Below are 72,089 nucleotides of genomic sequence, written 5' to 3'. Positions count from 1 at the left end.
TTCACACATTCAATTCCATAGTCAGTATCCATACGGTCCAGCAAACATCCTGTCACTCCCTTTGCACTCCTCTAGTGACCCATTCAGTACCAAGTACTAATCCATTCACTGTGCCAAAAGCCAACCACTTATAAATTCACTCAGGCACTCTCCTTGCTGTACTCTAATCATTCAGTCAGTATCCAAGTAGTCATGCAGCGACACAGGCCTTAGCACATAGACTGCTTCAAACGCCTATTCACTATGCATGCAGTCCTCTAACCACCTACACAGTTGTTTTTCACACCTTCAGTTCCCCAGTCAGTATTCATTCACTTCCAGCAAACACCCTGTCACTCCTTTTGTACTCCTCTAGTGACCCATTCAGCACCATGTACTAATCCATTCACTGTGCCAAAACCCAAACACTTATAAATTCACCAAGGCACTCTCCTTGCAGTACTCTAATCATTCAGTCAGTGCCCAAGTATTCATGCACTGAGTAGGCCTGGGCGAAAATTTTGTTCCGTTCGCGGAAATTGCGATAATTTGACATTTTCGTGTTCTGCGGAAAGCGTGAAAATGTCAAAATTTCCGCATTCCGCAGCTTAGCGATAATTTGGTTCTTGCTCGCGCTGTAAAATAATACATTCTCGCGCGCGCGCGATCGCCTTACCTGAATCCCTGCGTTCGCCGACAAGTTTTCTTGATCCGGTCGCGTTCTCCATGAGATGTTGTATTGTTTTTAGCCATTTGCGCTGTCTCGCGACAGTTCGCGCCCACAGTGACGTCATGCGTCGCACGATCACATCTTTCTTCTCGCGATCATGCACCGCTAGACAACTGAAAACAAGATGGCCGCGCCCGCGTGCAACCACATGGGTAAGTTGGCGAGCCGCAACCATGCAGAAAATCTCGCGAACATGCGGGAAAAAAACTTCTGCATCTTCGCGATATTTCCGCGTGTTTGCGATAATTTTTAACATTTTCGCGATAATTTGCTAAAGTGGATTTCGCAAATTCCGCCCACCCCTAGCACTGAGCCAGGTCTTAGCACATGGACTGCTTCAAATGCCTATCCAGCATGCATGCAGTCTTCTAACCACTTACATACTTGTCTTTCACACCTTCAATTTCCCAGTCAGTATATATACACTCCAGCAAACACCCTGTCACTCCCCTTGCACTTCTCTACTGACCCATTCAGTACCATGTACTAATCCATTCACTGCACCAAAACCCAAACACTTATAAATTCACCCATGCACTCTCCTTGCACCGAAGTACTCATTCAGCGACTCAGGCCTTAGCACATGGACTGCTTCAAACCCCTATCCACTATGCATGCAGTCCTCTAACCACCTACACACTTGTCTTTCACACCTTCAATTCCCTAGTCAGTATCCTTACAGTCCAGCAAACATCCTGTCACTCCCTTTGCACTCCTCTAGTGACCCATTCAGTACCAAGTACTAATCCATTTACTGCGCCAAAAGCCAACCACTTATAAATTCACCTAGGCACTCTCCTTGCTGTACTCTAATCATTCAGTCAGTACCCAAGTACTCATGCATTGAGCCAGGCCTTAGCACATGGACTGCTTCAAACGCCTATCCACTATGCATGCAATCCTCTAACCACCTGCACACTTGTGTTTCACACCTTCAATTCCCCAGTCAGTATTTATACACTTCTAGCAAACACCCTGTCACTCACCCAGTGTGTCTCCTTATAGTACTGTAATTATTCAGTCAGTTAGCATGTAGTCTTTTAGTGAGGTAGGCTTTAGGGCATGAACTGCTTCAAAGTAGTATGCACTATGCATGTAGTGTTTTAACCATTGTCACACTTGTGCTTCAGGGCTATAGTTTCTTAGTCAGTTTTTATATAAAATGTGCTTCTACAGTAATAGAATAGTATAAATTTGAAAGTTTATTAATATACATTGATTTGTGATTCTTTTTTACAGATACTGTTTTTCAACGTTAAAATAGAGAAATCATGCCAGAAATAAAAGAAAAAGAAAAGAACAGAGGCAGGAGGATTACTTGAAGAAATATCAACCACAAGTATTGCATGTACAAGATAATGTGGCTAAAAGGAAAAAAATCTTCTGGTAAGATTACAAAGCAATTTATTAAAAAAGTTTGTAGGACCAAACAGAATGTACATAATGTTGGAACTACTGAGAATTTTTCAAGTAAGAAAGAAATTCAAAATAAGAGGAAAAGCAAAAAGGCAAATGGTCAGTCAAAGGAGATAAAGTATGGTAAAAGAAGGCAAAATCAGTATAAGGAATTACGCAAAAAAATATTTTACAAGAGAGTAGTGCATAATTTGCTGAAAGATGTGAAGAAATATAAAAAGAGAGCTTTATTTTATAAAAAAGAAGAAGCATATTGAAAACATTGTGGAAAAGGCTTTTGAAGTAAAAAGGAAACTATTCATTTTAGTATTAAACAGAATTCGATCACTAGATAAACCAATCCATGTAATGAAGGCCAAAAGTAGGAGGAAAAGAGTTATTAATACAAAAAAATGTTGTGATGTTTTTTTGGGAGAATGTAAACACAGTTCCAGTTCAGAGCCTTTTTTTAACGAAGAGAGTTATTCACTGAGCGAAAAATTATTGTATGCAGTTGACACCAGTGGTAGAGGTTATGAGGTTAGCGAAGGTTGTCCAATTGAGAAAGAGAAAATGGCTGAAAGAAATGCAGAAGAAGTGATAGCTGATGAAGTTTTAGGGAGACGTGCTAAAAACCCTGTGTACACTTGGGATTGCAGTAGTATTTGCAGTGTACGACAGGAATCTATTGGAAAATTATGTAGTTTTTTATGAGTCTATACTAAAAAAAGTGTAAAACTAAAGAATAAGCTGTTGCAAGGACTAGACCCTTGCAGAGTGAGAAAACATACTGGTTTGCAAGGTCATTCTCTGGCTTGTCTTTCTAGGAAAGTTTGTCAAAGTGTTTTTCACCATTTCAGAATGCTGGCAGTACATCATACTCAAATGCGGAAGTTAGTGAGAAGGTTGTATTATGCAAAAAGTCCAGCACTAAAGTTAAGTGAGTTGAAAAGTGCTCTTTTGTGTGGGTCAGTATCAGATGTGAAGCAGGTCTGTGATGATATTGAGTTTTGTTACTTTGGTCCTCAGCAAGAGAGTGAAGAAACTGACACATTAGTAGAACAAAATGTTGAAGACAATGTACAACCCGTAATTACAGAAAAATTTGAGGATGAAATTACAAAGTTTAAGGTAATTTCAGGTGAAAGACCAAATGTTTCTTGTAATTGTTGTTGGCGAAGTCACTATAAAAATCAGACTAGGGGTGTCAATCTGTATTTAAAAAGTGAAATAGAAGATAATGATAAGTGGATGGAATTTGCAACTTATTTGTTTGTAGAGGATTGTTTTGATTTGGTATCTGAGCAGCGTATTTGCAAATATTGTTATAACAAATTAGATGAGAATAAAATGCCTGCTAGAGCTGTTCATAATAATCTAGAGTTGGTTGCTATTCCACCAGAGCTGATAGATTTAAATACGTATGAGTCTATTCTCATACAATGTGTTCACCCGTTTCAGGATATTTTTCGTATGGAGCCCAAAACAGGTAAATTACCTCCATCAGAGTTGCAAAGAGGATTGAAAGGAAGAGTTGTGTATTTACCGTTAGATTTAAGGAAAAATATTGAAACTATTGGTGTAGACCATGCAGAAAATGAGCCACTAGTCATTCTAGTTAATGGTGTTCCTACTAAGAATAAGAAAATTTGGCAAGAGTTAGTGGATGTTAGAAAAGTGAAAAAAGCATCATTGTATCTGTTAAAAAATAATGAGTACTATAGAAATGTGTTTGTAGGAGAAGAAGAAATAGATTTAGCAGAAGATACTGAAACATTAAGTGGACAAATAGAAAAAGTGGACATGTCCAGATGTGAAGAAATCTATTACCATTACAGTGTACATCCACTTCATTCCAAAGAGATGATGGGGAATACAATTGAGTTGTTTCAAATGAAAAAAGCAACAGGGAGTCCCATGAGTGTGTGGGAAGAGAGCTTGGAAGCTCGTTGTTTCCCGCAGTTGTTTCCAACAGGAAAAGGTGGACGATATGATGAACGTCCTATGCAGATTCCTGCATCTGAATATCGGACAACAAGATTATATGCAGAAGATCCAAGATTTTGACAATGTATCCCTTATATGTTTCATCTTCTGCTTGAAAGTGACTTGTCTGGACTTTCATATGCAGTAAATCACATTTTAAAAACTGGAATGCATCTTCAAAATGTAACTGCAAAGGATTTTATGGATAAAGTGCATCAGAGAGATGATCATTTAGAATCTCAGTTGATTAATCTGATGGCATGTCAGCGTGGGACTAATGGATATTGGTACCGTCGACATGGAGAACTGAAATGTATGCTACGGAACTTGGGAACTCCTACATCGTTTGTTACACTAAGCTGTGCTGAGTATGCTTGGGATGATTTACTTGAATTTCTTCGAGAGGCAAATTCCAATATAAAAAATATTGAAGACAAGACACCTGGAGAATTGTGCTCTTTGGATCCTGTCAATGTATGCAGATATTTCAATCATAGATTTGAAGTTATGATGTATTTCATCTGCAATAAAAAGAATCCTCCTCTTGGAGAAGTTGTGGATTTCTTTTGGAGAAAGGAGTATCAAGCAAGAGGTGCTCCTCACATACATATGTTGTTATGGATCAAGGACGCCCCCAAATTTGGAACAGATTCAGATGAAACTGTTTTGTCTTTCATTGAAGATTATGCTACATGTGCTCTTCCCAATAGCAGAGAAGATAAAAACTTAAAACAACAAGTCTTACGATTTCAAAGCCACAGGTGTGGAAAATACTGTCGACGAAAGTACTAGTCAAAGGATAAGTTGTATACCAAATGTCGTTTTGGATTTCCACATCCTGTATTATCCAAAGGAAGAGTGGACAGTTTTATGTTGGCTATGCGACATACCATCACAAGAAAGTCTCCAAAAAACACCTACAACTTAAGAAGAAGCGAAGAATCAAAATACATAAATGACTACAATCCAGTTATTTTATCCATGTGGAACGCTAACATGGATATTCAGTATGTTGCGGACAATTCCATTGCTGTTGCTCGATATGTAACGGCTTACATTACTAAATCAGAAAAGACTGAATTGAAAGAAATGTGGGAAGAGATTTCTCACGAGAAGACTCTAAGTAAGAAATTATACAGTTTCAGTTTGAAGATGTTATCGCATCGTGAAATTGGAGCATATGAATGTTCAGATCGGTTATCATCTGCAAGTCTATATTACAAAAGTAGAAGAATCATTTGGGTGAGTCTAGGTCTTGCAGGAATGCGAAATCGGGTGCTGAAATCTGTTCAAGAAATTGAATATTTAGCAGAAAATGAACCAGTAAGTACAGATAGTTTGAAAACGAATATTTTGGACACATACTACCCAAATAGAAGTCATTATCTTGAGAACATGTGTCTCTATGAAGTGCTGCAAAACTACACTATTAAACGGAATACTACAGAGAACATCAACGATGGAAAATATGCAGTGATTGGTTCCGAAGGATGTCTGGTGAAACAAAGGAAAGGAAATTTAATTAATCACAGAAAACTGAGTTGCGATACTGCTGACAAAAGGGAATTTTACTATTTTGCCCTTTTGCAAATGTTCAAACCATAGCGTTCAGAACTGGAATTACTTGGAGATTTTCCCAGCTATGAAGATTCATTTAATGCTTCTAAAGATAGCATACAATGCAGTGCTTTTGCAAATTATGTCAAAATGTTGAATGATGAAATTGATCAAAAAGCTACAATTGCAGCTGAGATTACTAGAGACAGTTCTCAAGACAGTCAAAGTTCTGCTGCACTGAGTCAAGATCCACTAGGACAAGCAATTGTTGAAAATGAAGCAGCGATTGCAATGAATGAGGTGGAAACAGCAATGTATCAAGCTCAAGAAGATGCAATACAGTTAGGAAACTTGGAAGAACAACTAAGGTGCTGATTAGGATCCTGGAAAAACCGGGTACGAACCGTCGGTTGGAGCGTTTTCTCTGTCCGACACTTACCCGGGACAAAAACATTACAAACATGGAAGTACGATTCGCACGGAAACACCATTTCCGTACGAGTCGTACAAAACACCGACCGCCGAAAATATACATACGAATGTGATCCGGGAATGCTCCGACGTGACGTCGGGACGCTTTCAGGCAGCGTTTCACGACCCAGGAAGTACGAATCGAACCGACAGCAGTCCGGACGGCAATATTACGCCACGAAACGACCAGATTAGGGGGCCCGGTACGCGCCGTACCCCCCCCAGCCCCCGTGAGTACGCGCCGAACCCCCCGTGCATTGTACACCCGTGTACGTATGAGTCGAACCCCCACCCGTGTATGTACATATGCGCTGGGGGTACGCACCGTACATACACGGGTTGGGGTACGACTCGTACGTACACGGGTGTACATACACGGGTGGGAGTACGACTCGTACGTACACGGGTGTACATACACGGGTGGGGGTACGACTCGTACGTACACGGGTGTACATACACGGGTGGGGGTACGACTCGTACGTACACGGGTGTACATACACGGGTGGGTGTTCGACTCTTACATACACGGGTGTACATACACGGGTGGGGGTACGACTCGTACGTACACGGGTGTACATACACGGGGGGTTCAACTCATACGTACACGGGTGTACATACACGGGGTTCGACTCGTACGTACACGGGTGTACATACATGGGGGGGTTCGACTCGTACTCACGGGGGCTGGGGGGGTGTTCGGCGCGTATGCAGGCACATGTCTCCATGGTTGCTATGGGAGTTCGGTCCGTACGGTGCATTTTCCATACGGTTGTGACATCGGACGCACGGGATGGATCGTACTTTCGCGGTCGGACTTCACTTTTCACATTTGTATGGTAAATCGTCCGGGGACGTGTCGGACACATTTTCCAACCCGAGGACATGTGGGGAATTATTCCCAATGCGATTCGTATGGACTTTTTCCCATGCGAATCGTACTTGGCAGTTTGTACGGCACTTGTACGATTCGTACGGTAAAAAGACCGGATACGAGTCGTACGGGGACATTTTTTCCAGGATCCTAATCGGCACCTATATGTTGAACAGAAACAAATATGTCAGCAAGTGACAGAGCAGATTGACCATGGATTACTTCATGAAAAGAGAGGGTGCTCATGTACATCATTTCAACCTATCCGAATGTATGTGAGTGGTCAAGCTGGAACAGGAAAAAGTCTTCAGTAAAGTAATTACAAGTTATCTGCAGAAAACAACTGATTCGCATTTGTCTTGTGTTGTCACTGCTCCAACTGGGTTGGCAGCACATAACATTAAAGGAATTACTTTACATCTTTTACTAATGCTGCCAGTAGAGCATGAGAACAAATTGGAATACCACAAGCTATCTGGAGAAGCTTGTTGTGAAGTTTCAAGAGTCCTGAAGAAAATGAAGCTTCTCATTATTGATGAGGTGAGCATGGTCTCAAACTTGATGCTTGCCTTTGTGCATTTAAGAATGCAGCAAATTCTTAAAACAGAGTATGACATGTTATTTGGAGGAAAACACGTCATATTTTTTGGAGATCTACTGCAAATGACTCCGGTAAAAGGACAACCGGTATTTAAAACACTAGCCCATGAAGATACCAGAAAGTCTCTTGGCAGTGTTGGTAATGTGAACATTTGGACTCATTTTGAATACAAAGAACTGACAATAAATATGCGACAGGCAAATGATGCTGAATATGGAAGTATTCTTCAAGATATAAGAATTGGAATTCTTTCAAAACAAGGCAAACAAGCTTTGGAGAGTCGATTACTTTGCAATGTCTTTCCAAATGAAAATGCAGTTCCTGCAAAAGTGTACGTGGAAATTGCTAAAAATAAATCAGTGATTTGTTTAATGCCAACACTGCGCGAGTGTTCCATATTCAACGAAGAACTATTGAAACTGGAAAATGAAGAAATTGTAAAAATGGAAGCCATCGATAAAATACAGAATGAAGGAATCACTATTATTTTGACGGGAAAGTTGAGATCAAAACTGGAGTGTTTAGAAAAAAAATATCTAAAACTGCTGGTTTAGAAAAGACACTATGGCGTTGATTCCGATCCTGGAGAAACCGGGTGCAAACCGTCGGACGGAGCATTTTCTCCGTCCGACTCGTACCCGGTCAAGAAACATTACAAAAATGCAAGTACGATTCGTATGGAAACACTATTTCCGTACGAATCGTACAAAACACCGACCGACGAAAATATACATACAAATGTGATCCGGGAAAGCGCCGACGTGACATCGGGACGCATTCAGGCTTCGTTTCACGAACCAGGAAGTACGATCCGTACCGATGTCACCCCGCACGGATTATATTCTCCGGCTGCCAAAAACTGCCGGGAAATCAGGACGACGTGCACAAGGAGCACCTGTACGCGACGGACAGCCATGGACCCGAACCTATATGTCATCCCAGCCCTCATAGCAGTCCACAACACCCAGGGGCAAAGGGGGGGTCAGGGGCAGGACACATAACCCCCACCCAAGTCACAAATCAGACATGCCCTGGACATACCTGACCTGCAGGACCTGGTCACTTCGAGGGGGTGGGGGCGTATCCAGCAACGCAAGCGTCCGCAACAACGGAAGTGGATGTTGACGCGAACCGGCAACACAACAATTCCGGTACGTACCGTACCCACGCCTTAAGAGCGTGGGTACGGGTCGTACGATGCCCACTCCTATGTCACCCCAACAATGGCGGTACGGCCCGTACCCACGTTCTAAAGGCCTGGGTACGGGCCGTACCAGCATTGTTGGGGTGATGTAGGGGTAGGCGTGGTACGACCCGTACCCACGCTCTGAAGGCCTGGGTACGGTGCGTACCCCTACGGCACCCCATTGGGGGTCCGCACCGTACCCAGGCCTTAAGAGCGTGGGTACGGGTCGTACCACGCGTACCCCTACGTCACTCCAACAATGGCGGTACGGCCCGTACCCACCTCAAGGAACGGGGCGCCCTCTGACCCTAAGTCCCAACCATGAGTCCATTAGAGAACCATATGCCTAGGGCACATTACCATGAGCCGGTGCTCTGCTGGGTTCCTATAACGTAGGAAACTCAGCCGTCGTCAGCGAGATGTATGCAGCTAACCAACCATCAACATTGGTGGGTCTTACCTTAATAGAAGCATCAAGAGTATTCTTAGGGTCAATACTCACAACAACTCGCGCCCACTCAGCGGAGGACCTAACCTGCGGTGCCAGTTCCGGGAAGGTGATTGCAAGCACGGTTCCGGCAGCTTATGTCCCAGTAGAACTGGCGTGCAATTAGGAATGTCAGCATCCGAGCTTGAGAGCTAGAGTGCTAACCCGTGCATATCCTATGCGGTTAGCATGGCGGCCATGTTTGGGGGGGTGGGTTTGGAAAAAAGAGAGCAGAAGGGTTTGCAGTCGCAGGCGTCATCTAAGCGTGTTTAAGCTTGCATGACTAGGTCAGAGCGAGAACTGAAATGACGACCTGCCGTATGCAGGCGGTAACATATCTTGCCCTCAATTGATGTGTGATCAGCTCATGGTGACTAGCAACTAATGATGCGGGTAGGTGGCTCATGTGGATGTCAGCGCCATCTGTGAATGTCAGTCAATATGGCTGTGTCAGAACACGTAATGCCTAAGGGTGGGCATCAAATTCCGTTCCGCTCGTGGAATTTGCGATATTTTGACATTTTCCTGTTCAATGGAGAGCGTGTGAAAATGCCAAAATTTCCGCGATTCGCAGCGTTGCGGAGATTTTTTTCATGTTCGTGCTTTGAAAATGCGTTCTCAAGCGTGTGATCACCTTACCGGGATCCCCGTATTCGCCGACGAGTTTTCCGATCCATTCGCGTGCTCCACGAGATGTTGATAGCCGATCGTGCTATCCCGCGAGAGTTCGCGATCGCAATCACATCATTCGCCTCGCCATCAGACACCGCGAGAGTCTGAGATCGCGAACACGTCATTTTCCTCCGCGACAGAGAGCATGAGATCGAGAACACGTCATTTTTGACGTGCCATCGACATCTGGCGGAAGTGTGGTGAAGCTCGCGATCGCGAACACGCCAAATTTTCAATCTGGAGAAGAATATTATCTCTAGCAGCATCAAACCTTCTGTAAATGATGGTTTGGATGAAAAAAACTCCTCAAATTGACATTTGGCTGTCCTTTTTTGTGCAAGGAGTCCTTTTAAAAAAAGGGGAGAGGGAGGAAGTGCCACAGAGTCTCCAACTTCCTGTTCCTGTCCAGCAGGCTCCTCCCAGTGCTTTGTTCATCTCCTGTTCATTCTGCCTTTGGATTTTGAGCTGGAAGGATCACTCTTTGTGTCTGCTGCATCATTATCATTGGATTTGAGGACTTTTGAATTTGATATTTTACAAGTAAGTTGGTGTTGTGTCTGTTTGATTGAGGGCATTGCAGTTGCTGCAACTACAATTTTGGTACTTATCATTCTTTTTTTTTATTTAATTGTTGTGGGTAGCCAGTAGGCCCAGAGCTAGTCATGGGTGGGTGCATGATGAAGCAACTGTTCCTTTGGTGTGTGTTGAATGTTTTTCAAACATCATTTAGGGCATGGATGGCATTGGATTGAGTTGGAAAATGTGTTTTTGGGGGTATTTCTGTTTTTGGGTGTGTGTTAAAGAAATGCCATTGTTGTGTGTGCCTGGTGTGTTGGTGTGCACCCTGCAGACCTTGTTTTGCCCTGTGGATTTCGTTTTTGCATTTTATTGCATTAGAAAGGCAAAGCAGTGTGGTCTAGTATGCATCCTTTGCCTGGCTTCTTTTATAGGCCTTTTGTCAGTTCATTGTTTCCCAGGCCTCCTGCTTGTTGCTTGTGATTTGTGAGTGTCCATGTGGCTGGTGGCTTTTTCTGGTGGGAGTTATTAGTGTGCTGCTTTTGCCATATAGGCCTGCATGGTATTCCTTTGTGGCCTAGGCTTCACCTTCTTGTTATGGGCCTGGCCATGAGGCTGGTGGCCATTTTGAAGGCAGGCAGTGTGCTTTTTGCAATAGGCCTGCATTGTCTGTCTTCTGTTTCTTGTAGTTGGGTGGGACTGGCCATGTGGCTGGTGGCCATTGTGAAGCCTAGGCCTGCAAGCTTGTGTGGCCTTGTCTACCCACGGGCCTGCTTTCATCCAGTAGGCTCAGAGCAGATAGCCATAGGTGCATTAAACAAGGGTTTCTGTGTGTTCTGTTGAATTTAAACATCTTTTAGGGCATGGATGGCATTGTATTGAGTTGGAAAATGTGTTTTTGGGGGGTATTTCTGTTGTTGGGTGTGTGTTAAACAAATGCCTTTGTTGTGTGTGCCTGGTGTGTTGGTGTGCACCCTGCAGACCTTGTTTTGCCCTGTGGATTTTCGTTTTTGAATTTTATTGCATTAAAAAGTCAAAGCAGTGTGGTTTAGCATGCATCCTTTGCCTAGCTTCTTTTAAAGGCCTTTTGTCAGTTAATTGTTTCCCAGGCCTCCTGTTTGTTGCTTGTGATTTGTTTGTGAGTGTCCATGTGGCTGGTGGCCTTTTCTGGTGGGAGTTATTAGTGTGCTGCTTTTGCAAAATAGGCCTGCATGGTTTTCATATTGGCTTACTGCTTCCATCCATCCCCTTTGCCTGCAGCAGCTCCCTTCCACTACATTTGTATTTTGGTGGTTGTTCTTATTCTTTCCTATCCTTCCTGAGAGTGTAGTGTGTACACTGTACACAGTAGGTAGTATACCATAGCCCTTGTTGCCAAACTCTCACAAATGGCTACACTATATCTTTTTGTTTGTTTGTTGTACTAGTAGTAATTGAACCACAACAACAAATGCAACATTTCACTGATGTTCTTCTCCTGGCTTATTTGCCTTTAGGTGCACAAAAAGACAGAGGAGGAGGTATCAACATCATCCATTGTACTGCCAGACAGAAGTCCTGCTGCGCACCACATCACGTCCACATGTGACCACAGACATCTCTGCAACTTGTGCACCTGCGTCCTGCCTGACATCTGAAGAAGATGTCCCCAAAGAAAGGTACCAGGTCCTCCAGTACCAAGAAAGTTGCCGGTGAGAAGAAGGAACAGAAAAGGAAGTGGCACTAACCACGACTGGTGTGCCGGGCAAAGTGCTTTTTGGGACCAAAAAAATTACGCCTGCAGCTGCGTTGTCCGGGAACCAAGCTGGGAGCAGCACCTCCGCACCAGCGGGCCAACCCCACCAGCCTGGGCCAAAGCCCATGAGTGTCGCAGAGGTAGCCAGTCTACTAATGAGCAGCGATGTTGAAATGTCATTATCGCAAAGTAGTACACAATCAACGCAGGCGGAAACTCAGCAGATAAGTGTGCAGCAGCAAGCGCAGCCACAAGAACAGCAGCAGCCACAAGAACAGCAGCAGCCACAAGAACAGCCCACAATAGTAGTTCTTCCTCCTGAAGTAAGGGCATTTCAGGAAATTGAGCTTCCTGCAGACAAAGTGGAGCAAACCACTTTTTCAGAAGATCCATTGTCTTCCAGACCCCCAGCAAGGAAAAGGAGGGTTAGTCCATCATCTTCTTCTTCAAGCCCCGCTTCTGATGATCTAGATGCCACTTGGAAGCCACCAGCTCAGTCTGAGAGTGATGCATGCCCCAAGACAAGGCTAGTGAAAAGGAAGGTTCCAGAAAGCCTTAGAGTTATGGAGGTAGATGCACAAGAAGGGGATGATGATGATGACGAGCCAGTCATCGGGGACATCACTCCTGGCCCAAAGGAGATGGAGACCAACATTATTACCCCATCCAAAATGGCTGCAAGGGATGTAGCATGGATACCTCCAACACAGGTAACACCACCACGACCTCCAGCTTCCATATTTGTATTTGCAAAGTAAAGGCAGGGACCTACATCCAGCTCAACCACCACCTCAGTAGGTAGTGGTAGAAGTCACAGTGTAGCTTCACATAGTCACATTCCAAGCACACCCTCCAGTTCATCTGGTATTGAAAGTGGCACATCCAGCAGCACCAGAAAGTTCTCCTCCCCAGTTTGGGACTTCTTTTCGGTTAGCAGTAAGGAGGAGAACATTGCTATATGCTCAATTTGTCGACATGCTGTTAGGCGGGGTAAGCTTGGTACAAACTATGGTACCGAAGGCCAAACAAGTCATCTCAAAATACACCACACTATCGATGAGCCAGTCATCGGGGACATCACTCCTGGCCCAAAGGAGATGGAGACCAACATTATTACCCTATCCAAAATGGCTGCAAGGGATGTAGCATGGATACCACCAACACAGGTAACACTACCACGACCTCCAGCTTCCATATTTGCATTTGCAAAGGAAAGGCAAGGACCTACATCCAGCTCAACCACCACCTCCGTAGGTAGTGGTAGAAGTCATAGTGTAGCTGCACATAGTCACATTCCAAGCACACCCTCCAGTTCATCTGGTATTGAAAGTGGCACATCCAGCAGCACCAGAAAGTTCTCCTCCCCAGTTTGGGACTTCTTTTCGGTTAGCAGTAAGGAGGAGAACATTGCTATATGCTCAAATTGTCGACAGGCTGTTAGGCGGGGTAAGCCTGGTACAAACTATGGTACCGAAGGCCAAACAAGTCATCTCAAAATATACCACACTATCGTGTGGGAGGCTCACCTACTTTGCTTAGAACAAAGTAAAACTCAACCCATTGTTGTTGGGCATGAAGAATCAGGGGACGATATTATCGCGGTGGAAGGTGAACAAGAGGGAGACATTTCTAGCCCTGTCCCCAGAAGTGTAGTGGTACCGCCCACATCCTCAGCAACATCTCAGTGGCACCGCAGTAAGAGTCAGAGTCAGGCTGAGACACCAAGGTGACCGAGTAGTACTGCAATGAAACAAAGTGCGTCGTTTAGCCTAACTGGGTTAAAGAAAACAACTGTACCACAAAGGAAAATAATCCAGACTACCATTGACAGCATGCTTAGGTTGTAGGGGCAGTACCAACGCAACCACCAAACGGCATGGTTGTACAATGCGAAGCTGGCTAAAATGTTACCGCTGGACCTTCTCCTTTTTTCATTTGTGGAAAGGGTGGGTTTCCTTGAATTTGTGTCAACCATCTGCCCTAAATTGAAGGTTCCCAGCCAGTCCTATTTCGCTAGAGTTGCTGTTCCAGCACTACATCATGATGTGCTGGAATTGGTTGGATAAGCTTTGCAGCAGAGTGCTGTTCCCAATATCCACCTGACAACAGACATGTGGACCAGTTGCCAAGCCACTGATTACATGTGCATCACTGCACACTGGGTCTATTTTGTGGGGGTTAGAGATAAGCTATCTGAAGTAGGTGCTGTTGACACAGCTGAGATTTTTAAAGCCACTCGGAAACATGCAACTGTATCCATGTTCGCCATGGAGAAATATCATACTGCTGTAAACATATTGGAAGAGTTTTACAGCAAGGTTTTTGAATGGCTGCGCCCAAGAGTGCTTAAGATTGGTTTTGTTTCCACAGATAATGGCAGTAATGTACTTAAGGCCAAGGAGCTTGGGGGCATATGTATCAAACGATTTTTTAATCGCAAACGCTGCGATTCGCAAAATAACAGCGTTTGCAATTAAAAAATCGGTAATCGGGATGTATGAGCCAAATCCCATCGCTAAATTAAGGAATTGCTAATTTAGCGATTTCTTAATTTTGCGTAAGCATTTAAGAAATCGCAAATTGCGATTTCTTAAATGATATGTAAAAAGCACCCAAGTTGTGTGAATTATCCTTAAGAAATCGCAAATTACCACCAACTTCCAGTTGGTGGTAATTTGCGATTTCCTTTCAAAATGCACTTTTTTGAATTTTACAAACTGCCACGTGGCGCTCATACATGCCCTTAGGGCATGTATGTGTGCCATATGCACACACACGCTCATTTCAGGGGTGCATCAGGGTGTCATCATGACACCCTTGCACCTTTGAAATTATTCTCAAATTGCGATTAGCAAATTGCGATTCGCTATTTGAGAATTACTTCCCATTCATTCCTATGGGTCTCCTGGCCCATAGAAATGAATGGGCAGGTATTCCTTAATTGCGATTTCGCAATTTGCTAATCGCAAATAAGGAATTTTAAGAAATCGCAAAAAGTTTGCAATTTTTTAAATACATCCCGTTTTGCAATTCTCAAATAGCGATTCTTTAAAAATCACTATTTGAGAATCGCAAATGGTGATGTTGATACATATGCCCCTAGGTTCCTATTTCAGGGTTCCGTGTTTGGTGCACTGCATTAACATTATAGTTCAAGACTTTCTGAAATAAGAAGCCATAGTCAGCAACTTACTGACCACATGCCAAAGAATATGCACTAATTTCAGCCATTTTTTTAAAGCTCGGAAGCAGCTGAGGATCATTCAACGTGACTAGAGAATGCCAGTCAAAGCACTCATCCAGGAGGTGGCAACACGTTGGAACTCAACTTATTACATGCTTGACCGTCTGTTTGAGCAGTACAGGCCAATCAATGAATATGTCATGCAAAGAGGGGATGCTACTGTGAAAGCCATGACCCTTCAGATGGACCAATGGTGCCTAGTTAAATGCCTGACTGAGATGCTTCTTCCTTTCGAGGTCTTCACACGTGAAGTCAGCAAGGAGGACTGTACTATGGGCCAAGCTATCCCATTGTTGCAAATGCTAGAGCATCAGCTGAAGGAGGTGTCTGAAGCATACAAAGGTGTAGAGGAAAAAAAGAAGCATATGAGTTGGTGGAGAGCTTAGCCCGTCATTTAGCTGACAATACAAGGGTGCAAAATAAGATTTTGTCACAAAAACATTAAATTTGTGCCACAGTTCTGGATCCACGGACAAAATGGGCACTGAAGACATGAATTCCTTTTTCAGAAATGGATGTTGCCCGGTACAAAACTTGGATAGCTGAGTCAGCGAGTAAGTTGGAAAATGAACGGCTGCTAATTAAAAGCCTGCTAGATAAACCCACAACAAGTACTGCAGCAGAGCATCCGGCATCAAGTGCAACTTCGGAGCCTGAGGGCAGTGCGTTTGGCTCAGAACACTCACCAACACTATCGACAACAGCAAGAACTAGATCATTAGGCCCAGTAAAATCATTAAAAGATTGGTATTTACAGCAAGGCATTGGTAAGTCCAGCGCAGATGCAACGATAAAAAAGTTTAGCCACCCTGAACATTCAACGGATGGTCCAGGCCTATCTGGACGACCCAACAGAGGTGTACATTGATCAAAACTCATTGCTGTATTGGTATGGGGAAAGGGGCCAATGGCCACTGCTCAGCAGGCTGGTGATAAAATATCTGGCTTGCCCTGTTGCAAGTGTCTCTTCAGAACGTGTTTTCAGTGCTGCTGGTTTCATTGTAACAGTGAGAAGGACCAGTCTCTCGGCCAAAAACGTGGAGAGGTTAACCATGATCAAAATGAATCAGCACTTTATACCATTGAATTACACAATACATGAATCAAGGGAGGAAGATGAGGACAGCGGCTCAGGTGATGGAAGTGGTGTGTTAGATGATGATTACCTTCTTCTGGTTGAACCCCCAGAGTTTGAGGACGAGCTATACTTCCCTGACAATTAGGCTTGCACTTCTTACTGTCTTCCTCCTTTATTTTCTTTTATTTGAGTGTCTGTCTTTCTGGTTAGAAACTTCGAATCACAACAAATCCATCAACACCGTCTTCTACTCGTTTTATTGCCATATACGAGTTTCAGCTGTCTGAATTTCACAGTACACTCCTCCGAATCTTGCTCCTCCATCCTCCTGAATCTTCCTAAATCCATTGCCCTCAAGAAGACAGGTGATGATTGGATGATGCAAAATAGAAGAAAAAAGAACATCTTTCCTAGTCCCTCCAAAAGAAGTGGAACATGATGATGACTACTATAGCTATCCTCCTTTCTGATCCGAGAGAGACTGCCCATTAACTGAAGATGAGAATGAACAGGTAATGAATGATGCCATGCATTGGACGCTGACTGAGTGATTTTGTTGTTGTTTGTTGTGTATGAAGGTACTTCTTTGTGTACTATATGTAATAGTCTACACACTAAAAGTAACTCAAGGCACTTTTTCCCTTCTTGTATTTTTAATAACAAATTTGTACTTCTACTGCAGGCTGATACATTGCATTTTGAATATAGGAAGGGGACTCAATCTGTACACTGCACACTGAGTAGGCCAACGCCATGATGATGATGGCGAGAGAGACGGCCCCTTCACTTAAGATGAGCAGGAACAGGTAATGAATGGCATGCATTGGACACCGACTCTGAGTGATTGGTGTTTGTGTTTTTGTTGTTTGTTGTGCATGAAGTGAAGTCAAAGTGTACTAATATTTACTCTACACACTAACAGTGACTCAAGTCAATATTTCCACTCTTGTTGTTTAATAACAAAATTGTACTTCTACTGCAGGCCGATCCATTTCATTTTTGAATATGGAATCTGGACTCACTCGGTACACAGCAGACTGAGTTGAACAACACCATCATGATGACCACAGTGACATAGTATCTTCACAGTCACTCAGTACAAGGATCGGAGATGATTGATGGAATAAGTCAGGGCGTTTCATGAGTGACATAAAAGGTAAACAAGTAAACAACAACCACAGCAGACCTAAATGTCTGTGTAGCGGTGGAGTCGAGTTTAGCGGTGGTATGACTGTGGTGCATTGATTTAGTCACTTAAATTGTAAAATGCTATGTTGCTGGATATGTGCTTTGTCCAACTCTTTCAAAAAATGTACGCTAAATGGAGGATGTGCAAAGGGTGCCGTCACCGTTGTCCTGCTCTGTCCTCTTGGTGTTGTAGGTTAATGCTGGAAACAGACTAGAGTACAGATGATGCATCCATGCCGCCTTGGAAAGTGTTCTTGTTGCACTACAATATAACTTGTGCATTTTTTTCAACTTGGTTTCTCAATATCCGTTTTGTTTATCCAATAGCCGTTTCTCATCGCCACATCGCGCTGTGCCTCACCTGCGCCTGGAAAACGCCGAACTGTTGCTGCCTGGACGGGGTGCCCACGCTGTGTGTCTCCCCCGCCGCCTCCACGACATCGTAGGCCGCTGTTGGGGGAGACTACAGCTCCCGTGAATCACCGCTGCCCCGCCCACTTCCTGGTGTTAGCGCGCCCGGAGGCGCTTCAAAAGCCGCGGCTCCCTCGGTGGAGCGGGGGGTGCCGTTTCTCATCGCCACATCGCGCTGTGCCTCACCTGCGCCTGGAAAATGCCGAACTGTTGCTGCCTGGACGGGGTGCCCATGCTGTGTGTCTCCCCCGCCGCCTCCACGACATCGTAGGCCGCTGTTGGGGGAGACTACAGCTCCCGTGAATCACCGCTGCCCCGCCCACTTCCTGGTGTTAGCGCGCCCGGAGGCGCTTCAAAAGCCGCGGCTACCTCGGTGGAGCGGGGGGTGCCGTTTCTCATCGCCACATCGCGCTGTGCCTCACCTGCGCCTGGAAAACGCCGAACTGTTGCTGCCTGGACGGGGTGGCCACGCTGTGTGTCTCCCCCGCCGCCTCCACGACATCGTAGGCCGCTGTTGGGGGAGACTACAGCTCCCGTGAATCACCGCTGCCCCGCCCACTTCCTGGTGTTAGCGCGCCCGGAGGCGCTTCAAAAGCCGCGGCTCCCTCGGTGGAGCGGGGGGTGCCGTTTCTCATCGCCACATCGCGCTGTGCCTCACCTGCGCCTGGAAAACGCCGAACTGTTGCTGCCTGGACGGGGTGCCCACGCTGTGTGTCTCCCCCGCCGCCTCCACGACATCGTAGGCCGCTGTTGGGGGAGACTACAGCTCCCGTGAATCACCGCTGCCCCGCCCACTTCCTGGTGTTAGCGCGCCCGGAGGCGCTTCAAAAGCCGCGGCTCCCTCCGCGTCGCGGGACGCGCGCGGGCGGCGCCGGGCTGAGCCCGGGCAGAGGGCGGGAGCCCGGGCAGAGGGCGGGCCGTCTGTGGCCGTCCGGGGCCGGAGGAGGCCGGGCTGGGCATACCCTCTGCGATCTACACACAGATAAGAAACCGTGAGTAGTGGTGTTTGAAAATCGTGATTATGGTGAAAAAGAAGCCTTCAGGCATCAAACCAAATGGGATGGGAGGAGCTACCCTGGACTCATATTTGGTTAGAGCTGCCAATGTTTTAACGGAGGAAATAGAAAGAACGGAAAGGCGCCTGTCAATGGGGATAGGGAACAAGACATCAGCCCTCATTCACGAGAATCCTGATACCTCAGTGCCAAACATATCACAGCTATCACCTGGCATTCCTAGGGATCTAGTAGACCAGCTAGATCATACGCCATCTCCACTATATATTACCGAACAGGGTGTGTCCATTACCTCAACACCTACGCAAGTGCCCCCGGTAGTAGAGGTCTCCCCCTCCCCCCCAATCCAAATTCAGACCAGACGTACGAGAGCAGGGGGTTTGGCTCCAGTTGGACGACCAAAGAAACTGCCTGTGGGTCGATCAGCTAAAACAGGTTTGGGTCATCTGCCCCAGGTGGAGGTTCTACCTAATAAACTTTGGGCAGCAATTAAGAGGAAACTGGACGTCATACTGGCCCCTATTAATAAAAGACTGATATCTATTGAGGATCGATTCTCGTCATTGGAAGCGAAGCTCAATGCTATGTCTACAACTGTGCAACCGTCTATTGTGGAGTTGCCAGGATCAAGTTTTCAGGATCATACCCAGTGTTTGGTGCCAATATCAACGAAGGAAGCCCCCTCGAATGTTGATATTCTGATTCCATCAGTGGTGGCAGGCCCTTCTTCGCGTATTTTGATTCCAACACCAACCTTGCCTGCCCAAACCCCACAGACTGACAACGCTAATCACAATACACTCCCTATCACGGACTCTACCAACACCATGGACCTTAATAAAACTTATTCAGGGAAAGGACTCCCATTTGTTAGAGAGGCTATCCCTTTGGCTCTTGTCCTTGCCAATGTTCCCCACCTAAGACCAGGTCAAGCAGAATCCACAACAGCACTAATGGACAAAGCCTTATATTGGCTTAGTAGGAATATGTATTTTGGAGGAATGGGTGGTCAACAACAATTGGCAAGAGAAATTATAATGGCCAGACGGGTTCCTTGGCTTGGATATAACACTAAAAAGTTTGGGGGAGATTGTGTTGTCATTAATTTCGCTACCACTCATGTACTACCTAATGTTCTTGTTAACTTACTACCACCTCAGAAAAGGGACTCTGATATAATTCCTCTCACATTGGATTTCTTTATTGGTAATCCTAGGCCTCTGAGACGGAATATGATGCCATTATTATCAAACGTCCCAAATGTAGTTACAGGGAGGAGGGCACTTTTAAGTTTCTCTACTGACCTTAGGCTAGAAAATAGATATAATGCCTTGTCCAATTTAGAGGAATGCGATTGACATAGGGAAAGTGATATCTACCCTGTCTACAAGCTCCCTCATGACAATAAGTTGATTGGAAACAAAACCCAGGCTGAAACCACCCCCTGTATTAGTACACTAACATCATCCGACACCCCTAAGAGTAACCATCAAACAGTGGTATCTGCTTGCGCCAACCCACCTGAACAAATGATTGAGCCCGGTTATATTGCAAATAACCCTTTGACGAGCGATAGGTGTAGCTCACTACATAAAATCCCTATTGGTGGTAGTAAAATATCTCTGGTATCATGGAATATTGCAGGTATTGCCCAGAAATTGTTGTCTCCTGAATGGGGCAACTTTATTGATAAATATGATATCTGCCTATTCCAGGAGTCCTGGGCTGTTGATCCTGTTTTTAGGGCTGGATATCTTAATTTTTACACCCCTGCAAAAAAAAATCCTAAAGGGCGCCCTGTAGGAGGCCTTGTGGCCTGGGTTCATCAAAAACTAGATTATAATGTGGAATTGTTGAAATCCTCTGACATAGATATCCTAGCGTTTAAACTTAGTAGGGTTAACGAGAGTACCCTTGTCATTTTCAACGTGTATGCTAGGGGGTTGAGGGGAGGTCTCAGCTCTGAGACCATATCGTCCTTGGACTTACAGTTAGAAAATCTTCCCATTTATACCACCCCTATTGTATCAGGGGATTTCAATACTACATTCGAACCATTGGGTAATGAGGTACAAGAGCTATCATTAGAACAAGACCTTAGATGGGGAATCCCTAGGCTTGACCTACCGCCTGTTAAAAAATGGTCTAACGCTGCAATTCAGCTTAAGGCGTTGTGTTTGGAAAGAGGCCTTAGGGCTGCAAATGGGCGCACAAGATCTGATCTAAAAGGGGAATTCACTTTTGATAATGGGCGCTCCACCAGCCGTATCGACTATATACTGATTGATCTCAGGATATGGCATAGACTTGATGACATGAAGGTAATATGGCGGCTTGAAAGCGATCACAACCCTCTATGTATGGATTTTTGGGCCACTACTAGAGAGGGTGACGCGACCCATGTTGAGGGAACTGTTACCTCGGATGTAGTGATCTCAAATGACAAACGCCGTGTAAAATGGAACAAACTAATCGAACATCCTGAGAAGTTGGAAGCTCTTAAAGCTGAAGTAACTAAGAGTACCAAATACCTTATGTCAATAATCTCGAGGGAAGATTTCCCACATATTGTAATAGAAGCCCATACTAGCTTATTTGGTAGCCTGAAATCCTACTTCCTAAAGGATGTGAAGCCAGGGAGACAGGTTCCGAAAATCAATGATGCTAGCTGGTTTGATAATTCATGTAGAATCGCTCGACAAAGGCTTAGTGAAGCCCTAAGGCTAAGAGATCACATGGGGGTTAGGGATGCAAGGGATCACTATAGGGAGGTGCAGAAAAAAGCCAAAAAAGATTGGGATCAACAATGGTGGCAGGATTTAAGAAGTGCCTGTGCTGCGAAGGACTCGAGAACCTTTTGGAGCATTGTCAACTGGGATAGGGGAGGGTGTCCAGAGCCCCCACAGAATAATGTTCCCCAGGTAAAATGGATTGAATTCTTTGGTCCCCAGTACGCTTGTAGCGCAATTAACGAACAGACCCCACCACCCCTCCCTGAAAGATTTTATTCTGGTCCAGTGTTTTTTATTAAGGATGTCGAGGCAGCACTAGACTGTGTGGCAAAGGGAAGAGCTCCAGGTATGGATGGAATCCCGGCCGATATATTCTTAAGTGACAAGCCAACTTGGTGTCAGTACATAGCTCTCCTTGCTAACGCAGTGGCTAACGGAGCTTTAGTACCCCCATCATGGTTAGGTGCTGAGATAATCCCTGTTTTTAAAAAAGGTGACAAATCCCTCCCCAGTAACTACAGGCCCATAAGTCTTATTGATTCAATTCAAAAGGTTATGGGCCGTTTAGTGCCAAGTAAAGTACAGACTTGGGTAGAGGATGCTAATATTTTGTCCCCACTTCAAGCGGGATTTCGTTCTTGTACCAGCACCATAGACCAAATTTTTCGGTTTATAACTATCTACTGGAGGAACGTGCTCCTGAACGAGGGGTCGTTATACGCTGTCTTTGTAGATCTCAAATCAGCGTTTGATTTGGTCCCCCGGAGGAAATTATGGGGTGTCCTCGGTGATATGGGGATGGCTCCAGAGTTATTAACACTTCTCGTCCGCTTACATGAGGGCAATTTTGCAAAAGTCAGATGGGGGGCACAGGGAGAGGTTACCGACTCTTTCCCTGTTGGGCGGGGCGTCCGACAGGGGTGTGTGTTGGCTCCTACCCTGTTTTCTTTGTATATCAACGGGGTAGTTGAGTATCTTTCAGTGGTCCCCACCGATGCTCCCCTTCTGGCTGGCAACCATGTCCCTGTCCTCATGTTTGCGGACGATACTTTGCTCATCTCCAGGACCCGGAGTGGCCTCCAGAAGGCCATTAATGCATTTGTGGATTTTTGTTCCCTAAGAGGGCTAGAAATAAACATCTCAAAAACCAAGTTTATGGCTTTTAATCAGCACAAATCGTTTAGAGGCAGAATTTTATTAAATAATGAGCCCCTAGAACAGGTGAGTGCGCTCACGTACCTTGGTATCTCTCTCCAAAAGGATTTGGGTTGGAAACACCACTTGGACATAACAGCTCTAAAACTACATCAACACATAGGGTGTCTGACCAAGAAATATAAATCCTCCTTTACCAAACCGGTTACACCTGCCCTAGAAATCTATAACGCCAAAGCAGTGAGCTCGGCCCTCTATGGAGCTGAGCTCTGGGGATTTAACGACTTAAAACAACTAGCAAGACTAGAAAATAAATTTCTACGTAACCTTGCAAGTGTCCCGCAAAGCACTCCCATGCTCCCGCTCCATCTAGACTTAGGGAGGAAGAACATTGTGGACACAGCAAAGCTGCGGCCAATCCTTTATTGGAGGCGTCTTTGGGTCACCCCAGAACTTGAGCAGTACGCTATGGGTTTCAAGGATGTGATCTTGCGGGACTGTTTCCACAGAGTAGGTTGGCTAAAGGAGGTTAGGTCCCTACTTATTAAACTGGATCTAGAGATACTCTGGAAAAATCCTGAGACGGCAGTCTTTCCGTCAAAGGTACAATTGAAACAGAAATATTGGGAAATGGTTTATACATCTATAGGTCACTCCAGTACTGCAACTAGCCTAACAGGTCGTTTTTTGGATTTTAAGTCATGGCCTGTATGTGAGGCTTACTGGGATTTGATCGAGAGGCCCTTTGATCGAAAACTTTATTTTCAGTTTAGGGCAGGTAGTTTGCCTATAAAGTCCTTTACGTGCAAATGGGCCTCTAGAACTGATGATAAATGCCATTATTGTGTGACAATGGCAGAGACCATTCCCCATATTTTCTTTGTTTGTCCATTATATGCTGCCCCACGGAGGAGATGGTTGAGGCCGATTTGTAACCTGTTGGGTGTTCGGAGATGTGCCGTTGCGTTGAGAATTTTAGGGTCTGATTGTAGCCCTAGTACAGCTATAGCAATGGCCAAATTTCTGGGCTGGACCTGGGTTATTCGCACTCGCACTTTAAACAAAAATGTTGCTGCTATCCTATGATAAGATGTATCTTTTAAATAGGACATGTTTATGCTGCTGCCTCTTCTCCTTCTCCTTATTTTTTAAATGTTCTTAAAGTTTTTAGATATCAGACAGTACATGGAATTTAATAGGTTTTTTAATCTGTAACTGTAATGTATTATGTGTTATTTATATATGTGTTATGTGTTGTATGGTTGTGCTTTTATGACAAACTGTCGAAATAAAGCTATTTGAATTGAATTGTTGTTTGTTGTGTATGAAGGTACTTCTTTGTGTACTATATGTAATAGTCTACACACTAAAAGTAACTCAAGGCACTTTTTCCCTTCTTGTATTTTTAATAACAAATTTGTACTTCTACTGCAGGCTGATACATTGCATTTTGAATATAGGAAGGGGACTCAATCTGTACACTGCACACTGAGTAGGCCAACGCCATGATGATGATGGCGAGAGAGACGGCCCCTTCACTTAAGATGAGCAGGAACAGGTAATGAATGGCATGCATTGGACACCGACTCTGAGTGATTGGTGTTTGTGTTTTTGTTGTTTGTTGTGCATGAAGTGAAGTCAAAGTGTACTAATATTTACTCTACACACTAACAGTGACTCAAGTCAATATTTCCACTCTTGTTGTTTAATAACAAAATTGTACTTCTACTGCAGGCCGATCCATTTCATTTTTGAATATGGAATCTGGACTCACTCGGTACACAGCAGACTGAGTTGAACAACACCATCATGATGACCACAGTGACATAGTATCTTCACAGTCACTCAGTACAAGGATCGGAGATGATTGATGGAATAAGTCAGGGCGTTTCATGAGTGACATAAAAGGTAAACAAGTAAACAACAACCACAGCAGACCTAAATGTCTGTGTAGCGGTGGAGTCGAGTTTAGCGGTGGTATGACTGTGGTGCATTGATTTAGTCACTTAAATTGTAAAATGCTATGTTGCTGGATATGTGCTTTGTCCAACTCTTTCAAAAAATGTACGCTAAATGGAGGATGTGCAAAGGGTGCCGTCACCGTGGGCCTGCTCTGTCCTCTTGGTGTTGTAGGTTAATGCTGGAAACAGACTAGAGTACAGATGATGCATCCATGCCGCCTTGGAAAGTGTTCTTGTTGCACTACAATATAACTTGTGCATTTTTTTCAACTTGGTTTCTCAATATCCGTTTTGTTTATCCATCTACAATTACAGGCCTGGCCTTACCCTGTGCTATACTTGGGAAAACAATGCACACTTACCTTACCAATGAATCTACATCTGTCAGGCAGGCAGTGGCGTCACCCAAGATTGATGGACGGAGCATCCATGGAAGGGAGGACCAAGAGGAATGCCAAGATTCAACTCCCCATTTGACCAGGATAACACAGTAACAGTATCAACTTTCATCATCTTTTAAATAACTCGATTCATTTTTTTGTCTACAATCATTACAACAGTGTGTTCTTGTTGTTATTATTATCATTAGGTTTGCTCTCTGTTTATAATTCATCCCTACAGATACTTTAACATTTTCTTTGCTATCTGTAAAAGTAAGCCCGGTACAACTGAACACAAACTGTATATAATCCGGGTCTCCTTATCATCATCATGCATGCATTTCCTTTTTCTCCCTTAACATATTGATATGGATATGGTAGTCTACAAAGATTGTGTCGTTTGTTGTTTGTCCATGCGTACTGTTTTTCTTTCTCAAACCTTTCCGCAAACCCCCCTTCCCAACCATTCAACAAACCCTAACCCTCTTCCCCCGGGCTGTGTGACTTATTGAGGATTGACTAAATTAAATGTACACCAATAATTTATCACACGCTTGCTGGGGCGGATGTGGCAAAAGCAACAGTACTTCAATTTCAAGGCAGGGCGGCGATCTTCTTCTGCTTGCCCACCCATGAGCAGTATAATTAAGAGGTAATTTCTTTACCAAAGGAACCTAAACATCAGCATTAATTGCCGGCATCAATTGGATTAATGGATTTGTTGTCATCTTCCTACACAGCACTAACAGTTACGCTTGTGTCCAGTGTACTGTAGGCCTAGTCAAGTGACTTGACACAGCTAGAGTTTATAACTCTGTGTACTAGGCTATCCCCACCACCATTATGTTTTGTTGTATTTTTGCATATTATTGTTTGGCAGTAAGTTCTGTACTGTACTTCATTCTACTACTCCTCGAAGAGTCTCTCTCAGTCTACTGACTGTCTCATTTTCTTTTTTTGCAAATGCTGCTGCCAGTGTCTACTACTACTACTAACAACACAACCATGGCATGTTAGGAACGAAAACCATCATCACCATGCAGCCATCGCTGTGCCTAAGGTAAACATCAAGCAAAGGTAAGAGAGGTTTGGGGAGGCATAATTAATAATGGACATGCTTTCATTAATTCAATTTCACACACCCCTTTGAGTCCAGTTGCAGAAGGCATAGAGTAGAAGAGACTGACAGTACTAGTAGGACAAGTCACTCAGTGAGGGGTGGCGCATCTATCTGTTTGTGTCTTACAAAGTCAGTCAATTATTTAAATCAAACACCGCTGTGGGTGGCCCTGCACCAGCAAGGAAACAGTGTGATGTAAAACAGTAACCCCACCCAGAAAACATTAACAGCATTGTATGTAAAGTAGAAATATATTATTTAATCCCCAAACAAAAATAAACTATGTAAAGAAATCCCACAACACCTGACCCACCCCTCTCCCTAACCCCAACCAATGTCCGTAAAGAAAAAGTCCAACATAATGTCCAATTGTCCAAAGAAAAGAGATAACCCAAAGCCTGATTCCCACCCACCAAAAGAATAAATAAAAAGGGGCAATGAACAGGGTCTTATGCTCAGCAGGCTCGACTCTGGAGGACACGTACTTGCTCCTCTAGGCGGGCAACATGGCGCTTCAATGCGCGGCAGTTGCATCCACGGGGGGCAGCAGTGATGTTAAAGGAGGGGCGGCAGCGCGTGGCTGCCAGATGGTGGCGCTGTAACACTGGAGGGCGGTGGCTAGGGCCCGGGGCATTGGAGGTGGCTGCAGCTGCTGCCGCCTCCTCCTCCTCCTCTGTCAGAACCACTAGCCGACGGTATTCACGCTGCATGGCCTCCAGCTTCCGGCGCCGGGCCTTGGCTGCCAACTCCTTCCTGTAAGGTTTCCCCTTGGAAGGAGTAGCTATATATCAAGAAGAAAAAACAAGACTGTTGTAAAATATACTCTTAGCAAAGCAGTAAGACAAATTAATTCTACACATAGTGGCACGGTAGCACTAGCAAGCACAATACATAACATTTGTGGTATGTATCTATCCTCTCACTTTCTTGGACTTTAACATTTGTGGGAGTTTCAGGCATTCAACCAACCATGCATCTGATTCCTATCAGCCACCTATGCATGCATGCATCCCACGTATCCTTCTCTGCCAGTCATAAATATTAAATCTCTTCCATCATTCTTCCTTCCACTCTTCTTTCCCTTTTCGTTCCACCCATCCATCAAGGTCATCTGATCTGACTTTTAGTCTTTTCCATAAAACTTTCACAGCTGAGTTGAAATCAGATAGAAGAGGCCATTGGTTACTCAACACTCCCGCTGCTAATGCTTTTACTAATGCTAAGTAAAGGGTGTCTTCAACCGTTCACAACAACTACTTACTTAGTAAGTCTCAACTGTACAGTATACAGTACACCCTTGCAGTGAGTGTAATGTCAATAAGTAAGGATTTGGAATCTAATTTACCACCACCCACCACTGCTGCTGGCTCACCCCCTGCAGCTCCGCCTGCAACTGCCGCATCCTCTCCTCCGTCACCAGCCGCATCACCTTCGCCGCTGGCACTGGTGGTTTGTAGTGCACCTTGAACAAACATTACACATTTTTTAGGTGTCATATACACCTCCCCCTCTTTTTCACTAGCAAGATTGAAAAATGATTTTATAGTAATACATACATATACAACATACATCACTAGTACACATCAGGTAGTAGTAGAGTAGCCACTAGTAGTTATATGGTCCCTAGGGTCATTCTAGTCTTTGCTTAGTTAGCCCGAGCCATGCAACCATTTTACCTTTGTGTCTTTTATTTTTGCACACGTTACCTCGCAGCTTGTTGTATAAAGACGCCTTTGAGCCCACATGAGCTCATACTGCTACTGTCTAAGCGCTGCGTACAAGGTCAAACAAAACAAGCCACTTTGTTATGGAGTTCTGGTGTTAGTCCATATTGCTTATCCATAAAAATGCTACACTTTTTGGCACGACTGAGAAATGCTTGCAATATACTAATGCGCACCATTTTTCTCAGAACAGACGGAAGATTCCCTTCTACGAACCACAGCTTTGCAGAGCTTATGATGTAACCAGTACTAGGTTCTTCGAAGGTGAGGGGTCCCCACAATTTGCTCAGTGATCTTCATTTATAATTTTATATAAACTATATTCCTACCAAGGGGATAGTGGTACTTCCACCACTGTTCAGTTATCATGATTTCGCATTTTTTTTCTTCGTTCTATGGACTTGTAGTTGTTGTAAGTGTAACTAAGTGTTAGAATGTTTATAGTTTTAATCTTATGCATTTTGCTGTTGGTGCTGCATTATAGAACAACGTACAGAGCTTGTCAGTTGCAAATAAAACTTTTGAACTTACATAGACTCGGTGGTATTTGGTGTGGATGGACTTACACGAGTGAGCGAGCAAAAGGAAGGGTGTGCATGTGCATTGCTTCCATGACTGAGAGGTCGGGAGTGTTATGTTCTGGGTTGTCTACTCATTGGGTATGTTGGGGTGGGTTCGGAGAGCTAATAGTAATTAAACACTACTATAACTAGTCGGGCAGGGAATTGTGGTGGGTTCTGATTGAGGTGTGAGGAAGGTCCAACCTCCCATCACCAAAATCCTATTTTCTCGTGCAAAGTTCTGTATGTGCAAAATCTCTACAACAGTAGTCGTATGTCCTATCCTATCAAAATAGTAAAATCTGGTTGGGCATTTTGTTGGTGGGAATTGTCAAAAAGCCTCAAGATTAATAAAGCCTCAAGATTAAGAAGACTAGAAGGAGTACAAGAGGACAACCCAAAGGACTGGACTCAATGGCTATAGCTACTGGTGAATCTGAGTTTTATTTAAAACCTTTTAAATAAAGAGTGGTCAACTGGGCAAGCTTAGCTACAGACAGACTAATAGTAGTAGTACAGAGAGTCATAGAAGAGGCAGTTAGAGGCAGGGATAACAACAATTTAGAAACAGATAGTCTAGATCGAAGGATAATTGTTGGTAAAAAAAACAGCATTAGGATATGGAAACAATAGTTCGGAAAAAATACGGTGCAGTAGAAGTTAGTGAATAAGAATTATTAATATTAAAAACAGGAAGACTTGCTGGGGCCAGCAGAAGAGCCCTCGTTCTGGTCCTCCTGTCCTTGGTGTTGAAATGCTCCCACCGACTCTGACCCCCTCTTCTTGCCCCTGGGTGCTGATCATGAAAGATATAAGAAAGAGAGAGACAAACATTGATGATTGGTGTGAAACAAATAAAATATTTTTAAAAGACGGTCAAAAAAACATTTATGTAAACAATTGCAATAAAATTGACCTATCTAATCTGGTCGACAAGTAGTATCGGGGGATTCGCGGACCGACTAGTTATTATTTATCAACACTAATCCAGTGTTCCATTTTGATTCCAGAACACTAACTAAGCCTAAATAGTACGTACCACCTGACCTAGCTCACCTACTCCAGGCATGCCAATTGTACATTAAGTAAGCATTTCCACTTCTTTTAGTCCTCAAAAATGAATAAATGGAGGACACATGCCTACATTTTTGCATACACCAAATTGTTGGTTGGTTGATACTGTTGTTCTGCTAGTGCTAAGCCTATTACCAATCACTGAACAAACTACAAAAGGTTCTACTAAGGACTGGGGTAAGCACTAGCAGCACTCAGCAGCACGTGACGTAACGGAGGGGGTGTCACGCAGACCACTACAAAATTACAAACTCATAATAAGTAACTAAACCTAAGTATCAATCCACCCCTATCTCTTAGTGACAGGACAAAGGAAGGACTAGAGTCACTCCAGCATTACCTAGCTTACGTTCTCTAAAATAAACTCTTACATAATCACGCAAAACTAGTGCAAACGCAAAGTTGCAAATAAGTAAGATTAGTAGCGCAGAGCACCTGTGTCATAACAATCACAGAAGACTTTTAAACGTAATTTACCTGTAATGTAAGCAGCAGCATTCTAGCTGGTCGGAAAAAAAATATATTCGCAATATATAACACAGAGCAGAAGAACAGACTCAAAGTAGTAATAATTAAATAGCTACTCACCAAGACCCAGGACCTCAACTCCTAGCAGGTCCAGCAGGTCCTGCTCCGGGTCCAGGATATCGGACCACCGGTGCATCAACTGGTTCTGGCTGCGCCGGACACCAGAGCAGCGAAACACTGCCCGATGCACCTTTCCCCACTGCTACCGATGCTCCCGGAGCCCGTACCCGGACCCAGGCCTGCCGCCTGCTGCCAGGGTTAAGGGGAGGTGGCACTGCACAAAAAAACCAATGCGGCCAACTCCACCTCCCCAAATAAGGCCCGTGCCTGCACCCCGTGTGGGCGCCGCCTTCCCCGTGTCGGCTCTGGCTCCGATGAGCCCTGCTGTGGCCCTTTGCCATGGTTCTGGAGTAGGCAAGGGGCAGAAAAGAAAAGGTAAAAATTAAAGAAGTAAGTAAAAGAAATGAAAAATGCAGGTAATAGAAAAAGAGTGAAAAAGTAGTTAAAAAACACACAAAAAGTAGACAAAAAAAAAAAATAGAGAATCAGGAAAATAGAGAGAGATAATAAAAAAGATCAAAAATCAATTTCCAGAAACAAAGGATTGAAAAGATAGAGGGAGGGTTGAAAAGCAGGCCCCAGAACCATAGCAATAGAGTGAAAAACAAGATGGCCGCGCCCATTGCGACCGCATGGGCAAGTTTGCGCGATATTTTCCACCCGAGCACGCAGAAAGCGTCGCGAACTCGTAATACGCGTTCCCTAACAGGAATTATTTATCGCGAACGGGTGCGAGCATGCATTGCGTGACCCAGAGCAGGAAAGAGCATCGCGAGTAGGCGGGACAAGTGAAAACAAGATGGCCACGCCCATTAGCGACCGCATGGGCAAGTTGGCGACACATTTCCAACGCGATCAAGCAAAAAACATCGCGAACAGGCAGGACAAGCACTTCCGCGTCTTCGCGATATTTCTAAACGGTATTGGTGTCGGTGATGTCCAGTTGGAAGTGCTCAAGGCATCTTCAATACGAGTGTGCTTCCCTGGCACTAACTGAGAACTTTTTCGAATATGATAAAAAACTCTTCCACCAGACACAGGGCACTTCCATGGGAAGTACATTCGCTCCCAGTGTGGCCTGTCTCTACGTGGCAGCATTTGAGTCCAGATCCTTCTTGAATCCATCTAATCCCTACTCAGACAACCTGATTATGTGGAAGAGGTACATTGACGACATTTTAATCTTCTGGAAGGGAGACAGAAGTAGTTGTGAAGACTTTTGTCTGGGGATTACCACTCTGAATCCCTATCTCAAGTTCACTCATGCCATTTCCGATTCCACTGTACCCTTTTTGAACCTTAACATCAATCGGTCCTCAGGCACCTTAAATACATCATTATGCAAGAAACCTACCAACCGCAATAGTCTTTTGCTTTTCAGCAGTCACCACCCCAGTGCCCTTAAAACCAATTTACCGTTCAGACAATTTCTCCGCATCAGGAGGAATTGTACCTCTGTGGAAGACTACAAGATGGAAGCTACCAAACTAGCATCAGATTTGCGTAAGCGAGAATACCCACAGCAGACAGTCTCAATGGCTATGAAGAGAGCCAGAAACAACAATAGGGAGGCACTGTTGGAGAAAATTGAGAAAAATCCCTCTGAGGCGATTACATGTGTAACTTCTTACACCCCTGCCTCTAGCCAGATTAGGTATTTTTAAAGAACAAAGGTCCTTAGCTTAAACATAAAAAATGTAACTATATTCACATAGACTTAGATAAGACCTATGCACATTCTTCCAGTGTCCAGCCGGACAGAGGAACATTTATTTGGAGAATTACAAAAGGTTTTAAACAAAATAAGGAAGCACGAAAGCAATGAAACAAGGGCACAATCCTGTACCTAGTTTTCAACAAGGAAATGAAAGGAAGAAAAGAATAACAGGCAAAAACTTTTGGGAGCAAACAAGGAGGCTTACAATAGAATAAAAAACTCAAGTAAGCTCAGACCAACAGAAACCACAATACATTTTACACAGTGGATAAATTGTGGTGCTGTTATGGAAAGTCGACGTTTCGATCCCTAGCTCCTAATACAGTGGGATCATCCTCAGGACTACAATTTACAAAGTTGCCTGATATGAGTTATACGCCTGTTGGAATGAACAAGGGAGAAAAAGGGGAGAAAGGGAACATAGTCCACCGTTATAAAGAGAAAAAAAGGGGAGCATGTCAACGTTTAAGGCAATATACAAAAGCAACTGTGAGGTCCTAAGATGAAAACGTAGAGTTGTGACACATGCACCGACTGTTGATAAATGAACTAGCAACAGTGAGCAAGGCAAAAAACTACGTGGTGGCTTAAGCGCGATGAAGCGTTATGCTAGCCGACGACGAGTGAAAGAACCGCGGTGCGAATTAGGCCGTGTTTGGACGGTCCTAGGAGCTTATTTGGACTAGTGAAGAAGCAGTTGTGAGGGGGTGAGGAGGGTGACGGCGTAATTGTGGATTGCTTGCCAGACAGTTTATGATGACTAAGGGTGGCGAGTCTCTTGGCTTTATAGTAGTAGTGATGGTGATCGTTGGTGGATGGGTGAGGAGGGTGACGGCGTAATTGTGGATTGCTTGCCAGACAATTTGTGATGATTAAGGGTGGTGAATCTCTAGGCGTTATAGTAGTAGTGATGATGATCGTTGGTGGCTGACCTTCATTAGGGTAATAGAGTACGAGGCGTCGTTGAGGTGGCGCGAGGCGTGAACACCGGTACTCGATCTTCAATTGATCATCAGATGACAAGGTGATGATAATGGTGTTGCCTGAGTTAGCCTTGTAAGGGAGGAAGGAAGAGTAGTTGGCTAACTGAATGATTGGTTACGCAGGGGCCACAGTTGAGAGGAAACGAAAATTTAATACCTTGGGGAGAGGAGGTGGCGCCTATCCTGAACGCGTCAGGAGGGTGTGATAACCAGGCTGGAATCAAGGCAGAAAATGCTTCTGCAGCCACGGGGAGGGACGGAGGGCAGCAACCGGTGGCTGCTGATATTTGGTTGGAGCTGTGGGGGTGAGGAATCACGTTAGGGAAGGTGAATAGCAGGGTTGGAAAATTGCCTTCAGTTGTCACGGGAGTGACTGGCTTACCTCAAAGGAGTCTCGATAGACCTGGGCGGGTGGGCGTCCGAACTGTTGCGGTGAAGGTTTGATAGCCTTGAGTGAGAATTGAGCTTGAGGACGCTGTCTATAGCAGGACCACGAGATTGAATGGACATAGAGGAAGGACTGTGAGAATGTCGGCGCAAAATCGGGGGCCATTTTGGAGTGGGGAATTGTTATGTCACGCCTCAGACCAGTGTGGGGGCCATTGTCGAATGGGTGGCTATAAGGCAATTAGGTTTAAGCAAGTGCGGGGAAAATGTGTTGAATTACTGTGAGGGTAAGGTATACGAACGAAGTGGTTGTGCTCATTAGTTGAGAAATTGGCAGAACCATAATAATTGATTAAACCATGAGAAAGCAAAAAAAGGAGGAACATTCGGGCCAAGGATTAAGCAGTACAGAGTTTGTAAAAACATCCTTACATTAATTGACAAAATGGTGATTGGGAGTAGCACAGCTCTGTGAATCTTCCTGTACATATTTGATAGTAAAACATAGTACAAGCAAGGCTGTTTTGTAGAGCTAGATGTACATATTGACAGGTTCAAGGTAGTGCAAGAAAAAGACAAAGTTCCATGAGATGTGGTAGAAGAACTGTAGAGCTTTTTAGAGCAACGTTGTCCAGTCCTCTGTTCTGTTCAAGCCATTTCGTATTGAGTCAAAGAGGATGATTGATTTAAGTTCTTCTCTGTTCAACAATTGAGCCATATTTCCACCGCGTTGGGGTAATTTCAAGACTTTAAGAACTGTCCATAGAATGTCGTCCTCATTATGATTGGCCTCAGAGAAATGGTCCACAAGAGGCGCATTTGCTGTTCTGCAGCGGATGCGGCTTCTGTGTTGGCAGATCCTGGTTTGAACTCTTCGGGTACTTTGACCAATATAGATTTTCTGACATGGGCAATGGATGAGATAAATCACAGTCGCTGTATTACAATTGGAAAATGAATGGCTGTGTACTGTGATGTACTTGAAAGTAAAGCTTTTACCCTCAACCATAAATGCACAAACATTACAACCATTACATTTAAAATGTCCAATGACAGGGGAAAGACCCCAGACAGCATCGAGAGTAGAAGCATTTTGAGAGACAGGTAGAGAGGCTCGGATCAGGTGATCCTTCAGGTTTTTATTCTTTTTGAATGCAAACAAAGGTTTATCTATTTTTAGATTTCCTACATTCAAAATGGGCCAATGATGTAGTATCATCTTCCTCAATCTGTTTGAAACCGGAGAGAATGTTGTGACACATGCAATTCTTTGTATTTCATTTTTGGGTTTAGGGGTCAGCAGGATTTCTCTGGGGCATTACCAGGCACGTTTTGAAGCATTTTTTACAATTCTTTTTGGATAACCTCTAGCTTTCAATTTAGAGGAAAGATAGGTTGCTTCTCTAAAATAATCTGCCTTGCAAGAACAGTTTCTCCTAATTCTGAGAAATTGGGAATAGGGCAATGAGTCCCTAAGGGCCCTAGGGTGATTGCTGGTGTAGTTCAAAAGTGTATTCCGCTCTGTGGGTTTGCGGTACAACCGTGTAAGCAACTCTCCCTCAGAATGGAAAATTGTCAAGTCTAGGAAGGCAATGGAATTGTTGTTAGTCGTGATTGTGAAAGACAGGCGTGAACAATTGTTATTCATCCAATGTAAAAAATGGCGTAGTGTTTCAACATCTTGTCTCCAAATGATAAAAATATCATCTATGTATCTACGCCAGAAAGCAATGCCTGGAAAGAAGGGGTTTGTGGAAGTCAGAATGACATTTGTTTCTAGTTGGTCCATGAAGAGCACTGCTAAATTAGGGGCAAAAATTGCGCCCATAGACGTGCCTTTGATTTGTTGGTAGAAAGTGTTGTTAAACATGAAGAAATTCCGTGTAAGGCACAGTTGAAGAAGTTGTAAAATAAAAATACTGGGAACAGCATGTGGGCGTGGACATGAATCGAGCGTCTTTTGTATTACCAAAAGGGCGGCTGTCTGCGGTATGTTTGTGTATAGAGACTCTACTTCCATGGTGCAAAGAGTCTCAGATGTGGGTTTGTAGGGGTGATGTTCAATTAAATTTATCATTGCCATTGAGTCTCTCACATAACATTGGGTGATTGGGACAAAGTCTTTGATGAAAAAATCGGCATATGCACCAAGTGGTTCTAGAATTGAGCCACAGGCCGAGACAATTGGGCGGCCTGGGAGATTGGTTGTGTCTTTGTGAATTTTGGGAAGTGTGTAAATTACGGGAATGCGTGGTGTTTTTACATTCAAGAAATTGAATTCTTTTTTGGAGAGAAAACCGGCATGGAGCCCTTCTGTGGTAGTTTTGTGGATCAGTCCCTGAATCTCTTTGGTAGGATTTGTTGCCAGTCGCATGTAGTGATCTTTATTGTCGAGCTGGCGTTGGATTTCGGATATATAGGCTATTTTTTCTTGGAGGACTATGCCGCCACCTTTGTCTGCAGTTTTAATGACTAAGGTATCATTAGTTTTAAGGTGAGATTAGGAACATCATACGTAAACACTGGGAGATTCTGAACACAGGTGCCTTGACACTGCCAGCCCCCAGAATTGCATTCAAAAGAACAAACAATCTGAAGGATCTACTGATACACACCAGACCCAGATTCAAGACTGCATCCAGCCAAAGATGCCTCTGGGACCTACGTCCAGTCGCTGGCCACTACCCATGCAGTTCCTGCGCAGCATGCCCCCAAACGAAACCCACTAAGGAAATTATATTTGCCAACAATTTCACATGGAAGATAAAGAAACACACTAACTGCAACACTGCCAATTGCATCTACTTACTATGTTGTCCATGTGACCTCCTGTATGTGGGTATGACCACCAGACCAGTCAAGACCCGAATAACAGAGCATAAAAGCAACATCAGGTGTCACAAGACCACTACACGACTATATACCCATTTCCTAGCAAACCGTCACACCTGCAAAACACTTAGGTGGGTCATCTTGGAAGCACACACTTCCATCTCCCCTGAGGCACTATTCAGAATCAAACAGCAATGGGTACACTGTCTGGGCACAGACAGGAATGGCCTGAATGAGGACATAGCTTGGAGCACCCTGAGCAACCGCTAACTGAGGATACATACCCTTCATCCAGTATTCCATCCAGTCACACGACTAGGGTCCCTCGCAACAAGGTCAAATGGTAGCTCCAAACCTAGACTGTAACTAACCTCAACTACGCGATGTCTGCAGGCACTACACACCCCAATACCAGACGCCCGTCACTACGAGCTTATTTCACATCACTTGAGAACACAATCCTTCACATTGCAGGCCGTTTTTACAGCTCCCGCTAAGACATTGTCTTGTTCAACTAACAGTCAAGGATGGCTCTGATATCCATTTGTGTTACATACCCCTGGCACTAGACGCCAGCTGCCACGAGCCAACTGCACATGGCTTGAGGGCTTAGATATGCTGCATCCTTCTGACTGTAGGTTGTATCTGGAATACTCGCTCTGTCATAGTCATGTTGACCGACACTCAAAGAGGGCGCTGATATCCACATGCGCTATACACCGCAAGGGCGTGACGTCTGTCACTACGAGCCCACCACACATCACCCTAGGGCTAGATATGTCATCGCCTTTACAATGCAGGTCGGGTGGGCATTACGTGTTCTGACAGCCATATTGACTGTCATTCACAGATGGCGCTGACATCCACATGCGCCACCTACCCGCATCATTAGTTGCTAGTCACCATGAGCTGATCACACATCAATTGAGGGCAAGATATGTTACCGCCAGCAAACAGCAGGTCGTCATTTCAGTTCTCGCTCTGACCTAGTCATGCAACCTTAAACATGCTTAAATGACGCATGCGACTGCAAACCCTTCTGCTCTCTTTTTTTCCCAAACCATCCCCCCTAACATGGCCGCCACGCTAACCGCATAGGATATGCACGGGTTAGCACACTATCTCTCAAGCTCTGACATTCCTAATTGTGTGCCAGTTCTACGGGGACATAAGCAGCCGGAACAGGGCTTGCAATCACCTTCCCGGGAACTGGCACCGCACGTTAGGTCCTCCGCTAAGTGGGCGCGGATTGTTGTGAGTATTGACCCTAGGAATACCCTTGATGCTTCTATTACATTGATTGTTGGTTAGCTGCATACATCTCGCCGACGATGGCAAAGTTTCCGGCGTTCTAGGAACCCAGCAGCGCACCGGATCATGGTAATGTGCCCTAGGCATATGGTTCTCTAATGGACTCATGGTTGGGACTTAGGGTCTGAGGAGGGCGCCCAGTTCCTTGAGGACCGCGCACCACCTGTACCACGTCCCAGACCTGTCCTTCGAGCACTGGGACCTGGGTACTTTGTCCCATGGGAGGTGCCATGCAACTTTCGCTGCTTTCGAGCGTGACGCTCTGCACCTGCTACTACCGAATGCTGGGTCGACCTTCAACCTACAAGGATCCTTTACTAACCTTGTACCGGATCCCAACCCCCCCTTCCTTTCCCTCCCCACTTTTCCTCCCCTCCTACCTTGTCTCCCCACCCCGTATAGGACACTCATTGAGTGAACGTGTCCACAAGATGCAGCTAGCCGATGTGGCCAACTTTGAATAATTCATAGGTGAGTGGTGGCATCCAAGTACCAACTATGATTAGCACTTATCTGAATTCGCCTTGTTGCATGTCTGCCTTTATTACTTTTAACTTTAGTGAGTGCATCACGCACATTGCACGCACTTGTTTCTTTAGCACATGGAATGCCAGTAATGCAACCTGATGCTCATAGTACACACTACGTGGTACATTATAGATATGGCCGACTGGCTTGGGTTAAGTGAGAATCCGCGCAGGTTTAATCATGTTGTAAGTGATTCCCTTATTTATGTTCCTTTTGTTATAGATTGACTACCGCACCCAAGGACAACACACCCCACTGGTGCGATCCAACTGGTAATATCTAGGTTACTGTACCCCATTATCAGTCGTCTAGTGTAGATTTTAACTTTCACATTAGGTCCTGAAGAATTACCGCCTGATCCTTCCTGGGACAACTAGGGCAACTGCCTATAGCATTATCTTAGACAGTCGCCATTATATTTTTAATCAGGATGTGAGACAGGAATATTGCATTGGTTGCCCTGATCCTCCCGTTCCCTGTTTTAACTCACGTGGCCTTTTTAGAAACCACAACACTACATTTCTACACTTTTAGGGCCCCTCACACACACTCACCTATACGGCAAGGAATAAAAGATCTCTGCCAAAAAGCCCCCACTGAGGGTGCCCGTCAGGTATTGCAGCGATGACCCGACGAGGAGCATGCCCAATGATGAAGCATGACACCCAGTGGACTGGGTGTGTGAGGGCCCTAATTCCGAAAGGAAGGATTCCCCATCCTCCCCCTTGGTAGCCAACTTCCTGCACTTACTTCACAGTCAATCTCAACCTTCCTAGGAACTGCATACTCCTTTCCTTGTTACTGGTAATTTTATACAGACATAACAATCACTAATCTCATTGTATTAACATACTGAAATAGCAATTTAGTAAACACATTTAAAGACGAATCATTGTCTGATTCATTATGATGATAGTTTATCTCATCTTCTACCCCTATTTCTATTTTAGTGACTTTTACTCTATCTACTCTCTCATTAGTAGTTGTATTATTCTTGTTACTTGTTTCCATTAACAAAGGTACTCCTACTGTTAAAAATAACCACACTAATACTACTAATAGGATACTACATAAGCAAAACCTAAGACATTTTCGTTTAATACTTCATTTCGGTTGTTCAGCTACTTCAACTTCTGCCATTTTAGTCTGAGAAAAATTATTTTCTCTTTTCTTTCTTTATTCACAAGTCACTCTTTTATTTCTTTAAAAAAAATGTATTGCCAAAGAAAATATACTAAAGCGAAAAAAGAACATTATTATTCCGTCCAAAACCCACCCCCCCAACCCACCACCCTGTTCGTACAAACAAAGTAAAATTTAAATGTTTGGATGGAACTAACAGATTAGATCTTTTCTCTGATTAGCTTCCATAATTTAAGAAGTTTGCGTCGTACAAGAACCACAAAAAGATAGAAGATTTACATGGCAGTCATGATAAACTAAGCGTGATCAATAAAAGGAAAAATTAGAGTTAGCTAACAACTTATAGTTTCAGCCTCCAGTATTGGCAACATTAGTATATGATTAAAGATTTAAAAAAAAAGAAAAAGTAGGAGGAAAACAACTTGGCCCCCATTGCCTTGTCTGGTTGAGCCATGCGATTAGGTGTTCCCAGATATCTAAGCCCTTCCTTTTTCCCTTGCTGCCTTTTTTAGCGTAAACAGCCTTCTCCAAATGATAGGTTGACACAAGTCGGACCAACCAATGAGAGAACAGAGGAGGATTTGCATCCACCCATGCAGAAACTATGCAAATTTGCAACACTGTCATGGCCACAAAGATGAATGCCCCACCCATCCTTCTGCTAACCTTCTCTTGGGTCCCTAATTAAATAGTCATGGGAGTTAACGCGATGTCATGAGCGATAACTTTCACAAGAAAATCCTGTATTTTAGCAAGAAGTGGGGTGAGTTTCGGACAATAAGCAAACATGTGTACTGAATCTACCTGTTCCCCATTTGGCAACTTTACTGGGTGTGATGTACAAAAAAAACATGGTTTTAAAAAATTGCGCCTGAAGTTTAGCAGAGAATAAATCGCTCTGTGCAGACCTCAAAGTGCTATAAAAAATACTGTGCAGAACCTCCAACTTCGATTGCCATTTATCCGCTACATTGGGGAGATCATCAGGCATATGACTATTCAGAATGGAGTAGATAAGACCTATTCGAGGAAGGACAGGATCCTTCAACTTATCAATGAGGTCTATTTTCGCAAACCCAGCGGGTCCTTTAACTTTTCGAGACAAAAAATCGCTGATAGCGATGTTTTTAAAATCGTCTTGGTCCAACAGACCATATTGGTTTTTGAGATCAACAAAAGATTTAATTCCATCAATGGTAATTAAGTCACCCAGTTTTAATATTCCAGCTTTAAACCAATATAGGAGGTAAGATCTCCCAAAAATAGCAGGCAAGTTGGAATTTAAGTTAATGGGTGAATAGTAGTTCAGTCTGCCTAGCCCATAGTTCTATTGCATATTGGAGAAGACTTTGAAGACACTTATCAGAGTTTTGAATCTGACTCGTTTGTAATATCCAAAGGATGTTTGTCGCAAAAGACAGCCACGAGCCTCCTCCCCTAATAGTAATTGGAAGGGTGACGGGGACCCAGTGGTGGGAAAAAAGGAATGCTCTTCTAACAATTCCCTACTATATAGCAGGACCGAAGCCCAATAATTTAATGTTATGTTGGGAAGTGCCCAACCACCCCTCTCCCTGGGAAGAGAAAGTTGTTTAAGTGCTCGTCTAGGCTGAGAATACGCCCAGACAAATTGTGTAAAAATTTGATGAAACCTCTGTAGCATAGTTTTATTGAACTCTAAAGGGATGGCCCAGAAGAAATAAAGTAACTTAGGGAAGTAAGTCATCTTGATGATGTTGCATCACCCCACTATGGTCAGATGCAAGTTGTTAATCCGGCGGAGCGCTCTCTTGGTGTGTGCTGCCAATGGGAATAGATTTTTTGCTACAATCTTGTCAGTGTTTGCAACCACAGTTACCCCTAGATATTTTGCCTTCGGAACAACCCTCTTATCCACTCAATTAATTTCTTTATTTAAAATAATCTGGGCTTTGTTTGTGTTAAGTGCATACCCCGAGATTTTCCCGAACTCTTGGGCCTCCAACTCCAAAACTAAGATAGCACTCTCAGGCTCCGGGGTTACCACAGCCAGATCATCGGCATAACCCATAATTTTATTGTCCCCTCCGGGTCTACTCATTGCCTGGATTGCTAAGTTGTTTTCTATCTTTTTAATCAGAGGATCTATATATAGGGCGAAAAGCAATCAGGAACAGGGGCATCCTTGTCTGGTGCCCCTTGTGATTTCAAACTGTTCGGTTAGACTCCCTTTTATCGATACCCTCTTTTATTTCTAAGGTGGTCTTAATCTGTTGTCATCAATCTGTGCAACATGAACTTTCTCAGATTCCTCACGTAAATCTAAAATTTCAAATTCTTCTAGAATTACATAGGTCTACTCAGAGGTCTTGTATTTCCTGTTCAGGTTCCTTAATCTTGGGCTTCTTCACATGAATTTTGCTATTGGCTGTTTGGACCTAGTTTGACTTGAAACTTCATTTACTTGGTCTGGTTGTTCCCCTGATTTTCTAAGGTTGAATCTTAATCTTTTCACTCCACCTGGCCAATTATATTCTTTTTTAACTCTTTTGGCCTGAACTGCACTTTCACCTTCTTTGTCGTTTTCTAAAGTTCTTTTATTTTCAATATGTCTGGGCACAATCTTCTCCTGTTCTTCTTCCCTTACTTATTGTCTTTGCTCTGTATTTTCTGTGTCTGGATCTTCTCCTGCCTGCTCCTGTTCAGGTCTTATTGTAATTTGTTCTTCTTCTGCCTGAACTTGTCCTTCTACTTCCATGTGGTCTTGTTCAGGTCTTATTTCTATTTGTTCTTCTTCTGCCTGAACTTGTTGTTCTCCTTCTTTCTGTCCCTGCTCAGGTTCCTGAATAGCTTTGTTCTCTTTTGCTTGAGTGTGTTCTTCTTTCCCTGTCTTTTCCTCTCTACCTGCCTTTCTAATTTATTTGTTCTTCTTGTTTTGATAACAGCTTCAGGTTTGTCAATTGCTGGTATCCACCCATTATTGACTTGTACTTGGTTGTTCATCATCTATTGGTCGTTCTGAATCTGTCACCTTAGATTCTTCGACTTCACAACCTTCAGCTTCGGGTGTCTCAACTGATTCGGTCAGTTGCTGCTCTTGTTCTTCAGATGGGCCTGGAATTCTTCTGGTATGGCTAGCATGAATCCAATTGGGTAAACCTGCACACTTCACTGCTGTGGTAGTGACTAGTATGACTTGACATGGTTTAGCCCACCTGGGTGCTAGACACAATTTTCTTGTATGTTTCTTCACTAACACCCAATCTCCAGGTTTCAGATCATGCGCCCGGTCTGGTTGCCTGGCAACTGCGTCTTCTCCAACCTGATGAGAGACAGAACGCACCTTTTCAGCCAATCCTTTGCAATAGTCCAATACCAGATCTTTAGTTATATTCATCAATTTATTTCCAGGAATAAATGCTGGTCTCATTGCCCTCTCATGAGCACTTCATGAGGATTCAATCCTGTTTTTTCTGTCAGGAATGCTCCTGAGACCCATCAATACAAGAGGAAACGCATCTGGCCATTTTAGCATTGTGGATGCACACACCTTCCCTAACCTTGACTTGATTGCGCCATTAAGCTGTTCAACTATTCCAGAAGCCTCTGGACGATAAGCACAGTGCAGTTTTTGTTCAATGTCAAATGCAGCACAGATTAATCGAATTATCTCATTATTAAAATGACGTCCTCTATCTGATTCCAAAGATACTGGAAAACTTAAACGAGGCATCAACTCCCTCAACAGTAATTTAGCAACTGTGAGACTTCTTGTGGTGTATGCCTCTACCCATCTCGAGAACAGACACACTATGACAAGTACATACTTCAATCCATTGCACGTAGGCAACTCAATGAAGTCTAATTGCAGCCTGGTGAATCGTCCTTCTGCCTTTCCAATCTTTCCCCAGCTAACCACTGTCTTCCTACCTGGATTTTGCTGCTGACAGATGAAGCATCATTGGCAAAGACTCTCTGCGACTACCCTAAACTTCGTATTGTACCAACTCTGTCTAAATAGTCTGATCATTGAATCCCTGCCAATATGTGTTGCCCCATGGTATACTCTTGCCATTTGAGAGAGTAAGCAATCTGGCATCACTGGTCTGCCAATTAAGTACACCCACACTTCGACTTCTGCCCTTTTTGTACAACCTGACTTTATCCAGATTTCCCTTTCCTTTTCCTCAACTTCTTCCTGCAACTGTCTGACCTCATCCCATGTTTCTGGAACTGAGAAAAACATAAGTTAACAGCTGGTTTTACCTGTTTCAACTTTTCTGTTAATTGCCATTGCATTTCTTGCACAGTATTGAGCAATTTGGTCTGCGTACTTATTACCGGCCGTCACATAGTCACTTCCTGACTGATTTGCAGTACATTTGACAACAGCTATTTCTTTTGGCAATTGTAATGCTTCCAGCAAATCTTTTACATGGTTCCTGTTTCTGATAGGAGATCCTGAAGAAGTCAGAAATCCCCTTTGCATCCCGAGCTGGCCAAAGTCATGCACAACCCCGAAACAATATTGACTATCCGTCAATATGTTTACTCTCCAATTTTTCCCAATTTTGCATGCCTTTGTTAAAGCCATCAATTCGGCTACTTGTGCAGACTGGACTCAAGGTAAACAGGATGCTTCAATGACTCCTGAAATTTTGCATACAGCATATGCAGCACTTAACCCTCCTACCTCTGTTCTCAGACATGACCCATCCACAAACAGTTCATGATCGGATTCCTTTAAGGGAGTTTCTTTTATATCTGGACGGGACTTAGTACATAATTCAGTCACATCCAAACAATCATGATAATCTCATCTTTCACCTCCTCACTACATGGATCAGGCAATAATGTGGCAGGATTCATTATTGTACACCTTATCACTGTCACATTTTCTGCTCCCAAAATCACTCTTTCATATTTAGTCTGCCGACTAGGAGTGAGGTGCTGTGTTCGTGTTCTTGTCAAAAGAATCTCAACTGAATGTGGACCGTACACCTTTACGGGTTGTCCCATCACAATTGACTCACTTTGCTCCAGACTCATACAGGTAGCAGCTACTGCTTTTAAGCAGCCAGGTAATGCTGAAGCCACTGGATCCAAGGTGGCAGAGAAATATGCCACTGGACGTCTGCTCAATCCATGTCTCTGAAACTGAAAGTGCAAAATTTTCCCTCTCACAACAAAACAACGCAAAGTCTTTTGAATAATCAGGCATGCCTAGAGCAGGGCCCTTACACAGACAATTTCTCAGTTTCACAAATGCTTCCAAACATTCGTCATGCCAATCAATCGAATCTTTCGCTCTTTTCCGAGTCCATTGTATCAATGGTTTTGCTAGCAGGGAAAAGCTATTTATCCATTGCCTACAATACTGCCTACAAAACCCAACCACTCCCAGGAACATTCTCATCTCCTTTTGTATCTGAGGTAGTTGCATCTGTTTAATTATTTTATTCTTTCCGGTGTCACTTTTCTAAATCCTCTTTCTATTTTATGCCCTAAATATCTAACTTCTTATTGACAAAACTTCAATTTCTCTGAAGACACCTTGGTGCCAATTACGATCCGGTAAAAAAATTCCCCGTGCGACTCGTATCCGGTCTTTTTACCGTACGAATCGTACAAGTGCCGTACAAACTGGCAATCACGATTCGCATGGTAAAAAGTCCATACGAACCGCATTGGGAATATTTCCCCACACGTCCTCGGGTCGGAAAATGTGTCCGACACGTCCTCGTACGATTTACCGTACAAATGTGAAAGGTGAAGTCCGACCGAGGAATCACGATCCATCCCGTGCGTCCGAGGCCACAACCGTATGGAAAAAACACCGTCCGCACCGAACTCCCATAGCAACCATGGAGACATGTGCCCGCATATGCGCCCAACACTCCCCCCAGCCCCCGTATGTCCGACACGTACCCCCCGTGTATGTACACCCCCACCCGTGTATGTACACCCCTGTACGTTCGAGTCGTACCCCCACCCCTGTATGTGTCGTACCACCGTCTATGTACACCCCCCACCCCTGTACGTGTCGTACCACCGTCTATGTACACCCCAGTACGTTCGAGTCGTACCCCCACCCCTGTACGAGGCGTACCACCGTCTATGTACACCCCAGTACGTTCGAGTCGAACCCCCACCCCTGTACGTGTCGTACCACCGTCTATGTACACCCCAGTACGTTCGAGTCGTACCCCCACCCCTGTACGTGTCGTACCACCGTCTATGTACACCCCAGTACGTTCGAGTCGAACCACCACCCCTGTACGTGTCGTACCACCGTCTATGTACACCCCAGTACGTTCGAGTCGTACCCCCACCCCTGTACGTGTCGTACCACCGTCTATGTACACCCCAGTACGTTCGAGTCGTACCCCCACCCCTGTACGTGTCGTACCACCGTGTACCTACACCCCAGCACGTTCGAGTCGTACCCCCACCCCTGTACGTGTCGTACCACCGTCTATGTACACCCCCCACCCCTGTACGTGTCGTACCACCGTCTATGTACACCCCCCCACCCCTGTACGTGTCATACCACCGTCAATGTACACCCCAGTACGTTCGAGTCGTACCCCCACCCCTGTACGTGTCGTACCACCGTCTATGTACACCCCCCACCCCTGTACGTGTCGTACCACCATCTATGTACACCCCCCCACCCCTGTACGTGTCGTACCACCGTCTATGTACACCCCAGTACGTTCGAGTCGTACCCCCACCCCTGTACGAGTCGTACCACCGTCTATGTACACCCCAGTACGTTCGAATTGAACCCCCACCCCTGTACGTGTCGTACCACCGTCTATGTACACCCCCCCACCCCTGTACGTGTCGTACCACCGTCTATGTACACCCCAGTACGTTCGAGTCGTACCCCCACCCCTGTACGTGTCGTACCACCGTGTACCTACACCCCAGTACGTTCGAGTCGTACCCCCACCCCTGTACGTGTCGTACCACCGTCTATGTACACCCCCCCACCCCTGTACGTGTCGTACCACCGTCTATGTACACCCCCCCACCCCTGTACGTGTCGTACCACCGTCAATGTACACCCCAGTACGTTCCCGTCGCACCCCCAACACAACCTCCTAAGTATGGAGCGCACCCCAGGCCCCAACATCACAACCGCATGTACGAGTCGTACCAAGCCACACACAAGGACAGCACCGTACAACCAAATGGCCCATGTACACACCGTACACACGCTCAAAACGCACGTACACAACCAGGACAAAACTAAACAACACAAGAATACACTATACGAATGGCACAAAGCCACTAAACATGGCCAACAAACACTACAAAAACACCTTCACTGACCTGCAACTGCCAAAAACAAACAGAGGCCCAAAACACCACCACTCCTTATAACACACCCACCCAAACTTCAAACACAGCCACACCCACCCATGGACCAATAAAAAGGGCCCACACACACAAACCATGAGCCTTTGCAACAGACTCACTGCTGCCAGACACCACAGAACCATACTACAAGCTTCACCACACCTTACACTTGCACACCTTCACACAACCACCTTCACAAACACCCCTCATCACATTCACACACACACACACCTGCACAACCACACCCACACACCCACAACCATCCACACACCCCCACCACCATCCACACCCACACCCCTCACCATGCCCACTAACAAGAATCCAAAGTTAAGTAACCGAGAGTTGGAGGTTCTTGTTGATGAAATCCTCAGAGTCGAGCCACAGCTCTTTGGAACATTGGTCAGACAGACCAGCATGGCAGCAAAAACAGCCATGTGGCAGACCATCGTCGATGCTGTGAATGCTGTTGCGGACACCAGAATGACCAGGCAGGAATGCCAATCCAGGTGGTACGATCTGCGGAGGAGGGTCCGAGCCAAGATGCAGGAGGAACACAACCAGGCCAACGCCACTGGAGGAGGGCCCTACCGCAGACCCGTACACTACCAGCCCTGGGAGGAGAGGGTGATGGGCATACTGCCGGTGGAGGCAGTGGAGGGATTAGAAGGACTCTGAGACCCGGGTGAGTACACAAACAACGCACCTCACATGGGGGGAACGTCATCCACAACCAAAATCACTAACAGGCACGCAACCACCCCAACCTATCGCATGACTCAACCACACTCCATGAACACGCACATGCCACTACCGCCACCATGCCCCATGCACCCAGCTGGACAATGTCAAGTCACAGGCCACAGAAGACAACAACACATGACACGGTAACCCGGATGGCGGGAGGGTGGGCCCCAAAAAATCACATAGTGCAACTCAGAAGCAGACAACAATGCCCTCTGCCCATATGGCCTAGGTCACAGCCAGACAAACACTGTGTCCCCACACAGGAAATACTCGCCAGCAAATGGCGGACGCCTTGCATCAACACATGGGGGTTAAGGCACTGTTTTGCACATGACAGCAGCTAATGAACAGCCAACATTGTGAAAGAGTGGCAGCACACACCACCACAGCAGCAGCGCACACACAGACACTACACCCAATGGGTGCCTGGAGATCAGAAACAAACTCACATCAACAAGCCAAGGGCCATTCATAGATCTGCTAACAGTGTGTGCACAGGAAGCTGGGCTGAGGTGACAGAGGGAGACACACAGAGGGAGGGAGAGGGGGATAGAGAGGGAGGGAGACACAGGGAGACGGACAGAGGGAGGAGGCTGACACACGGAGGGAGGGAGAGGGGGACAGAGAGGGAGGGAGACACAGGGACACGGACAGAGGGAGGAGGCTGACACACGGAGGGAGGGAGAGGGGGACAGAGAGGGAGGGAGACACAGGGACACGGACAGAGGGAGGAGGCTGACACACGGAGGGAGGGAGAGGGGGACAGAGAGGGAGGGAGACACAGGGACACGGACAGAGGGAGGAGGCTGACACACGGAGGGAGGGAGAGGGGGACAGAGAGGGAGGGAGACACAGGGACACGGACAGAGGGAGGAGGCTGACACACGGAGGGAGGGAGAGGGGGACAGAGAGGGAGGGAGACACAGGGACACGGACAGAGGGAGGAGGCTGACACACGGAGGGAGGGAGAGGGGGACAGAGAGGGAGGGAGACACAGGGACACGGACAGAGGGAGGAGGCTGACACACGGTGGGAGGGAGAGGGGGACAGAGAGGGAGGGAGACACAGGGACACGGACAGAGGGAGGAGGCTGACACACGGAGGGAGGGAGAGGGGGACAGAGAGGGAGGGAGAGAGGGACAGAGAGGGAGGGAGACACAGGGAGAGCAAATCAGCCGTGTGGTGTGTGGGAATGTCTGCTCGTCAGCAGGTAGACAGCGTGCATGTAGCCAAGGGTGGCCAGTGCCAGAACCCCCCCTCTTCTCCATAGCCAAACACAGGGCCATGTCACAACCTGTTCACAAGCACAACGACAGCTACCTGCATTATATAAGTGTGTGGATCCACTCCATGTGCACATGTACAGTGCTACACGGAAGGCGCCAATGCATGGCTCGCCACACCTGCCCACTCCACTGCTGACTGCAGTCACACTTGACGCAGCAAGTAAGACTGTGCCACACATAGTGAAAGGGGCCAAAGTGGTGCCCAAGGGACACACCCATGCATAAGTGCACTGTGAGTGGAATGCAAGACAGATCCTCATTCCAAGAGGAAAAGTGCCAACTTTGAAACTGATGAAACATGGATGTTGCATGGCCCAAAATTATCATTGTCTCTCTCACACACAGGTCAACGTCGTGGTTCACCCCCCAACACTGGGGGGGAAGACTCACAGGACCCGGATCTGCGGGAGCCCGATCCCACCGGCAGCGACGACTCTCACCACTCTGTGGACGACCCCGACCGACCTGGCACCTCTGGTGTCCAACCACCTGCAGCACCTGCGTCAGGTACAACTGTGCCAACCACCACCCCCACTCCTGCCACATCCCAGGAGACACCCAGGATCCCTGCCCCACCACCACAATGCAGCCAGGCTGGCCAGGAGGGACACGGTGTCCCGGGCACCCAGGAGGAGGCAGACGACAACGCCAATGCCACCCCTCAGGGGTCCCGGAGACCCGATGTACCCACAAGGGCAGGCCAGGTGCAAGTGGGCAGGGGTGGTGGGAGTGGAGGACGGCGGAGGCGCGAGCCTGACCAGTTGGCTGGGGAACCGGTATTTGCCCATGTCCGTAACATCATGGACACATACCGGCAGGACACCACGGGCATGGCCCAGGTTGTGTCCATCCTCGAGGGGATCAAGACCCAGCAGGCCCAGCAACATGCCTGTCTACTGCAACACCAACGGAGGATGGAGGACAGACAGGCTGAGCAAGTGACGGTGTTCAAGGGGATTCACGATACACTCCGTCGGATGGCCGACAACATGGCCGACCCTCCCTGTGCCAGACGCCGGAGAACATCACCACCCACAGGGAGGGAGCAGGAGGAGGAGGAGGAAACATCCGAAGGAGCATCCCAGACGTCGTCACGGCCTGCTTCTGAGGGTCCCCGCAGGAGGGCGGGTCGTCCACGGAAAAGACCGTGAGGGTCGGCACAACATCACCATCTCCCAGGACACCTGGCCTGGCACCTGGCCCACTGGAGCAACAGCATCACAGCATCAAGAGACATTCTCTGCCACATGGCCCTGCTGGTCACTGTCTGACCAATGTTGACAAAGACTGTGGCATGGACTCTGAGGATTTCAAATGGCAAGGACACCAACTCCCCTACTGAACTTTGGATTCAAAACTCCCGGAAAGCCCCTCACTTCATCCCCCCCCCCCCAAATAAAAATTCACACCATGAAGAGAAGATGCCTGCTGGTTGAATTATTACCTTACATGTGTGTTGTAAAGTCTAAACATGCCTGAGCTCTCTTTTGACTCCAACCATCCACACCCTGGGGCCTGAGTCTGGCACAGGACACACGGGTCACAGTGTATTAGGCAAGACAGACATGGAGCACCATACACACCCGTGATGGGCCAAACCAGCTGAGGGGGTGGCCGCACAACCGTGCTGACAGACACATTGAGTACAGCAACAGTCATGCGCAGAGGTCAGGGATCATGTCCAGGGTCCTGGGGGGCACCCAGGTATGTGTAGACAGGTGGCAGAACCATGTCCTGCAAGCTTGAGTCCGGTGGATGCAGAGAATGGGGGCCTGGCCAACGTTGGATGCATGGGGATGGCACATGTCACAATACCCACACAGTCATGGACATCATGCCCAATACACAGTCTCAGCCCACACACACAGCTTGCATCTTGCTACTCGACACATCGACACATAGCCACTATCAGGGAAAACCATGCCAGACATGCTGGATGCACCGTGGCAACACACCAGCATTGACGGAGAAGAGGCACCTTGGAGGCATAGGGACACCTTTATTAGTCATGTTTTCGGGATTGCAGAGGCAACTTGAAGTACACATGAACACATCTGGTGGAGTAACATGTGGGTCCAACACTGGCACCCCCCTTCTGCAGCACAAATGGGTGTTAGCCATGGAACTGGCACACAATTGTCGGCTAACAGCTAAACACCCACAGCTGCTCACGGAGAGACTGCCATACACCATTGATCCGCTGATGTGGAAGTCCCACACCATGTCAAGCCAATGCTAACCGTATGTGTCTGAGGGCAGTGTCACACACATTGATGCCATCATCACAATCCACTATCCCATCACTGATGACTGTCAACCAGGCAGACCATCTATTCAGGTGTACACAGCTGCATGTCGTGTCCCATGGGGATGCTACATGGCTGCAGAGGAACCAAACATAGACAGGGGCAGTGTGCATACATCGTGAACAACTGCCACACCCAATACACCCCTGATGCATCCCTTACCCTATGGAGACTTCCAAACGTGTCCGTGCCTGTAACGCTGAGTCAGCCCACGATGACGTGTCCATGAGGAATAGCAGTGCCACAACAATGCAAGCAGCAGACGGCATGCGCAAGTACCTGGGGAAGAGAGACACACAAGAAGTCAGCCACAAAAAGCACAGCCACTTGCATGTGCATTTACTCGACACATGTATGGATGACAACATGCTAGGTCACAATTATGACTGGGGAAATACAACCATCACTGCCACCATCACTCCAGTGACACACCCACACACACCTCTGACTCACGTGCCATACATGCAGGTGGAGACACACATCACAACACATGCCACACGGGGACCAATGCGTGCACACTCACACACTGGTACTCACCACTAAGCAAAGAAGTCGCGTATGAGCCGAGTCTGGATGTCCTCTTGCGGCTCCACATCCTCCACATCACTAGCCCCATTGCCAAGCCCTTCGTCCTCCACGGGTGGATGGTCCTCGTCATGTTGATCCAGGATGAGTATACAAAACAAACAATTGGTTCTGTCGGGTGTGTACTATTTCTTAAAACATTGGATCAATCATAGGTTAATTCACATAAAGGACAAATTCTCATAAGCAACACACATAGAGACCAAAGGAGGGGGTAATTGAAATTTTTTTATAAATTACGTCATTTATAAATCCCCACATTCAATTTGTATGGCTGTCACGACAAAGGGTAAACTGTAATTTGTGACAAAGTGACAAGTGGTGCTCAGTGCTGTGGTGAGGTGCGTAATATATACAAAGTGACTTTCGTGGTATTGACGTTTCTTGGATAAAAGGCCAGAATACAACGGCTGTTTGAATAGTTCTGTAGATTGAATAAATGGGTCTTTATACAGAGACTTTCAGCTGGTCCAGGGGATATGTCGACGTTTCAACCCAGGATGGCATTACTGTCTTAGTCAATGCGGGTCTTCATCAGGACAAGGACAATGGGGACAGCCTACCAGGGCCCGGGGTGATTCAGAGGGCGGGTGTGTACGCAGTAACAATGGTGTACTGCAAGAATTCTTCCAATTGGGTTTCCCAGTGAAGGGAATCGGCTCCTGTCTTCTAAAAGTTAAAAGATCAGTGTGGTGAAGGGTCACAGGCAATCGTCCTGTCTCCTGTGATCATGAAGATCACTGTGCGATTCTAAGTGAAACCGGGAAAAACGAATTATTCCGGTCCGCGGGTGCAGGCAAACGTCCTAGCTACTCAAGCTGCGTTCCAGGATGAGTGGCACAGCTCTCTCAACTGCCATGTTGTGCAGCATGCAGCAGACCATGAAGATTTTGCAGACCTTCGCAGGGGCATATGGGAGCGCGCCGCCGGTCTTGTGGAGGCACCTAAATCGGCTCTTCAGCAGCCCAAACGTCCTCTCTATCACTCGCCTTGTCCGGCCATGGGCGGTGTTGTAGCGGAGCTGGGCCGGCGTGATGGGGTTGCGGAGAGGTGTGAGCAGCCATGGCATGTTGGGATAGCCAGCGTCCCCTACATGGGAAGCACATGGACATCGTTAGAACTGGTGAAGCGGTCGTGCTGGTTGGCTATGCAAATTACAGGACAGACAGACTGTACCCACCAACAACACATGCTCTTTCGTTGCGCAGCTGCATCATCATTTCAGGCATCCTGCTACGCCTCATGATGTAGGCATCGTGTGCTGATCCTGGAAAACGAGCACAGACATGTGAAATCACCATGTTGGACTGACACACCACAAGGGCATTGATGGAGTGGTAGTGCTTCCGATTGCGGTACGCCACCTCCCGTGCGTGTGGTGGTACCAAAGCTACATGTGTCCCATCTATGGACCCAATGACATGGGGCATCCCTCCCAGGGCATAGAATCCATGCTTGACCGCAGTCAACTGTTCAGGGGTTGGGAACTTGATGAAGTCATCCAGGTGAATCAAAATGGCCTCTAAGAAATCATGCAGCACACGGCAGAACATGCTCTGGGACATGCCACCAACATGAGCTATGGTATTTTGAAAGGTACCCGTGGCAAGAAAATGTAGGGCAGCCATTACCTTCAGCTGGGGTGTCAGTGCCGTAGGATACCTGTGCTGCGGTTGCAGGTGTGGTGCCAGTCTCGCCGTCAACTCCAGAATCAACGGTTGGGTGAAGCGGTAGAGCCGGATGCTGTCATTCTCCTGCATGGCAGCCAAGTCCGGAATTGGTCGGGCAAGAGGCGGCGCTCTGCAGTAATTTGGAAGTGACAAGGAAGAGTGAGTGCACTACGACAACAATTCATATGTACTGAGCACATGTTAATCTGTCAATACACATATGCTACATAGGGAGTCAGGTATGTGCTACATGCCCAGGACACGTATGGATGCAAGGTGACACTCCTACCAAGACCCAGCTACACACGGAGATTGAGAACCTCCCCATGCCACGCCATGGGAATAGCTGTGTCCCAGTGCAAGTGAACAGCCAGACGCAAGACAGGAGTGACATACGCCCACACATCAGCAGAAGTAGGATGCCGATTGCAGAGACTGGTAGCGGAACACTAGATCCACAGGTCACATGACATTACACTAGGACAGCCCACACACCTTGCCATGAAGGTGCACATGTCATGACTCACCACACATTCATTGTGAGGATGCAGACATGTCCTTGTCACGCTACTCCGTGTCCCATGCATACATGTGCACCTCACATCCGATACCACATGTGGCATGGTGTGCGGAACAGTGTGCAATGACAATCTACACAGACACATGTTGGTTGCTGCAATGGCTGCAGCTTTTGAGGGTGCTCCAACATCAACCTGATGGGAAGCCCCCACACATACATGACATAGTCACATTGTGCACCGTGGGTAGTGACAAGTCAGGTGTGATAACCCCTGTACCGGGCATCAGGGGACACTTCCGTGTGTTGGTGCCCGTGCCATGCCAGTGACGCTCACCCCAAGTGTGCAGTACGACATGCACACATGTCAAAGGAGTCAAGGGCCTGCCTGACACACATTGCACCATCACACAGTACATCTGTAGACATCTCATCATACATCTGGTGCCTTCTCGACTCAGGAATAATGTTCCACATCACAGGCCATCACACCTGTGCCCCACACATGTAGTAATGCACAGACGATGCCTTGATGTCAATTAATGGACAAGTATGTCCATTCATGGACAAGTATGTCCATCCATGGACAAGTATGTCCATCCATGGACAAGTATGTCCGCCCTATCCCTACCTCTGTGCCACCTGTCACCACTGTGATGTGTGAAAACCGCTGTACTGCTGCGAAGAGGGCCTGTGTACGTTCCCATATCACTATGGGAGTGCTGCCGTATGTGTACCCATCGTGATGGCGAGCGTACACGCATGTGTACGGCCCGTACCACTACGAGTAGGCATACGCAAGAACACCCATACCTGTACGCTCCCTATCACTATGGGTGTCCTCGCGTATGCGTACTCGTAGTGGTACGGGCCGTACACACGCCTGTACGCTCCCTATCACTATGGGTGTCCTCGCGTATGCGTACTCGTAGTGGTACGGGCCGTACACACGCCTGTACGCTCCCTATCACTATGGGTGTCCTCGCGTATGCGTACTCGTAGTGGTACGGGCCGTACACACGCCTGTACGCTCCCTATCACTATGGGAGTCCTCGCGTATGCGTACTCGTAGTGGTACGGGCCATACACACGCCTGTACGCTCCATATCACTATGGGTGTCCTCGCGTATGCGTACTCGTAGTGGTACGGGCCGTACACACGCCTGTACGCTCCCTATCACTATGGGTGTCCTCGCGTATGCGTACTCGTAGTGGTACGGGCCGTACACACGCCTGTACGCTCCCTATCACTATGGGTGTCCTCGCGTATGCGTACACATAGTGATAGGGAGCGTACAGGCGTGTGTACGGCCCGTACCACTACGAGTACGCATATGCGAGGACACCCATAGTGATAGTGAACGTAGGCACGCGTGTACGGTCCGTTGCAATGCATTTGGGGTGCCCTAGGGCCCCGGAACGCACCGTACCTGTGTGTGGAGCTCCAAATTACACAGGGGACACATGAGGGACAAGTATTAAGGCATACATGCATGCTGGTTGTCATGGAGACCAAGTTCAAAATTTGAATGTGTTCTGGAAGGTGCACATCAGTAGTCAGTTGGAATGAATCTACTTTGTTGCAATGTGTTTGTGGGGCTGACATCATGCAGGAGAATGAAACCGATAGAGAACACACAGACTGCTAGGTTTGAAGGGATTGGAGGAAACATAGGATGCAAATGTGAGTGACCAATCACTCTGTACTCCTGTGCATGAGATGGGCCAGCAAGGCAGATATAAGGCAGCCAGGTCCCATGAGGGAGCACTTGCCTGCACATCTTTGTATTCCACGACCCAGCTGCTGCTACTGATTCCCTGGAACCATGTCAAGGACTGTGGAGAGGTCACAGCCATTCACCCTGGAGGAGAACATGGCTTTGGTGGATGTGATCCTCCCACGGTACCCCATGCTGTATGGGCGACCAGGTTATCAGGTGAGTTCAGTGTCCACTGGCACAGACTGTGTCCCTTTTTAGTGACTGTGACTTCTGCCATTGTGTCCAGGTGTGACACACATGCTTTGTACTGTAGGGAGGGTCCTAGGGGGGGGAATGCCTGATGTCTCCCAGCAGTGCCCAGAGACAGGAGGGGTGGGGGCCTATCACTCCCAGCAGTGCCCTGAGACAGGAGGGGTGGGGGCCTATCACTCCCAGCAGTGCCCTGAGACAGGAGGGGTGGGGGCCTATCACTCCCAGCAGTGCCCTGAGACAGGAGGGGTGGGGGCCTATCACTCCCAGCAGTGCCCTGAGACAGGAGGGGTGGACAGGAGGGGTGGGGGCCTATCACTCCCAGCAGTGCCCTGAGACAGGAGGGGTGGGGGCCTATCCCTCGCAGCAGTGCCCTGAGACAGGAGGGGTGGGGGCCTATCACTCCCAGCAGTGCCCTGAGACTGGAGGGGAGTGTGCAGAGTCCTCCCAGCAGTGCCCTGAGACAGGAGGGGTGGGGGCCTATCACTCCCAGCAGTGCCCTGAGACAGGAGGGGAGTGTGCAGAGTCCTCCCAGCAGTGCCCTGAGACAGGAGGGGTGGGGGCCTATCACTCCCAGCAGGGCCTGAGACAGGAGGGGTGGGGGCCTATTACTCCCAGCAGTGCCCAGAGACAGGAGGGGTGGGTGTGATGCACAGTGTGAGCCTGGATCATTGATTGTGTAGTTGCCCTCATTCCACATGTGTCCTTTCAATGGCACGTACTGCTTTGGCCTTCCCCCACAGGATCATGTCCCTATGACAAAGTTGCAATGCGTTGGATGCATACTATGCCTTGTTGTAAACAGCAAATGTGTTCTAATCTGTGTCCCCGTGACATGTGCAAGGTGTATTGATGTAGTGTCGCTTGTTCATCCTCACAGGTAGACGCCTCTGCCAAGGAGCAGATATGGCTGGACGCCGTCAGCGCCGTGAGGAGTGCGGATGGTCGGAGGCGGCACCTGTCCCAGGTGAGGAAACGCTGGCAGGATATCCGGTGCTGGACGCGGAGGATCGCACGGCTCCTGCTGGGGGACTCACCTGAGAGCCACAAGAACCGCGGGCGCCGCCGTCTCTCCCACATCCAGAAACGTGTGCTGGCGGTGGTCTTTCCTGACTTGGACAGGCGTCTACAGGACATGCAGCAGCCGGAAGGGGGTAGGTACATGTGTGTGTTTGTTGTGTTTCACCAGCATTTGTAAGTGCACTGTTCCATGGATACACTTCCAGGGTTTATGGTGCTGTGACGATCCTGTTACCCACAGTGTTGCAGGCCTCTCCTGCCTCCCTTCCCCACCTTGCAATGTGTTCCCTGGTCTCTGTGTAGTCACTCCATCACAAAGTTATGTAGCCTGACACCTTCTCCAAGTGTACAATGCCTGCAGCATCATGTGTGGGGGTGGTGTGTAAGAGGTTTAGTGACCTTGCCTGTGCCCTGTCCAGTTCTGGACTTGTGGTTTCCATGTCAGTTGGCACTAATGCTGATTTCAGACATGGGAGTTAATCTCTTGAGTGCGAGGCCTTCCAGCAGGCATGTCCCATGTGGTGGCCTGTCACATGATGTGCATGAGTGTGCGTTACGCATAGTGCTGGGATGTTAGCGTGTGTTGCAGTCATTTCCATTCAGGAGCATGGAGTTGTGTGGCCACTACTGTCCCCAGGGGCATCTTTTCCTAGGTATCATGTGTGTAATCCGAGAATGCCGACAATCTCTGTGTCTACAGCATAGGTTGTGCTCTGTGCCATTGTCCCCTGGCACCATGTTTATTGACGTGAGATGTATTAGAAGTGCCCACTGTCCAGCCTGACATGATTTTCCAAGTACATACTCACGGTGGCCATTGCCTGTGTGTCTTGTAGCAATCATCTGATGATGCATATTTGTACATGATTCTTTGGACAGGCGCACCTTGGGTATTTGGTGTGCAATCTTGAATTATTGCATCCCATGTGTATTTCACCCAGACTAAGAGATGTAAGTGCTTCCTGTGTCTCCACAGATGTGTCTCATGTAGGGGGTGGGTGGGGCGGCCATGGCCTACATGTCAAGACCTGTCATCTCCTTGCTCGGACTGGCCAGTGTGTGATGTTTGTCTGGACATACACTCAAGGTGCAGCGTGCCAGTCAGGGTGGGCATGTTCTCAGTATTACCTATGCTGCATGTGCCTCTAGTTCCTGGATTTGGTCCCTGCTCATCCCAATTTCCTGCCACGCTGTGTGGTGCAGATGCAGTGCTGTATTGTCCCCAGGGCCTTGCTCCTCAGTCAGATTGCCATGTCATCTCATTTGCTATTGTGTCATGCTCTCCATAGTTTTTCCATGGCATGGTGGGTCACACAACTGTGTCTTGCAGGGCCTACGTATGTACCTTGTTTTGTAGTTGTAACTCATCCTTTGTTTCAGGCTATGCACTGTAACCTACGTAGATTGTACTCATGTGACATATGTATACAGGTGTATGATTACTTTCTGTCTCTTCACCCTGCCCACAGCATCGTCGGGGGACACGGTGGGAGACATGGACACAGACGGCGCGGAGGGACCGAGCACCAGTGCCAGCGCTGACATCGGGGCTGGCACTTCGAGTGGGACAGAGGCGGTGGAGAGTGACCCCGGGGACCTGTCGACTGGCACAACAGACTATGAAGCGGACGGGTCCGAGGATGATCACTCCGAGTGGGCGGTGGCTGCACCACCATCTGACAGCAGCCCTACATCTGGCACCCCTCCATTGGCATCAGCCGCCTCCCACGTGCTCGTGTCCCTTCCCAACGTGCCCGGTCACCACATGTCTCCATCCTGCCAGGCACCGCACCCCCTGCCCCTGTCTCCACTGCTGCCGCCAATGCTGAGTCTGTGGACATCCAGCGGCAGTTGCAGATTGGTCAGACTGCGATCCTTAATGTCCTCCATGGCCACAGCCAGGTCCTCAACAACATGGAGGCATACTTGGAGGGCATTCATTCATCGCAGGCTGACCAACGCAACTTGCTGAGGTCCATAGACTCCACACTGACTGCAGCAGTGGGTCTCCTGCAGCGCTACGTCCCACCCCTACCCCTGCTCCTTCCACACTTCCCACTCCCATGCCTGTCCAACATACACCCAGACGTAAGCATGCACCCACCACAACAGACACAGGCACCACACCAGCAGGGAAGGTCCGCCGCACACCTCCTGACACGCACACACAGGGTGCAGTAGGCACACCCACTGGGTCGGGGGGCAAACGTGTGACACGCAGCCAGAGTGGGAGTCCGCATTCCACCCAATCCACTCCCTCCAAATCCCCTCCCCTCAGCTCTCCTGGCCACATCTCCCCCAAAGACTCCTTCATGGCCGCTCTGTCCCTGAGCCCCACAGTGACACCACCCCGCAAGCGGTCAAGGAGGTCCCCGGTCAGGGTGCTTGATTCCCCCCCCTGTCCACACACTCCCACAGTGGCGCTGCGACCCATCCCTCTGACCCCCCCCCCTCCTTGGGGCCTGTGGTTCCTTCGGGTGCAGGGGAGTCCCTGAAGGACCTTGCTAAGGTGTGCAGCGAGATCCTGGCCTCCGCCTTTGGCCCTGCCCCACCCCCTGTGGTGGAGTCCTCCATCAATGCACCCACAACACCTACCCTTCACCCTCCTGTCCCTGCGGTGCCTGTTTCTTCCCCCCCACATGATGCCCTGACCCCTGTGGAAGACAACGGATTGTAACTGTGCAGGCAAGCTAGGGGACACGCATCCCACTGTGTCCCCCATCCAGCTGGGACTCCTGGACTGCCCTATGGCCTTTGTTAAAATTGGACTCACGTCATACTAGTTTTTTTCTCATGCTGAATAAAGCTATTTATTTTTGCCCTTGGAACACTCCTGCATAGCTGGCCTTGCTGTTGGTGGGGCTGCTACATGGTTGTGGGTGTTGGTCATGTGTTGGGTGTGTGGGAAATATAGTAGTGTGCTGCTCATAGGGGGGACCCTGGGATCTGTGTGCCATCACACGGTGTTAGCTACCTTTCTCCATTCATGTAAGCAGTTGCTTACATGATGCTGCATGTTGCAATTGTCCCAAGGTGTATTCCTTCCTCTGTGTACCCTGACTTCTTCCCTGCAGGGTGTCCCCTGACTTTGGCACAGAGCTGTGTGTCCATTAGCTGGGTGTGTGACGTAGTCCTTCACTTTTGCACATGCATGCTGAGCGATGTCTCCACCTGCGTCATTCGTGGCATCCTTGGTAGTCATTGTACTTGTGTATGTGGCCTATTGATATGACTTCATGTGTACATGTTTTCTTTTCTGCGCTATGCATGCGTATACTCCCAGCCTCGAACACATGTGGTACATGTACTGCAGGGTCTTTGTGCACCTGACTGACATTTGTGGGCATGGTATCTGTGACTACTCCACCCTTTGCGTTCCATGGGCACTGCTGGGAGTGATGGGCCCCCACCCCTCCTGTCTCAGGGCACTGCTGGGAGTGATAGGCACCCACCCCTCCTGTCTCAGGGCACTGCTGGGAGTGATAGGCCCCCACCCCTCCTGTCTCAGGGCACTGCTGGGAGTGATAGGCCCCCACCCCTCCTGTCTCAGGGCACTGCTGGGAGTGATAGGCCCCCACCCCTCCTGTCTCAGGGCACTGCTGGGAGTGATAGGCCCCCCACCCCTCCTGTCTCAGGCCACTGCTGGGAGGACTCTGCACACACCCCTCCTGTCTCAGGGCACTGCTGGGAGGACTCTGCACACACCCCTCCTGTCACAGGGCACTGCTGGGAGGACTCTGCACACACCCCTCCTGTCACAGGGCACTGCTGGGAGGACTCTGCACACACCCCTCCTGTGTCTGGGCACTGCTGGGAGGACTCTGCACACACCCCTCCTGCCTCAGGCCACCGCTGGGAGGACTCTGCACACACCCCTACTGTCTCAGGGCACTGCTGGGAGGACTCTGCACACACCCCTCCTGTGTCTGGGCACTGCTGGGAGGACTCTGCACCCACCCCTCCTGTGTCTGGGCACTGCTGGGAGGACTCTGCACACACCCCTCCTGTCTCAGGGCACTGCTGGGAGGACTCTGCACACACCCCTCCTGTCACAGGGCACTGCTGGGAGGACTCTGCACACACCCCTCCTGTGTCTGGGCACTGCTGGGAGGACTCTGCACACACCCCTCCTGTGTCTGGGCACTGCTGGGAGGACTCTGCACACACCCCTCCTGTCTCAGGGCACTGCTGGGTGGACTCGGCACACACCCCTCCTGTGTCTGGGCACTGCTGGGAGGACTCTGCACACACCCCTCCTGTCTCAGGCCACTGCTGGGAGGACTCTGCACACACCCCTCCTGTCTCAGGGCACTGCTGGGAGGACTCTACACACACCCCTCCTGTCACAGGGCACTGCTGGGAGGACTCTGCACACACCCCTCCTGTCACAGGGCACTGCTGGGAGGACTCTGCACCCACCTCTCCAATTTCACAATATGTACGCTCATGACATTCACGGATGTGGGTACGCTCCATGCATTCGAGGTGGGGGTACGTGTCGTACTTACACTGTTGGGGTGGGGCTACGCTCCATGCATTTGAGGTGACGGTACGAGTCGTACTTACACTGTTGGGGTGGGGGTACGCTCCATATGTACGCGGGTGGGTACGGGTCGTACTTACACTGTTGGGGTGGGGGTACGCTCCATACGTACGCGGGTGTGTGTACGGGTCGTACTTACACTGTTGGGGTGGGGCTACGCTCCATACGTATGCGGGTGTGGGTACGGGTCGTACTTACACTGTTGGGGTGGGGCTACGGTCGAAACGTACGCGGGTGGGGGTACGAGTCGTACTTACACTGTTGGGGTGGGTGTACGCTCCATACATACGCGGGTGGGGGTACGAGTCGTACTTACACTGTTGGGGTGGGGGTACGCTCCATATATACGCGGGTGGGGGTACGAGTCGTACTTACACTGTTGGGGTGGGGGTACGCTCCATACGTACGCGGGTGGGTACGGGTCGTACTTACACTGTTGGGGTGGGGCTACGCTCCATACGTACGCGGGTGTGGGTACGGGTCGTACTTACACTGTTGGGGTGGGGCTACGCTCCATACGTACGTGGGTGGGGGTACGAGTCGTACTTACACTGTTGGGGTGGGGGTACGCTCCATACGTACGCGGGTGGGGGTACGAGTCGTACTTACACTGTTGGGGTGGGTGTACGCTCCATACGTACGCGGGTGGGGGTACGAGTCGTACTTACACTGTTGGGGTGGGGGTACGCTCCATACGTACGTGGGTGGGGGTACGAGTCGTACTTACACTGTTGGGATGGGGGTACGCTCCATACGTACGCAGGTGGGTACGGGTCGTACTTACACTGTTGGGGTGGGGGTACGCTCCATACGTACGCGGGTGTGGGTACGGGTCGTACTTACGCTGTTGGGGTGAGGGTACGCTCCATACGTACGCGGGTGTGGGTACGTGTTGTACTTACACTGTTGGGGTGGGGGGTACGCTCCATGTATTTGGGGTGGGGGTAGGGTCCGTACATATCCGTCCCCACGCTATGTGATGCTTGTGCGGGCCGTACCCAGGCCTTTGCCACGTGGGTACGAGCCGTCCCGCAATTGTTGGGGTGACATGGGTGTGGGCGTGGTTCGACTCGTACCCACGCTCTTCAGGCGTGGGTACGGGACGTACCTGTCTGGTTGTGTTGCCTGTTCGAGTAGTGACGGACTTCCGTTGTGGCGGTCACTGGCTTATCTGGACACGCCCCCACCCACTCGTAGTGACCAGGGCCTGGGAGTCAGGTATGTCCAGGGCATGTGTGCTGTGTGACTTTGGTGGGGGGTTTGTGGCCTGCCCTGGTCCTGCCACCCCCCCCCACCCCACTTTCCCCCCTCCCTTAGTTGTTCTGACCTTCTGCGGCGTCTGCGTCCGGACCTGTGGAGGAGGTCGACTGCTATGAGGGCCGGGATGACTCGTAGGTTCGGGTCCATGTCTGTCCGTCGCGTACTGGTCCTCCTTGTTCGCGTCGTCCTGTCGCGTACTGGTCCTCCTTGTTCGCGTCGTTCTGTCTGTCCGTCGCGTACTGGTACTCCTTGTTCGCGTCGTCCTGTCGCGTACTGGTCCTCCTTGTTCGCGTCGTCCTGTCTGTCCGTCGCGTACTGGTAGTCCTTGTTCGCGTCGTCCTGATTTCCCGGCAGTTTTTGGCTGCCGGAAAATATTCACCGTGCGGGATGACGTCGGTGCGAATCGTAATTCCTGGTTCGTGAATGGCAGGCTGCGAGCGTCCCGACGTCAGGTCGGCGCTTTCCCGGATCGCATTTGTAGGTTTATTTTGTTCGGTCGGGGTTTTTTACGATTCGTACGGAAATGGTGTTCCCGTGCGAATCGTAATTCCATGTTTGTATATTTTGACGACCGGGTACGCGTCGGACGGAGAATATGCTCCGTCCGACGGTTCGTACCCGGTTTTTACAGGATCGTGATCGGCGCCCTTGTGTCCTCCTTCGGACAAATGCAATTGTGTCAGTGACACAATCTTCTCGTGTCTTTGATGCCACCAATAGGTCATCAATATAATGAACCAGAACTAACTTCCCTGGCATAATTAATGACTCTAGACACTTTTTCAAAATCTGATTGAAAATTGAAGGACTCTCCGTGTGCCCTTGAGGGACTCGGCACCATGCCAAAATACGGTTTTCAAACCAGAAGGCAAAAAGACACTGGCTATCTGGGTGTAAAGGGATGGAAAAGGATGCCTGACACAAATCAATCACTGTAAACCAACCAGCATTCCAGGGTATTTGATAAAGAATCACTGCTGGATTTGGCACCACTGGGCAACAAGGCACTACTATTTCATCCACTTCTGTACCTTGCTTTGCTAGCATCATTTTGCACACAACATCTTCATCTGGGGTTTGGAAAGCATCCGGTGTACAGTAGATTGTGCAATTCATTTTGCACAATAAGTCTCTCCCTAATTGATTTACTGGGCTTGAGTCACAAACTACAAACCAATGCATGTCTTTAAAATTTCCAATATGCACTTCCATTGGTTTTGTAACTGGAGTTCTAATCTGTTTATTTGACACTCCTACAACTTGGATAGTTTCTCCCGAGAGGAGTAGCTTTGGGATGTCTGCTGTTCTCACAGTAGCCCGGGTAGCACCGGTGTCCAATAGAAAAGTGTTGTCACTACCTTCAACTTTCCCATCAATAAATAGACCTGTCTGATCTACCGGCAAGGATGCGCCAAGCACGCACTCCTCTTCCTCCCCCCTCAGGCACCGTCATTGCACATAGTCCGATTCGTCATGGTTCTGCAAAAAATACTGTGAAACCACAGGGTTATTCTTACCACTTTCTCCGTGAAATCCGGCGTTCGCACTGTATTTTTGAATGGTCACATGGTTTGGCATAGGAGGCTGTGGCACCTGATACTGGGGAGTAACTACCTGCTGCTGCTGTTGCTGTTTCACAACCACTTCATTCTGCATCTGCGGATTCAAATTTTGATTTGGCCCATTATTATTTTGGACATTTTTACACTTGTTCTTCCAATGTCCAAGTTTTCCGCACGCATGACAAGTAAATTTCTTCCTTGGTTCCTCTCTATTCATTCGTCCTCATCCTTTACCACCACTCGGCACTTGTTCACCTTGATTCTGGTCTTTTATCACATTATCAGTCTGTGAATTTTTTTTCCTGCTGTTCTGCCAGTTTCACATGTGCCCACATCATTTTCTCTTTTAGCTTTCTATGTTTTGCCTCAATGTCATCATCGCAGTACTTTGCATATTTCAATATTTCATCTATGCTCTTGCTGTGCCAGCACAACATATGCCGTTGAATTATCTGACTAATCTCTGGTTTCAAACCATACACAAACCGATGTACAAAATGTCCCATATCCTTATCTCCAATGTTCTCAAATCCACTATACTGCTTGGATACCTGCAACAACCTTTCATAATATGCATGCACCGATTCCCTTGGCTCCTGAGTTGTTCTATCTATCTTAACCCAATCTGTCTCATTAGGAGCATTTTTCCCTTTCAAAAACGTAATCACCTGATGATACTTCTTCATTACCTCCTTGGATGGTGCTCCTGTTTTGGAATCCCTCGGATATTCCTCATTCAGCCAATCAACTGTAATCTTACATTCTGTCCACAAATCAGCTGGTACCACAATATTGAATAAACCATCCAAATCCTTCTACAAAACCATTGAAACTTTCACAAATCTTTCTACCTGTTTGTACCATTCAACTGGTTTTTCTCTCAACCTAGGGAAATCATTCGTAAATGACGAAATATCCTGTCTACTCCAAGTAACATGAACATATCCACCACCAGGAACTTCTCTCATTGGGCATATTCTCTCAACCTTATCTGTTTCTCTCACTGGAAATGCAGATGACGCTTCTTTCGCTTGTACTTCCTCTTTCTTTCGATTTCCCTATGTCTATTCCAATCTCTGAGGCGACTTCTGTTAATTTCTAATGAAATACCTTGGCTCTTCTGGTTATGCTCTTACATAGGAATAATAACTCCTCATCATTGTAAATGTTCAGTCTTTCTGTACTCACATTACCAGCTATCATTTCTTCCAAATAGACTTTCAATCTGCTGATATCTAAAATCTTTGGTTGTGATCTTTGCGTTTCCATTGCCTGTGCCCATCTCTCTAAATCCTCAGGAGTAACCGTTGTTGAACCTCCTGTTCTTGCAAGGACCGTAGACCATTTTTCTCTCAACTTTTCAGGTGAAACTCTCTTTGGAGTTTCTGCTAAAGGTTCCATTATTTGGAGATCCATTAATGAAATGACTGAATCACTAGCCTGATCATCAGACATCACTACTTCTTTTCTAGGATTGCTCATAGGATTTGTCACAACTTGAGGTTTCGGGAAAACCTTTTTATCTCCATATATTGGAATAACAGGACCAATAGTCATTGGTACTGTCAAGGCTTCGGCATTTAAATTCAATTGATTTATTTTCTGAACTAATTCTTCCCTAGTTTTATTTAAGCCTTCTCTCTCATTATCTTGTAATACTCTATTAACTGACACATCATGTAAAATTTGTGGTGTTAAAGGCTTTCCTGTCATCCGTGCACTTGGGGTAACCCTATTAAGTTCTTCTTGGTACGGGGGAGTGTTCCTAATTAAAATATCCTCCAACAATTCATCATCTGATTCACCATATCCTGTCTTATTCATGTGTTTCGTTATTTCTTTACACTTGCCTCTTAACTGTTCTTCAGCCATTAACACTGGATATAAACCTTCTGTCAGTCAGTCAGTCAAAAGGTCTTTATTTCGATTTACATCATAAAAGACATGCTATACATATAAAACACAATCCATAATAAATTGTCCTAGTATAGTCCATAAATAAATACATACTAAAAACAAAATAAAAAGTTATTAAATACAATACAAAGACTCACGACTGATGCAATCAATAGCCGCTAAAAAAAAAATTAAATAAGAACAAATTTAATAATGTAATGAACAATAATAATGAACAATATGCTAAACCACCTGCAACATTCTGGGGCCGATTCCGATCCGGGTAAAAAAAATTGCGTACGACTCGTATCCGTATATTTTCACGTACGAATCGAACAAGTACCGTACAAACTGCGAAGTACGATTCGTACGTGAAAAATACATCCGAATTGTGTCGGGAAAATGGTCCGAGAGGGAGCTGTAAATTTTCACGTCCGAATAGCGTCGGGAAAAGTGTCCGATAGGGAGCCGGTCATTTTTACGTGCAAATCGTAAAACAGAAGTCCGAGCGCGCAAGTACGATCCGTACCGCCCGTCCGAATACACAATCGCATGTAAAAGGCCCCGTACGGAGCGAACGCTGTAGCACACATGTACACGGGTAAACTTGTGCCCAGATACGAGTCATACAGCCCCCCTCACCCCGCACATGTCAGCACCGTACCCCCGTATGTCAGCACCATAACCCCTCCGCACCGTACCCCAACACCGTAGCACAGCCCTGCACCTGTACGCGCCGTACCCCAGGCCCGTCTCCCAGCCCCGCACCTGTACGCCCGGTACCCCAGGACCGTACCCCAGCCCCCCACCTGTATGCGCCGCACCCCAGGCCCGTCTCCCAGCCCCGCACCTGTACGCCCTGTACCCCAGGACCGTACCCCAGCCCCCCACCTGTACGTGCTGCACCCCAGGCCCGTCTCCCAGCCCCGTACCTGTACGCACCGTACCCCAACACCGTAGCCCAGCCCCGTACCTGTACGCACCGTACCCCAACACCTTAGCCCAGCCCCGTACCTGTACGCACCGTACCCCAACACCGTAGCCCAGCCCCGTACCTGTACGCACCGTACCCAACACTCTAGCTCAGCACCGCACCTGTACGCACCATACCCCAACACCCTAGCACATCCCCGCACCTGTACGCACCGTACCCCAACACCATAGCACAGCCCCGCACCTGTACGCACCGTACCCCAACACCCTAGCACATCCCCGCACCTGTACGCACCGTACCCCAACACCGTAGCACATCCCCGCACCAGTACGCACCATACCCCAACACCGTAGCACAGCCCCGCACCTGTACGCGCCGCACCCCAGGCCCGTCTCCCAGCCCCGCACCTGTACGCCCCGTACCCCAGGGCCATACCCCAGCCCCCCACCTGTACGCGCCGCACCCCAGGCCCGTCTCCCAGCCCCGTACCTGTACGCACCGTACCCCAACACCCTAGCACAGCCCCACACCTGTACGCACCGTATCCCAACACCGTACCCCAGCACCCTCACCCAGCATCGCGTATGTACGGACCTTACCTATGCGAAAAATACTCGTACAGAACCAGGGCACTGTAAAACAGCACAAGGACGGTCAATTCGACTCGCACAACACCACAAAACACGTCAACATGACAAAATACATCTCTATGACTGACCTGGCACATCCAAACAGGCAAACAGAGGCCCTAAATCACAACCACCTCTTATAACACACCCACCACAAATTCAAACCCAGCCACACCCACAAATGGACCAATAAAAAGGGCCCACACACACAACCCATGAGCCTTTGCAACAGACCCACTGCTGACAGACCCCACAGACAAACAACTGCACCTTACTTACACCTTAACTACACCTTAACTTACACACCTTCACACAACCTCATTCACAAACACCCCCTCTTCACATTCACACACACACCGTCCCATTCACACCCACACAACCACAACCATCCACACCCACACCCCACACCATGCCCACAGACAAGAATCCAAAGTTCACAAGTGCGGAGCTGGACCTCCTCGTCAACGAAGTCATCAGAGTTGAGCCACAGCTGTTTGGAACATTGGTCAGACAGACCAGCATAGCCCAAAAAACAAGCCTGTGGCAGAGGATTGTCGATAAGGTGAATGCTGTTGCGCCCATCCGAAGGACGAGGCATGAATGCCAAGCCAGGTGGTACGATCTGCGCAGGGCAGTCAAGAGGAAAATGAACGAGGAATACGCCCAGAGTAACATCACTGGAGGCGGGCTGCCCCGCAGACCCGTACATTGCCATCCCTGGGAGGAGAAGGTGATGGCCATGCGTCCGCCGGTGGGAGTACACGGAGTCGAAGGAGCCGCAGAGCCTGGTGAGTACACAAACAACTCACGTAACATGGGGGAATGCCACCTACACCACAAACACACCAAATGCACGCAACTTCCCCCAAGCCCTCACCACACACAACCACACTCAAAAACCATGCTCATGCCACTAACGTCTCCATGCCCCATTCACAAATAAAGGCAATGGCATGTCCCAGGCCACACCAACCACAAACCCAAGACTGGATGTCCGGGATGCTGGGAGGGTGAGGCTCACACAACACATTGTGCAACTCAGAAGCAGACACCAATGCCCTCAGCCCATATGGCCTAGGTACATACCCATGCACCATGCCCAATGCACAGGGACTGGCAAAGTACTGACAAGGTAGCTGACACTTGGCCCTGCTGTATGCAGCACAAGGCCCTCCTGTGACCACTGTACACTCAAACACCAACTCCACAAGCTCAGATATCTAGCACAGGAACTCACACTCACTGTCATGCCAGCATGCACCATGAGAGGACAGACACATCACCAGGGAGACCCAATGACAAATCACACTACACACAAAAGCAGGCCCGGTCACACCCCCCCCCCTCACACAAGCACACACCCTCGGGGAGGCAACGGATCTACCCACTCCCACAATGGACATGTGACACTACAAGACCAATCCATAGCCAAATAAGCATCCTAGCCCAAAATCTACTGGTCAAACACTCAGGAGAACATATCAATCTGTCCCCCGCAACATACCCATCCCCAAGTGTACATTGAGACGAATGCTAGGCACATCCAACTACCTGGGGTAACTGTGACAACTTGAATATGTATGAAACATGGATGTGGCATGAAACAGCATTAACATTGTCTCTCTCTCACACACAGGGCAACGTCATCGACCTCCCCCCAACAATGGGGGGGAACAATCACAGTCCCAGGCTCAGCGTGAAGATGATCCCACCGGCAGCGACGACTCTCACCACTCCGTGGATGACCTCGACCAACCTGGCCCCTCCGGTGCCCAAGCCCCTGCAGCACCTGCGTCAGGTACATCTGTGCCAACTCCCACCCCCATTCCTGCCACATCCCAGGAGACACCCAGGAGCCCTGCTCGCACTGAACAACACAGCCAGTCTGACCAGGAGGGACAAGGTTCTCCAGGCACCCAGGAGGAGGCAGACAACCCAGCTAATGCCATCCCTCAGGGGTCCCGTAGACCCAATGTTCCCACAATGGCAGGCCAGGCTCGTGTGGGCAGGGGTGGTGGGAGTGGAGGCAGGCGGAGGTGAGAACCTGACCAGGCAGCTGAGGGAACCGGTATGTCACACATACGCCACATCCTGGACACATATCGGCGTGACACCAGGGGCATCAGCCAGGTAGTGTTGAGCCTCACAGAGATAAAGGGACCCTCGACGAGATGAAGAACCTGCAGGCCGAGCAACATGCCAGTCAACAACAACACCAAGGACGGATGGAGGCAAGACTGGCTGAGCTCCTGGCGGTGCAAACGGACATGAGCCGTTCACTCCGTCGGATCGCCGACAACATGGGCAACCCTCCCTGTGCCACCAGGCGAAGACCACCACCAGCCACAGGGAGGGAGGAGGAGAAGGATTCGTCCGACGGAGTATCACAGACATCGTCAAGGCCTGCATCTGAGGGTCCCCCCAGGAAGGTGGGTCATCCACGGAAAAGACCGTGAGAGTCAGCGGACCATCCACATCTCCCAGGTCACCTGGCCTGGCACCTGGCCCTCTGGCGCAACAGCACCACCTCACCCAATGACATTCTCTGCCACATGGACTTGCGGGTCACAGTCTGACCAATGATGACCAACACTGTGGTCTGGACTCTGATGACTCCAACTGACAAGGATGCCATCTCCCCCTGTGAACTTTGGATTCTATGCACCCGGTAGAGCAACTTACTTCATCTACCAAAAGACTTACCCAACCAAAAATAAATACTTTATTTTGTCATGAGATGTTGCTGTCATTTACCATTATTCCCCAACATATGTGTGTGTAAATGTCAAACTATGCCTGAGTGTTGAACTAACTCCACACGTCCATACCCTGGGATCGGAGTCTTGTACAGGACACACATGGGTCACAATGTATCATTCAATGCAGACATGGAGCACAATACTCACCTGTGATGGGCTCAAGCTGCTGAGGGGGTCCATGCAATACTGTGCCGACAGACCTATTTGGAAGAGTATCATTAAGGCGTAGAGGTCATGCCTCATTCGGAGGTTCCCGGGGAGGGAGTCCCAGGTATGTGTTCCCAGGTGGGAGAACTATGTCCTGCACGCTGGAGTATGGTGGATCTGAAGAATGGTGGCCAGGTCAAGGTTGGATGCACGGAGATGGCACTACGGGTTCTCGGATGACAGTGGTACAAGGTTGGTGTTGGGTCAGGGTTGTGGCCTGCCTCCTGAGTGTGGGTGGGGAGTCTGAAGGTCATCCTGCAGCACACAGTGATCCATTGCAGCTATCTCTGCTGGACGGTGATGTGGCTGGGGCACGGGATGTTGCAGTTGAGGTGTGCAGATGCAGCCTGGATGTGGACAAGTGTCCTGGGAGTTTGGATGTGGCTGCCCCATAGAGGGCAGGGCAGTATTTGACAAGGATGTTGTCGTGGACCTGGGGGATGGTCCGTCTTTCCTTGGAGTGGATCTATCTGGAGATCATGTGCATAATGCAGAGGGTGAGGCACAGATGCTGGTGATTACCATGGCAAATGTGAGCAAGCAATCCATGATGCACACCATCTTGTGTGCATGGACACTGGGTGCTTGTGCGGGGCTTCTGCGGGTGGGACACAAGCAGTTGACCCAGCTGTAAGGGGACAATCCTCAGATGTTGACCTCCGTCCTGTACAAGTCCAGCCTCAGGTGGCTGCTGTTCTGCCATTCCTCAATGGATCTCATGTAATCTAGAATATTGGAACTGGCAATGTCTACTTCCTTGGTGAGGGTGAGGACCACCTGGCTGTCAATGGCATACAAGTTGATGATGAGGTTGTGTGCCCATGTGATGGTGGAGAGGGGGGTCCTGGACACATTGTAGATTGACACGCTGAGAGATGATACCTGTGCCATGTGCCTCACAACAACAGCATACTACATACAGAAGCCTTGAGTCCCACTCCCATGGCCTTGCCGGGGTACAGAGCCGATGGGGAGTAGGAGGGACATGACCGGGTGGGTGTGACAGGGTCTGGAAGGCATGGCAGCGCTGTGTAGGCAGTCGGAGTTGCACACTCATCATGCAAAGGTGTTGTGTGTGCGCTTAGTGTATGCCTGAGAGCTGGCGGCAGATGTGTGGATGGACATTGCTTGGAGGGTGGCTGCAACATCAGACTGTAGTGTGATGTGGGTCATGCAAGGACATGAGGCTCGTGCAATGTGCACGTTGCATCTGCAGACGGTCCAGCCTTTGGCACCGCGTAGCCGCAACTGTGGCACAGACAAGCTGATGACAGCCAAATGAATGGGTTGATGGAGGAAGGGAGGAGCATCTTTGATGTGTGTGTATTGCCAAATCAGGAAACTTTGTGTGCCCTTGCTGCAGTGGCTGCAACAGCAGGCGGCATGTCCTGGGAACTATGCCACAATTTCCACACAAAGACTAGGATGTCAGAAAGGACTACTGCAACAGGTGTATGTCAAGGAAGAAGTGACCGGTTTTCAATGGCACACCCAGAGACAAAGGATGCACAATCCCCAAAGATGACTGACACCGGATCA

Source organism: Triturus cristatus, chromosome 11 (assembly GCF_964204655.1).
Source record: "Triturus cristatus chromosome 11, aTriCri1.1, whole genome shotgun sequence".
NCBI lineage: Eukaryota > Metazoa > Chordata > Amphibia > Caudata > Salamandridae > Triturus > Triturus cristatus.
This window is presented reverse-complemented; position numbering follows the sequence as displayed.